The sequence below is a fragment of the Adiantum capillus-veneris genome, chromosome 8 (assembly GCF_014529385.1).
Source record: "Adiantum capillus-veneris isolate H3 chromosome 8, ASM1452938v2, whole genome shotgun sequence".
NCBI lineage: Eukaryota > Viridiplantae > Streptophyta > Polypodiopsida > Polypodiales > Pteridaceae > Adiantum > Adiantum capillus-veneris.
In genome coordinates, this window is record NC_140938.1 from 84,934,522 (window position 1) to 85,006,610 (window position 72,089).

A 72,089-nucleotide genomic window follows, 5' to 3' on the forward strand; every position below is an offset into this window, starting at 1 on the left:
AATGGCTCCACAAGAGGTGCACATAGCTGACTTTGTGTGGAGAGCGTATAAGTGTCAAAAGTGACTTTTGGGATTGAGGGAATACAATGCTTCACAAATATGGAGCTACCGAAGGTGAGGGTGGAGGTTTCACAAGAGAACTACATACACGAAGCCTGGTAGGCAGATGAAGGACAAAGAGAAGTAGTCGAAACCGAAGACAATATTTCAACTCTCTTTTGCTCCCCCCCCAATGGCGAAATGCATTATCATTTTCTTAGCATCAAGAGAGCACTGGCTCAAAAGTGAGAGAAAGATGACCTCTCTCTCTCTCTCTCTCTCTCTCTCTCTCTCTCTCTCTCTCTATCTATATATATATATATAATTATTATAGTGTTGTTGATCCACATTGAAAATTAAGTTGGTGCATATACAAATGATATGCAAATGGTACACGTACAAGAGATGGTTTTGAGGTAGGAAATGGAAAGAACCTCCAAGAGAACCCTGCCCTATCCAAAGACTAAGTTCCATATGCACTTAATTGACCTACTTGGAGTGCATAGTTAAGGAGGGCAAGGCAACATTGCTTTTCAAAGCGCTTCAGGACAATAAGGACTTTGACCAACTTATCGTTGTCCTAAAGAAGATGGCTTTAAATCCTAAGATTGAGGATGTCATCGACAACTTGTAGCAAGAAGAGAGGAAGGTCCTCAACAACAACAAGAAGACAAACAAGGTGTCAACCTCAAGCATCACTACTTCCAATGATGGAGATGAGGCTTCCATTAGCCGAGCCTATGTTGTCCCTTCCAAGGAGAAGAGGGTCATGAATGTAGCAAGCTAAGCCACTATGCAAATGGTTCTTTTACCAAGCACCCTTGCCCACATTGCCACAACACCAATTATTCACAATCCAAATGCTTATACAAGGAGAAAAGTAAAGATACCAAGGACAAAGCAAAGCTTTATGTGGTAAAAGGAGTTACCAATTTTGTTGATGATTCAAACACTTACATTGTAAGTGCTTTTATGTTGTGTGGCACCTTCTTGTTGTTGCTTGTCTCTCATTGTTGTTGATGTAGCAATGTTCTCTAAGATAACCATGTTATTGTGTTGGTTGATCCATATGTTTGTTGGCCTCTAGTGCAAGGAGAGGCATTGTTGTTGTCTCTATGGGATGTTGTCTCAAAGGCCATCATCATATTGTTATCTTGTTGTCTTGTTTTCATGTCACAAAGAGTTATAAGGGAGGTACTTTAACCCTTTCTATGTTGCCATGTATCAATCTCATGAAGTGTTCAACCTTGAAAGGGTGTTTACCCTCACCCACTTGTCCAACTCCTGGTGGATACACCATCTCAACTCCTCTTAAGATGGACATATCCTTGAAGTCAAGGCATCTATACCACCTACCTTCTACATATTCAAGGCTTCTATCTCTACTCATTGTATATACTACCATTGTAAGCTTCATTTGAGTTGGACATATCAAGTTGTCATTTTTTCTAGTCATTTCATTAGTGTGTTGATTAGCTACTAAGTGTTGGTTACATCCTGACAAGTTTACAATGAATGGAACTCGGATCTACCCTACGTAGTTATTACAAACACAAACATGCAAGTACGTATCTCCACATCATTCTTACACGGTTGTCCATATGATTGAAAATAAAAACAGAATTCACATTAAGCAAAATTGCTTATTGAGTAGTGCTCAAAGGTAAAAACTTTCTTTCTTGTTCTAATAGAATTCACTCCTTGAGCTTGTTATTAAGCAGATATTGCTAGCAAGCAAACAAGCCTGGACTAAAATACAGACAAAGGGTGCAACTCAAAGCTTAATCAAATCAGAGGAAAACCTACTAAAGCCGATACAGCAAAGCCCAACTATCATCTTACCAATCAAGGTAAAGTTTTACTGGACTCCTCGAGAAGTTGCAACAAAAAACGACCAATACTTTGGACTATCCTCTTCTTTTGTGAAGAGGAAAATATTACCCTTTCGGTTCATGAAGATCGAGGATGCTTTGCACTCGAGTCCATTATTTTGAAAGAGGAAAAGCAGGGGGAGCTCTAATGAGTAGTTATCGAAAGTCAACATCTGATGCCAATACAAAATTTTGCCTGCAATCGATTGATCAGAAGTAAGACACATAGGATATGCTGCCTCTTGTACACACATGGTGAGTCCACATTCCAATCAACTCCTCACGCATCAGGAGTAGAATAAAAAAATACCCCCCCCCCCCCCCCCCCCCCCCCTTCGAGCTTTGCGATCTCCTGTATTGTCGCTAGGAAGCAAAGTTAGAGAGGACAGATGCTCTCTCTGTTGATTTCAAGCTATGACAAGCAAACCATGAAGCACTCAATTCTCAAAGTATAACTTTGACAAACAGGTAACTAGTTTCCCAAACCTGAACACCCTAGGCATGTCCTCTGTACATCCCAAAACACAAGTCAAGAGTTCCATCACACAATGTATCTCACCCACCAGCTTCAACACTGCCAATGAAGTTTCTTTAAGGAAGGACCACGGCACCACACGCTGTTTGACATTTCTGTGAACAGATAGACAGCGACCTTGTGGAAACTGGGCAAACACCGCTGCAACAGCTCCTCTCACCATGTCGATGGGTTGGTCTTGTTGCCTTTTCCAACCCCTAAAGCTTCCCATTGCATGTCAACAGCACGTATACCATCTAGCTCATTGTGCCTGGAATACTGGCACCTATCATATGGAGGCCTTGCCATAGACGTATTTAAGTCAGAGCCCATGGACGCATACTGTAAATTACCAGCCTGATATCCTAGCACCTCAAGATCCTTTCTGCTGGAACGCACCTCATTACCATACCTTTGCGGTTCGGAGTTTGTTGAGGAAGAACATGCTGTTCTTCTTCGATGCAGTGACATATCTGGCTGGTGATTGATTGATGCTACAGAGATTGCGGCGCCTTCATGTGCACAATGCTTCTTGTTTGGGGTCCTTGATCCTGATAGATCGGTGACCTTGCAACCAAGAGATTGATCGTGGTTGGAAACAGACTGCTGCTGATGGGCAGAAGCTACTTCAGAACCATAGCTGGATTGCACACTTGTAGTGGATGGTGGCCTTGGTAAGGAAACAGGAAATCGTGGGGAGTTGGGAGTAGCTGTTCCATGCTCTTGAATTGCAGCCACGAAAGGGCCACCGACATCTGGCCCTGGTTGTAAGCCTGGAGCAAAAGGTGGGTACAGAGAGACACCAGTTTGTACAGGTTTTGGTCTAGCCCATGGTACCACCACTGAACTTGAATATCTCCATGCACTCACTTTGTTCTTAACATCGGCCTTGTTTGAAGGGCAATTAGACTGACCATCACCTAATTTAAGATTTGCTTCCCTCACAATCAATGGAGCGCTACCTACCTCTTTAGAGGTGGAACCTTCCTTTCCAGAGGATTCTGCATTAACCCCCTCAATCTCAACAAAATCACAAGGGAAGCCATCACTATCAGAGTCTGTAATCATATTTCCTACACCAAAGTACATTTCATTGATTGGTACATTAGCTATCAATCGCTGAACCTGTAATGCAACACACGAAGAAAACGAGCAAAACAAAAACCTGTAATAACTCGACAAGCTGGAAAATTTCACGCAAAAAGGACCTCCAACAAAGACAATGCTGATAAATTTATGCTTCACAAACAGGCCAAAGAGGTTTTTCACCTCACCTCAATCAGTTTGTGAAGCTCAAACACCTGATCTGAAAAGATCCTTTGTTGCCTGTAACAACAACGCGGCCACAAATCAAAGATCATGACTTAACATGGAAAAGGCTTATCAAACAATGAGCACGCATAAAATAGCGTTTAAAAGGATAACACTTCCAGACAATGCGCTTGTAAGCTTTCAGAAAAGCCATAGGCAAAATAAGAAAAGGCAAAGGCAAAATAAGTTAGAGAAGCTTACTTGACTGATACTCTCAAACAAGTACTCAACTTTAAACTCACAACAAGGATAAGACATCACAAAGACTTAACCCTAGAATTCAAACTCCACACAAAAACTTCCAAAAGAACAAAGTCTAAAGTCCTAATGTAAGCTAAAGAATAAAACACCTAGCTATGTCAAGTGCAGCAGAAGTATTTACGGATTTAGCTCGGATCTAGTACTCCGCAGGACACTTCACTTCACTTGAAAGAATTGAACTGAAAGAAAGAGAGGGACACAATAGAGAGAGAAGAGAGAGATGACACGGGATGTCGGGTCCTAAACCCTCAAGGAGCCCCTTGCTCTTTTGCCAGAGCAAGTACTTTCTTTATTCTTGCACAATGCTGATACAATGACTAAATGCTGAGGTGCTAATGCCAATGGGTACTAATGTTGAGTACTACTGGGTACTGATGGGTACATGTACTGAGAGGTTCTATGTCGACGATGATGACGGTGACGACGAGGTACTACTGGAGTTTGAAAGAACTGAACTGAAAGAAAGAGAGAGACACAAGAGAGAGAAAAGAGACGACACAAGATGTCGGGTTCCAAACCCTCAAGGGTCCCCCTTGCTCTATTGCCAGAGCAAGTACTTTCTTTATTCTTGCACAATGATGGCGGCGACGACGAGGTACTACTGGAGTCTCAAAAAACTGAACTGAAAGAAAGAGAGAGACACAAGAGAGAGAGAAGAGAGACGACACGGGATGTCGGGTCCCAAACCCTCAAGGGCCCCCTTGCTTTGTTGCCAGAGCAAGTACTTTCTTTATTCTTACACAATGCTGATACAATGACTATATGTTGAGGTGTTGATGCCAATGGGTACTGATGCTACTAATGATGGGTACTATTGGGTACTGAGGTACTTAGAGGTTCTATGTTGACGACGATGACAGCAACGATGAGGTAATGTTGGAGTCTATGTCGACCCCTCGAGGATGAGGTCGACGACGGGGTATTGATGGGTCTATGTCGACGACGAGGTATCGATGGGTCTATGTCGACGACGATGATACTGATGGGTCTATGTCGATGACGATGATGTCGACGACGAGGTACTGAAGGGTCTATGACGACAGCGACGACGAGGTTCTTGATGGGTCTATAGATCCTTATGTCGAGCCAAGGCACAAGGGGTACTAGGTGTTGGGGTACTATGCCAACGACAACGCTACGGCTAAATGCCCGAATCTGCTAGCGATGCAGACGGTTAAGGGACTCCATCCAATGACGAGCCTAGGGCTGAAATCTGCCGGATCTTCAAAGCTGAAAACGCTGGTCATCCAGGGCTCAAAACGCTGAAGGTCAAGGGTTGGTCATGCTAATAAAAATGTTCTACTCGGTCATGCGGCACGGCTGGGTGCTTTGCTTTCCTTGCGTCTTCTGATCTCTTCTAGCGCTGGCCATGTCCTTATATAGGTGCCAATGGTCGAGCAGCCACCAAGACAGCCCCACGACCAGGCAAATTATAAGCTGAAAATGACTTATTAATAAATGCCAAAATAAGAGGTGGTTCACATGCAAGTTGCCTACATGCTGAAATACTGTCCTGTGCGAGAGAGGGTATGCAACTATGACCGGCCTGGGCATGCACGTCCTGTTAGTGGCTCACAAAGGTGCCAAGCTCAATCCTAAGCTAAGACTCATGCTAGACTGTAGCAAAAACATGTCAACGTAGCGCAAGTGAAGTACGCACGTGACAACCTAATAGAGGCAAAACATATCCAAATGAAGTACAAAGTTGAGAACTTGACCAAGTAATGTTTATGGACCACCTCTTCAAGCAGCTACAAGTCTTCTGGCTATTCACTCTGACAAAAATTCAATAGAATAGATATTTTGTAATCACATGAAATGTCAAATGCAACGGAAAGGTTTAAGGATTTGAACTCGGATTTACTACTTCGCATAAACACAAGATTGCTTTACTTCACTTGAGAGAACTGAACACGAGAGAGAGAGAGAGAGAGAGAGAGAGAGAGAGAGAGATGACACCGCATGTCAGGTCCCAACCACCCTCAAGGGCCCATTTGCTCTGTTGCCACTGTAACAAACTTGGACACCCCAAGTCAAGATTTTGTTGCGACACAGCAGAGATTCACTTCAAAACACTTCACAAATTAAAGAGTTGATACGGCATGGCGTAGTTCCATGCCAAGAGAGATTGGCCCCAAAGACTAGCGCCCCATTCAGTATTTCTTTTTATATTAATCTTTGAGCAAAATAAAACCGCTCGCGGATGCTTGCTCTCAGACTCGCATCCACATGCTCTGAGAAGTGAGCCCCTTGGGTCACTTATAAAGGTTACAAAGGGATGCCAAAAGCAGAGTCCGCAAAAGCATTAAACTCAAAAGCCATGAGCTCCAAAAGCATCTTGGCTAAAATCTGCCAGCAAAAGCAGCCAGCATTAATTGCGGAAATCCGTACAACCATGCCATGTCAACAGCCAACGTAAAATGAGAAAAATTCGTACTCTGCCACGTCAACCAATCAACACGTTTTTCGAGCATCCGTATTGTCTGCCAGCGCATATTCCGGGAGTCCGTACAGTCCGTCATGTCATCACGTTCGTACAATCAACACGTCATCACTTTGTGAATGTGTGTCCGGGCACTGCCACATCATCAATTCGTGACATAACCCCCTCTTGAAAGAATGTAATCCCCCTCGATTATGCCTGCAAAACAAATAAAGGCCATAAATTGTCTTAGTAGACACTAACTGTTAGTACCGACACACTAGACACGACACACCTAGCACTTGTACAAAGACAACAGTCACATCACGGGACATCATAGGACATCACCTGACATCACATGAGAAATCACATAAAAGTAAGTAAGAGAGTACAAATCAATCATATTCAATTTCGGGAATTCCGTTTCATAAAGTCATACAGTACAATACTTGTCATCCCATTAATATCCCTGAAACCCAAAGGGGACATCAGTGATCTTAATCAAATCGAGGTGATCTATTGACAAAGGAGTGGAGTGACTCCCTTCTTGTGCAAACCCGCTGCACCAGATTCACCCTTGTTGAGTTCGGGGTTCTATCGGAGTAGACTATGCTAAACCGAATGCTTCAAGGTAAAGGATCAAAATCTGAGGAGTATCTGCTAGGTCCTCCTCCTCCATCCACTTCGCATCTAATGCCGGATAGTTCTTGAATTTAACCAAGAATCGCCAAATCACTTTATGTCACAAGATGGGCACCACGTGCCAATAGAAAAGAACGGACTGAACAGACTTTTAGCACTTCAGTCTTCAATAACAACTGAACTGAAAGAGAGAGACGACACGCGACACGGAGTGGCGGAATTCCACCCTAGAGAGTATTGGCCCCTTACCTTGGCACCCCTTTCAGTATTTCTTTATATTGCATCATCAAAGTACAAGCCGGTACTCTAGACTCTGCACCTTCTCCATGAAGCATGCCAGAGAATGAGCCCTAGCCTCATATTTAAAGGCCCTTGGCCTAAAAAGCAGTTTACATGAAAAGCTTTCAAAATCAAAAGCTTCTGGTCCAAAAAGCAGTTTACATGAAAAGCTTTCAAAATCAAAAGCTTCTGGTCCAAAAAGCAATGCCAAAAGCTGCCAACGTAAATCACGGAAATCCGTACAGCCTGCCACGTCATCATGCCAACGCAATTTTCGGAAATCAGCCATGCTGTTGCAGTTTTAGGGTTAGGGTTTTTAGAATTAGGGTTTGCAGGTTTTAGGGTTAGGGTTTTCAGCAGTTAGGGTTTCTGGAATTAGGGTTTCAGCAGTTAGGGTTTCCAGAATTAGGGTTTCAGCAATTAGGGTTTCTGGAAGAAATTTGGGTTAGGGTTTTCTACACTCGGGCAACCACGTCATCACTTGTGACACTTCTTCTGTTGCTTGTTCTTCTTAGGGTTTAGGCCCCTCGGCCGGCATCTGTAAGTTGGCTCCATTCTTTAGGCTTTGACACATCAGCAGTTTGTTACACTTTACCTTTCATCTTTCTTTCCTTGTGTGCCAAATTGTATTCAAGAACGAGTATCTCCTCACTTTCTTCCACTTTGGGTTGCTCATCATGCTCCCTATCAACTAGCACATCACCTTTAAAAGGTTTCAAGAGACATGGAATGCATTGTGAATCTTCCACTTGAGTCAAAAGGAGACATCATTTATCTTTCCTTTAATCTGGAAAGGGCCATAATACCTCATGCTAAGCTTTGGAAAAAGCCACTCCTTTCCCTTTCGTTTCCTTAGGCGTGCCTCTTCTCAAAACGTAAGAGCACCCAATCGTCTTCCTTTAATTTCAAATCTCGTCGATGTCATTTTGATGCCTTCTTATGTCATTCCTGAGATTTCTCTAAAGCCTCTTGGACCTTGGCAAAAGCAGTGTCCAAGTCCCTGGAGTACTAGTCGGCTTTAAAAATCTTGTCTCTAGTGCCGAGAAAGGGTGGAACCTTCGGAGCACCTTCAATTATCTCAAATGGCGCCTTCCACGTCGAAGAATGAACCGTGTTGTTGAAGGCAAATTCCACCAAAGGCAAAAAAAATCCTATTGACTCTTTTGATCAAAGATGTAAGACTTCAATAAATCCAGAACAACTGAATTTGCAATCTAAGATTGCCCATCTATCTGCAGGTGGAATGATGACAAGAACTGCAACCGTGTGCCAATGTTCTCCCAAATAGCCCTCCAAAACAAACTCGTGAATCAGGTATCTCTGTCGAAAACTATTGTCTCGGGTTGACACGTCTCTTCACCATGAGATGTGTCTTTTCATTTGTGTCTCTTCGTCTCCTATATAAGGAACCTATTGTACTCAGTTTTGAAGCATTCATTCAATCAATCAAACACACATTCAGTCTCTTGTGTCAGTTTGATCTTAACTATGAAGTTTTAAGTCTTAATGCACCACTAATCCTCACACAAAACCTTTTCCCTCAACGGTTGTGTAACACACAACATCGTTTTCTTCATCAAGTAGCCGTCCTGTATATAGAATACCTTGGCACTATCTCCCCATTCTGTATCCAAGTGAAAACATCGGAAAAATCCGAATCAATGCCATACTGATCAACCATATCCTCGAAGCTTCACTGATGGATCGGAAATAGCCAAGACGAGGAGACAAAGCATCTACCACTAAGTTTTTTTGTCCTTGAGCATGGACAATCTGGAAGTGAAATTGTGACAAAATGTTAGCCTACCGCATCTGCTTTTCCAAAAGTTGCTTCTATGACAAGAAGTAGCGTAAACTTTGATGATCAGTAAAGACCGTAAAATCGGCTCTGAATAGGTAATGTCGCCACTGAGTAAGAGCATGGATCACTGCCAATAGCTCTTTCTCATAAATCTATGTTGTCAATTCTGGCCTTGAAAAGAATCTGCTTTCATAAGCAATCACATGGCCTTCTTGCATTAAGACCACTCTCAGACTACAACCACAAGCATCACAATAAACTTCGAATGGATTTTGCAATTCTAGCAAAGCCAAGCTTGGTCCCGTAGTCAGTTTTTTCTTAAGTGTCTGAAAGGCAGTCACCTCTGTCGTCCCACAAGAAAGGGACTCCTTTCTGAGTCAATGTGTGCAAAGAGGTAGCTACCTCTGCAACCTCCGAATGAACCGCCGGTAGTAAGAGCACAAGTCCAAGAAGCTTCTAACTTCATGAACATTCTTCAAGTCTGGCCAATTGCGGATATTGGCCGGGTCCATCTGTACTCCTGTTGTTGAGACTATGTGTCCCAGAAAGTGTATCTCCGAGAAGAAAAACTCCCTCTTTTTGGCATTGATAACTAATTTGTGATCACGCAATGCCTGAAAGGCCTGTAGCAGATGGTGTCGATGTTCTACTCCATCCTTGGAGAAAACTATAATATCATCAAAGAAAGTGTCCACAAAAGATCGATGCTCTCGGAAAATCCAATTCGTCATTCGGTTGAAAGTTGTTGGAGCATTGGTAAGTCCAAAAGGCATCACCAAAAATTCATATAAACCAAAGCTTGTCCGAAAGGCTATCTTGTAGACATCTCCCGGAGTGATCCTGAACTAATGATATTCCGCTTTTCAAATCAATCCTGCTAAAACGAGAGAATCCTTGAAGTCGGTCAAGAATATCATCCATCCTTGGAATCGAAAATCTGTTCTTGATAGTGATTTTATTGAGAGCTCTTGAGTCGATGCATATTCTCCAATATCCGTCTTTCTTTTATATCAAGAAAACCGGAGAGCAATAGGGTGAAGTACTCGGCTGGATAAGACCCTTTTCAAAAAGGTCTTTCACTTGGTTCATGATTTCTTCATTTGGGGCTCGGCTAACACGATAAGGTGGCCGGTTCGGTGGTGTGCTTCCAGGAGTCAGATCAATAATATGGTCCTCAAGACGAGATGGGGGTAACTTGCCTGGCAGGCCTTCAGAGAAACAATCAGCGTGTGTGTGGAGAAAATCTTGGCGTTCTTTGTCCAGTTTAGACATGTTCGTTCGATGTTCATCATTCAATTCTTTCAAATAAATCGAGTAAACAAAAAGACTGGATTTCATTAATTTTGAAGTGGCCGAAACTGATACAATAGGGACGGACTCGCACTTCAATTTTACATCTAGTACAATCTTTCTGCCCTTCTCGTTTGTCAAAGTCGCTTTCTTGGCCCAATCGTCGACCACGACGTTGTTCTTATGGTAACAAGGGACTCCTAGGAGGACGTCACACCCTTCCAAAGCCATGATGTAAAAGTCCTCGTGCCCTAAATACCCTTGCCAATGCAAACGAAGTTTGCCAATGACAGGCGTAATGCCTACATCCCGTCCGGGCGCCGCTAGAACTACCTCTGTTGGTGGCCCCATCCTATTGGATGTAATCTCGAGCCGCGCCGCCAATTCAGGTGAAATGAAGTTGGCCTTGGCTCCACCATCAAAAAAGATAAGGGCTTCCTGATCTTTCACTTTGCCCCAAGCTCGGCAAAGTTCGTACTTGCATCTGTCACGATTGTGACTATGTTAACAGTATTACATCTATCCTAGTTGCAGATACACGAAGTGCCATGTCAAGGAGGATCCCTACGGTTGGATAGTCACATCCCTTCGCCCAAGAGACGTGTCTCTTCGCCAAAAGCCACACTCCTTCGACAACTGGTCACATCCCTTCGCTCTACGGGTGCGACTCTTCGCCAAATGGTTGCAACTCTTCGTCGAAAGGATGTGTCTTTACATCTAAAGTCATGTCTCTTCACCAAGAGACGTGTCTTTTCATTTGTCTCTTCGTTTCCTATATAAGGAGCCCTTGTATCACACATTCAATCAATCAAACACAAAGTCTTCTAAGTCTTGTTTCTGAGTTCAATTCAAGTTTCTTAAGACTTAATTATGAGTTTAAGTACTTAATTAAGGATTAGCAACTAGAATCTTTACAGTGGTATCAGAGCAAATTTTTTTCTCGGAACCCAAAGGTTGTGAGCCTCTCACCCTGGCCGCTACACTCTACCTATTTCCCGGAGTTGTATGGAAGCAGAAAAAAGATGGTACATACGACCATATGAGGTAAGATGAATTACTCGGTTCCAATTCTATAAATAAAAGACAGAACACAGATGTGTGTGCGTAACGTACCCGGAGAACCTTGTACACTTTTGTTTGGGTGACACCCTTTCGAACCGCACTCACACCCCTTCACGCAATAGGGCACACGACGCACCTTTTTTGTAAGGTGCAGTGGAATGAATGTTTGAACTTTGCTCAAGATGATTGCTCCGAACTGCCCTCAAGGTTCCTTTTGTTCTTATGGAAGGGAGAGCCTTCCGTTCTTAATGAGAGAGTGCAACGGACACAAACAAAGTGAATGGACATTGTGCGTGAATGTGTATGAGACTGAGAGATAGAGAGAGAAGAGAATACAACACCAGAGATTTTGTAAAACCCTCCTCCGAAGGCCCCACTCTCGTTGGTGAGAGTGGTCTACTATTGATTGCACAAACCGGTACAAAGTGGATGCATGTGACTAATGCAAGTCTAGGCTAGGTCGATGTCGATGACGGGGATGACGAGACCGATCTAAAGGCTGAAAATGAGTGCTCTTGTCCTGCTGTCCAAAAACGCAAATGGCTGAAATCTGATGCAAAACTGCTGCTGTCCCAAAAACGCTAATGGCTGAAAACGTCTGGAACCAAAAACGCTGATGTGGGCTGGTCTTTGCGGGCTGAAATCTGCTGGTCTTTAGGTGGTCAAAGGCTGAAATCTGTTGGTGCTTTATCTGCTGAAAACGCCATGCAAATGGGAACGATTTAAGGTTTCTGGAAACGCCAGGGCTGAGGTGTTCTTGTGATGAAGCTATGATGAAAAACGCCAATGCTTGGGACTGTTGAAAACGCCATGCAAATGGGGCCTAGGGCGATGCTTGATGGAAACGCTAGAGAAGGTGAGGTTCTTGCTTGGAGGGAAAACGCCACCAAGGGGATCTTGCTGAGAAGTTACCTGTTGAGCAAGGTGCTCCTGCTGCCTCTTCTGCCAATTAGTGCTTGCTTATATACAAACTTACTCAATTTGCCCTACCTACTTTCCATCAAAAGTCACTTAAATTAATAAATGAAAAATGTCAAAAATAGGAAAAATAGATCAAATACACTCGAAAATTCCCCTAAAGGATTCTGATGGATTAAGCTTATGATCATGCTGTGTGCAACAAGAGGATATGCATCTACACTAAGTGCCCGGGCATGCATGGTCTGCGAACAGACTCACAAAAGTGTCAGAACACTTCCTATTCTAGACCGACTAAACTGAACTGAACCCTGGTCATGCTGTAGCTTGTCCACGGACACATAGGGTTGGATGTGTCACGTGCATCCCCTCCTTTTCAAAGTGAGATATTGGTACCGAACTGTATGGTGTCGAGGGAGATCGCCAATAGCATCCGGAATCCTGGAAGAGACTCTTCACCGGCCCACTCTGATGTGTGGGTCGTGCGGTACTTGAACTTCATAAAGGTCTGCAACGCTTGCTTCTTTGGGCCCCCCCAAAATTGACACGAAGTCTTCTGAGGCTTCTTCAATGCTTCAACTTCGTCGAGAGTCATGTTTCTTTCTTCTTCAAGAATTTCCATGGCTGACCTAAAACCACTTCCAACACAAAAACATGAACATACCTATTCCATGTAAAGTGACTGGAAAAAAGCTCGTCTTCCTAAAAGACTGTGCATGCAATGTAGATGAACAAATAGACGGAGTGCCAAACCGTTCACCACATACACGCAAAAAATGAGATCCAATCTTGTCTTGCTGATCTAAATCAATCAACTTTGGCAATTCACAACGGAAATGCCCATGCTTGGTGCTCATACTTTCATGTGCTCGTTCTACGAAGGTGTCATGCCAAGGAAGAGACATGGAATGTGACTTCCTTACATACATACTTTTCAGCTTTTCATGAACAATCCACATACGTTCGTGCTCATTCATGAGTGAAACGTGCTCAACGTACAATATGTCATGTCTAGGAAAAGGGATCACATAAAGATGCTGACGAAAATACAGGAAACGATCACGAATGAAACACTCGTACAATGCGTGCTGACTAATGATGCGAACACACAATACTTCCGGTGAGGGTTCTTTGGACCTAGGCTCGAGATCCAAGATCGGTTCTTCCTTAAGGGGTGCTTTGAACCTAGGCTCGAGAGCCAAGATCGATCCTTCGTGATTGATCGAGTCTGCAACGAGGTTAGCTTCGCTAGGAAAAGCATCAACTAACTCATCATCCTTGTGAACAATCATGTCTTCCTCATGCAAATCATCATGCTTGTGAGAAATCACATCTTGATCATGCAAATCATCATGCTTATCATTGTCATTCAAATCATCATGCAACTCCTGTGTGTCATGCTTTGGAGAAGAAGAGACTGAGAGAGTCTCCTTCTCCTGAATCTGTTCAATCTTCGCCTGCACATTTGCAATGAGAGAGGGAGAATGAACGACTTCCTCTCCACGAATGACAATGGGAGAGTCACTTTTGGCATTGAAAGTGAACGTATTTTCCGCCCAATCAATGAGAGGGTTATGCTCACGAAACCATCGAATGCCCAAAATCATATCACATCCTGAGAGAGGAGAGACAAAAAAATTTCTACAGAAAGCAGCTTGTTGAACTGTAAACAACACATCAAGGCACTCTTTCGTGATGATAGAGTCCATACCGGGAGCAAAGCCAGAGACCTCGAGAGGAGATTTCTGACTAACCTCTTGGCAGGCTCTCTCAACAAGAGAGGGACTGATCACATCATGCATACTGCCTGGGTCAAACAATATGACAAAACGTTGCCCCGTCATATGACCATAACATTTAATGAGAGACTTATCAATGGGAGGGTCAGGAGAAACTTGGGGCACACTCGTGTTGTCATTGATTGCATTGACAGAGGAAGTGGGTTATGTGGATTCTTTAGATTCATTAGAGTCAAGCTTAGGACATGTTCTTTTTATGTGACCCTTAATGTGACAATTGTTGCTAATTGGACTATTTACTTATTTTTAATGATTAATTTCTTTTTTTAGGATATTTTATTGTGTACACTAAGAACTGTTAAAGATTGTAGCTACAGGAAGTGCCATCAAGAACGGACAACTTTGATGTGTCATTTGATGGGTGACGGTAAACATCGCGAAGGAGTTTCCGTAAGTTCGGTGGAAAGGGCCGGGTTACGAGTGCCCCTGATGCGTCACATGATGGGTGACGGGTGCATCAGAAAGGGGGGCATTCCGTAGGCTGAGGAGGAAATCCGAACTGAGTAAGAAAAATACGCGTAAGAACGCAAGCACCAGAATAAAGATGGGTTCAAAGAAGCTTTTTACGAAAAGCAGGAACTTCCGTGGGAGGGCAGATGCTCTCCCGCGAGGAAGCTATGTCTGCATTGCATCTGTGCCTTGTTCTGCACCCGGGGACGCTTGGAATGTGTTCGTGTAGCATTGTTTTCACTAACTGAGTGAGTTTTTAAAGTTTAAACAAGTTCACAGTTTGTTTTATAAAGTGGCCGGCCACTTTTAAGTGACCGGTCCCTTTTATTAATAAAATAAAGCATCCCCAAAATCTTACGTTAAAAAAAACCTACGCAAGCTGTACGGATGGGCTGAAAACAGCAAGCTCTCTCTCTCCTCTCTCTAGAAGCGCCAGAGCTTCTGCTTTTGTGCCCTATTTCCGCTGGGTGCACGGGCCTATAAAAAGGCAGCAAGCGTTACAGTTTGGCAAGAACGCAAGGAGCAGCAGAAGTCCCAGCGCTGAGGATTCTGGAGCAAGTGCTGACGACAGAAATCTGCAAGTGGTCGTGTGACGACTGAGTACGGAGGTCGCTTTTCCGAGCAAGGAGCGACAGGTATAATTTGTGGATACGCATTGCGAGTTGTTGCTTTGTGTGGTTTGTTTTGCAGGAATCTCCCTTCTTACGAGAAAGTCCCTCACGGGAAGTACGGCTTCACGCCTAAGTCCCTTACGGGAAAGTACGGCTTCATGCCTAAGTCCCTTACGGGAAAGTACGGCCTTGTGCCTAAGCCCTTTACCGGAAAGAGCGACCTTCGGGTCTAAGATTACAGAACGGAGGGGTTTCCTCGGGTTCTTGTGCTTGTATACGAATTCTCCCTGAATAAAGAATACTCTTGACCCGGGGGGGGGGGAGGGAGGGCCAACCCATCTTCTGGTCCCCAATACTGTGTCGATCTTCTCCCTTCTCTCACATTTGCAAAGTATTTTATTTTTCAGATTTCTAAGTGCTCGTGTACGCTCCCGTTTTGTGACACAATGAAAACAACGACCTTCCTTAGAATAAGTGCTTTGCTCTTCCAACGTGATGTATCCTCCTAAAATTCCTTGTGCTACCTTTTCATATGGAGTGAGCTTAGGTTTAGCAATTGTAACGTGACACACCCAACCCTATGTGTCTGTGGACAAGCTACAACACGACAAGGGCTCAGTCAGTCCAATCAATCTAGATTAGAAGTGATCTGGCACTTTTGTGAGTCTATTCGTAGACCGTGCATGCCCAGTCACTTAGTGTAGATGCATATCCTCTGGTTGCACACAGCATGATCATAAGCATTCCCATCAGAATCCATCAGAATCCTTCAGGAGAATTTTCCAGTGCATTTAGCCTATTTTCCCTATTTTTGACATTTTTCACTTATTATTTTTAAGTGACTTTTGTTGGAAAGTAGGTAGGGCAAATTGAGTAAGTTTGTATATAAGCAAACCTAGACTAGCACTAATTGGCAGAAGAGGCAGCAAGAGCCAACCTCAACAGGCAACTTCTCAAGCAAGAACCCCTTGGTGGTTTTGGCTGGAAAAAGAGCAAAAACCAATAAATACAATGATCTGAATTTACTGTTTTTGGGCTGGAATCAGAGGGTATACGCCAGTAGAAGTGAGTTCTAGCAGGGGAATTGGTTCCACGCATGTTTTCGGGTTGTTATGCAGCCGAAATTTGGCCAAATCATGTAGAATCTAGAGGGATACAGGTAAAGGATTCCCAGGACTCTACTTTGTAATTTACCCTCTCAAAGAGTAAAGAAATACCAAAAGTGAAACCGGCCTGTTCATTCCAAAAAGGGCGGTAGACTTTACTTTAAACCTTGATTTAGCTTTCACCTATTATTAGTCGTCTATTTTACCTGTACTTTCAAGACACAACAAAGGGGAGAGGGATACAGGCTGCTAGATTGCACCTGTATGAGTAGATGGACACCAGATTGGCCCCTAACTTAGGCGCCCCTTTCGGTATTTCTTTATTGTTCAAAAGAGGGAATAAACGCTATGGTTCCCTACAAGCTGCCCCGTACAAACTCGGCTGAATTTCCACTGTTCCAGCCCGATTTCGGCAACATAACTGTACTAGAACCCTTCACGGTCAGTATTCCCACGCATTAAATGACTTTCCCGACGCATACGGGCACTTTGCAAAACCTGGCGAGAATCTGCAGCACGCTGAATTCTCTGTTTTCAGCCCTGAAAATGCGCTAGATCACATGTACAACGGTCCCCTTGCGTCCCCGAACCTCCTGGGGGTATTAGGGTCTGTTTAGGGCCAAAACCCTAAACCTGCAAAAATACACAGCAGGCTGTAATTTACTGTTTTGGGCTCCGTTTCGCGTGCCGGTCGCATCCATAGCAAGTCCTCGAGCTCCAGCACCTGTAGGGCTACTTGCCCTTTGAATCGGACGAGATTTCTGGCGTGAAACCTCTCTGAATTCACCTGTACCTGCGGGGGATTAGCCGCTAGCTAATCCAGTACCTGTGCAAGAGGCTCTTGCCTCGGCAATCGCGCATGAACCCACACAACTGTACATTGGTCAAATGAAGAGCCCACTAGAGGGGCATAACATACTGCCAAAGGGGAGAGAGAGGGCAGTGCGTAGCGTGCAGGGCATCACTCCTGGCACCGCACTGTGCATAAGAGGGAAAGCAAGCACTCCATAGCTCTTAACCTGTGACAGAGACTTGCAAAATGAGCCTCCCAGCTATAAATCACGTTTTTGCCTTCTCTATAAGTAGTAAACTGGCCTCAGAGTGCCAAGTGTCACTCATTTGTGCATTTTCCCGCTTTAGACCCTCCGGTCTAAAAATATCTCACCTGCAGCCTCTGTTGACTTGGCCAGAGAGTAACAAAATGATCCCCATGTCAAACTGCAAGTAATGACGCGAAGACATTTTCAGGTCCCAAAATAGCAGTTCCCTAAATTTTAGGAGATGCTGCCATTGTATCTTTCTAGGTCATCCGACCCTCTTTGCACACTGCGGCTACATCCAGAACTGAAATGTAGCCTCTGTAGCAAAGGATTCCACTTTGGCTAGTCAATGACCCCACTTGGCTAACCATAGTCCTTGTCCAACCTTAGTGCTCTCTTGCCCTCAGGCCTGGACTCCCTCTGGACAGTTCCACACTAGCTATGCAATGCAGGGCAGTTAGATTTCCCGAGGGGTGTTTCCAAAAAGTGAAAGTAAATAGATAATAAGAAAGAAATCAACAAAAAGGATAGATAGTAGTCACACGCTGGTGACAAAAAGGGGCGCCAATTTTGGGGCCTATAGGTTGTCGGCGTCTGCTCAAGGCATTCTAGCTTCCGAGCCGTGTATGTACAAGTGTTAATTCCCGTCACAAGTTTCCTTTGCACATTCTCTCTGTGTGTGTTTAAAGTAAAGAATTTCGGGTGAAAGCCAATGCCTACCGCCCCACGGGCCGGTTTCAATGGTCGACAAAGGGAAGGGCATTATGGAAGAGGGTTCCTTTTCGAAGGACAGGCCCTATGGTCTTCGAGATTGGCGAGAGCTCACAGCCACGTCAGTCTGTACCTCCAATTGATGTGAATGTCCCTCCAGTAGTACACGGCTTTATGACTGGGCAACTTGAGGATGATGCGTTCAAGACTCAATTAGTTGCCGCGGTGAATGTGTTTTTGCAATTGGTCCAGAACCCAAGGTTTATGGAGTTCTTGCAAGTGCCACTAGTGCCACAGCAAAACAGGCAACCTACACCGCGAACAGAGCTTGTTGAGGCTCAAGCCCAAGTACTTCATGTGCCCCAACAGGATAGGGAGCACTCGCATGTTGCGGAGTCAGGGGCTCCAAAACAGGTTCCTCCCGTCCTTGAACAGGTGGTTAGAACGTCTGTTTTACAGGCTATGCCAGTTCAGCCCGCCACCTATCAGAGCTCGCATGCTGCCTTGAATGGAGAGGGAACTGGTTACCATGCAATGCATCCAGTTTTTCCACCACCCACGGTACATCCTAGGTTCTTCAGGGGTGGATCTGTGTTCCAGAGTATGGCTGGTTATGCGTTTGGAAGTCCGCTGTACATGCCAGGAACAGTGTTCGGGGGTATGCAAGGCATGATGCCAAACCCCATGTATGGTAGCATCGACATGCAGCAAGGTTTTCAGAGCAACCAGGGCCACTTTGTGCCACAGGCTCATTTCGGCATGGCTTGTTTTTCGGGACAACAGCTAGATATGGCACCTCTGATGCAAAATGTTAATGGCCAAGTCAAGCCAATGATTCCTACTACAGTGCCCAAGTTGCAGACCATTCCTTATGACAATTTGGGGACACTGGAAAAGCCGAAAGCTTACAAAGAAGGTGGTGCAGCTATAAAGTTCAGCACTTTCAATGGCTTCGAGGCTAAAGCAAAGGCTCTCACTTTCCTCCAACATTTTGATACAGCTTATGCAAGAGGGAATTTTACAGAGGCCTCTAAGGTCAGGTAAGCTGTCACTTTCTTGAAGGACAATGCGCTTACATGGTGGACGACATTATTAATGCAAGGACAAGCACCCGCCACATGGGCCTACTTCAAGTAAATGTTTGCATCTGCTTGGCTGTCAAATGAATTTGAAGCCGACGTCATGACAAATTGGCACCAGCTTACTTCGGCTACATGCAAGAGCTTGTTGGAGTACAATCGAAGGTTTCGTAAAGCGTTACTCTCAGTGACCTCCTACAAATTTGTGCCATTGACAGAGCAGATAGAGAAGTATTGTTGTGTGCTGCCTAAAGGGTTTCGGGACTACTGTACCAAGAACAAAGTGGCTACCCTCACCCAGCTCATGGAAGTTGCTAACATTGGTCTTGCCTTGTTGAAAGGAGAGGGCAGTGGCTTTCCGAGCAGCGAGAAAGGAGGGCAGCAAAAGAGAAAATTTCGGAGAGAAGCCCTTTGTGAAAACAACTCCTGAAGCGTCACAAGGGTCAGAAAAGGCCACCAAAGACAAGGATTCAGTCAGGACTTCTGGAGCGCAAGCAAAGAAACAGAAAAGGAAGCCTCTTGTGCGCAAGTTGCTCGAGGAAAAGAAGGTCCTAATGGCTGAAAATAAATGCTTTATATGCGAGCAGCCTGGTCACTTTGCTACCAATTGTCCACAAAGGAAAAGACCAGCTGACTCAGATGATAAAGAGGACAAGAAAGGTAAGAAGCCTAAACCCACAGCAGGTTTGGTGCCAGATATGGTGGGTGACAAGCCTAGTACACATGCCAGTGAGTTATGCAGAGCATGGGGTTAAGTTAGAGATCAGACGGCACTCATCTTCTTTGATCCAGGTGCCAAAGCAAACTTTATCTCACCCGAGTTAGCTATGAAGCTAGGCATCAAAGCTTAAGGGATGGGGAACACAACAGAGGCAGGGTTGGCATGTCCTGGCCACTCAGAGTGTGTTACTCCCATTATTGGAAAGTTGTGTCTGCATATTCAGTCAGACGTGGACACAGAAGAATTTTATATCATGCCACTGGAAGGGTGCCATGCGCTACTTGGAATTCCACGGATGTTCAGAGTACATGGCGTGTTGGATGCCTTCGGCAAGACGATCACCCTTCAACATAGGGGCAAAACTCATGTTTTGGATGTAAAGCTCAAAGGGGAGTTTTTCCCTATTGTATCTGCTTCGGCTATCACTTCTATAATAAGGCAAAACTCATGTTTTGGATGTAAAGCTCAAAGGGGAGTTTGTCCCTATTGTATCTGCTTCGGCTATCACTTCTATAATAAAGAATCATCTTTCTGTGTACTTGATTTTTGCACGTGATGTCTCAGATAATTGTCAGTCAAATTTATGTGTTGGATAAAAAAAAGGTCAGCATTTTTGCAAGAGTTAGGTGACTGTTTCTCTGATTCATTACCGTCACAATTGCCGCGAGAGAGACCTGAGGACCATCGGATAGATTTGGTGCCAGGGTGTAGCCCACCAAATAGACCTCCCTACAAGGTTATTGCAGCACAACAAAAAGAGATTATGGGCCAGGTTGAGAAGTTATTAGAGAAGGGGCTGATTCAGCCTGGTTCCTCACCCTTTTGTTGCCAAGTGCTCCTAGTGTAGAAAAAGGATGGCTCACGCCGCATGTGTATTGATTACCGTGCGTTGAATAAGAATACCATCAAGAATAGGTTTCCTATTCCTAGAACTAATGATATTCTCGATCGTTTAGAGGGTGCTGCAATTTTCAGCAAAACAGACCTTAAGAGTGAGTACCATCAGATTCGTATAAGGCCAGAGGATGTGCAAAAGACTGCGTTTAGAACGACATTTGGTCTTTATGAGTTTCTAGTGATGTTGTTTGGGCTAACAAATGCTCCTGCCACGTTCAACACAATGATGGATCGGATTTTCCGCTCGCATCAACAATTTGTTAGGACGTTCTTCAATGACATGATAGTGTATTCGAAGAATGAAGAGGAGCATAGGCGTCACTTGACCATTGTGTTCGAAGAGCTGAAACCGGCCTGCTCAATCCAAAAAGGGCAATAGACTTTACTTCAAACCTTGATTTAGCTTTCACCCATTATTAGCCGTCTATTCTACCTGTACTTTCAAGACACAACAAAGGGGAGAGGGATACAGGCTGCTAGATTGCACTTGTATGAGTAGACCGACACCATATTGGCCCCTAACTTAGGCGCCCCTTTCGGTATTTCTTTATTGCTTAAAAGAGGGAATAAACGCTGTGGTTCCCTACAAGCTGCCCCGCACAAGCTCAGCTGAATTTCAATTGTTCCAGTCCGATTTCGGCAACATAACTGTACTAGGACCCTTCACAGTCAGTATTCCCACGCATTGACTGACTTTCCCGACGCATACGGGCACTTTACAAAACCTGGCGAGAATCTGCAGCACGCTGAATTCTCTGTTTTCTGCCCCGAAAATGCGCCAGATCACCTGTACAGCGGTCCCCTCGCGTCCCCTGGGGGTATTAGGGACCGTTTAGGGCCAAAACCCTAAACCTGCAAAAATACACAGCATGCTGTAATTTACTGTTTCGGGCTCCGTTTCGCGTGCCGGTCGCATCCGTAGCAAGTCCTCGAGCTCCCGCACCTGTAGGGCTACTTGCCCTTTGAATCGGACGAGATTTCTAGCGTGAAACCTCTCCGAATTCACCTGTACCTGCGGGGAATTAGCCGCTAGCTAATCCAGTACCTGTGCAAGAGGCTCTTGCCTCGGCAATCGCGCATGAACCCACAGAACTGTACATTGGTCAAATGAAAAGCCCACTAGAGGGGCATAACATACTGCCATAGGGGGGAGAGAGGGCAGTGCGTAGCGTGCAGGGCATCACTCCTAGCACCGCACTATACATAGGAGGGAAAGCAAGCACTCCATAGCTCTTAACCTGTGACAAAAATCTGCAAATGAGCCCTTCTCCTCTCTAAAATCCGCGCCCCTTTCTCTTGCATGAGGAAAGTGCACCAGAAGGTGCCACTTGGCACATTTATAAGCATTTTCCCGTTTCGGGGTTGCCGCCTAAAAATCTCCCAATCGGTTGCCCAGTTGACTTCACGGCAGAGTAAGAAAATGTTCCCCTTGTCATTCCGGAGGTAATGACGCAAGCACATTTTCAGGTCCCAAAATAGCAGTTCCCTAAATTTTAGGAGATGCCGCCATTGTATCTTTCTAGGTCATCTGACCCCCTTTGTACACTACAGCCACACCCAAAACTGAAATGTAGCCTCTGTAGCAAAGGATTCCACTTTGGCTAGTCAATGACCCCACTTTGGCTAACCATAGTGTTTGTCCAACCTTAGTGCTCTCTTGCCCTCAGGCCTGGACTCCCTCTGGACAGTTCCACACTAGCTATGCAATGCAGGGTAGTTAGATTTCTCGAGGGGTGTTTCCAAAAAGTGAAAGTAAATAGATAATAAGAAAGAAATCAACAAAAAGGATAGATAGTAGTCACACGCTGGTGACATACCCCCCTCTTGAAATCTCAAACGTCCTTGTTTGCATCTATGTCGTACATGCTCACAGTCAACACTGATGTATTCAACACCTGTCGACACATGTACGACACATACATGCTCATTGTCAACCCTGGTGTATTCAACACCTCGTCGACTCATGTATTGCCTGCGTGTGAACCCTGTCCCAATGACATAGTAGTAGCTTCGCACTCTGCCATTGCTTTGACTCACTAACTTTCCAATGACAAAATGACAGCTACACATTTTGCCACTGTCTAATAGTACACGTTGCGCCCAGTAACACTTTCAAGCATACCCAAACCGACAGTTTAAGAATGCAGTTACACATGTACCCTTTAATAGAAGCAATTACTGTATCCTTGACAAACTGACAAGAAATACTCACTTTTATAGCACTAAGCACACTTTTGGACATTCCATAAGAGCAATTGCCAAACTGACAATCTGTACAGCTCTAACATTCATGTAACAGGTATTTCATTTGAGCTCACTTTAAATACCATGTACATCATTTGTTTCAGAAGCCATTGTCACACTGACAATCCATGTAGCTTTGAAACTCAAGGGGTCAAGGTAGGTTGCAAATCGAAGGCTTCAAGGTAAAGTGATAACACAGTTGGTGACTCTGCAAGTTCACCTTCTTCCATCCACTTAGCATCCATTGGTGGATAGTTTCTGAACTTTACCAAGTAACGCCTAGCAACCTTGCCTTTCACTTTCCTTTCTTTGTGTGCCAAAATCTATTCGGGGAGCAAGATCTCGTCAAGTTCCTCGACTTCCGGCTGATCTTCAGCTTGCATATGTTCTGGCACATCACCCACATAGGGTCTGAGAAGACTCACATGAAACGCATTGTGAATCTTTCAACTGTCAGGCAATTTCAGCCTATATGCAACATCACTGATTATGTCGCACACTTGAAAAGGCCCATAGTAACGCATGCTGAGCTTTGGAAACAGTCTTTCCTTGCCCTTCATCTTCTTTAACCTTGCCTTTTCAAAGCGTAAAAGCACCCAATCACCAAGTAAAAATATCACTTCACACCGGTGACGATCAGCTGCTTTCTTTTGCTTTGCCTGAGTCTTTTCTAAGGCCACTTTGACCTTCTTGTACATTTCATCCATATCCTGAACATACTTATCTGCTTCAAATATCTTGTTCTTTGTATGCAGTATGGGAGGAACTTTCTTGCCACCTTCAACTATCTCAAAAGGTGCCTTGCCAGTTGATGAATGCACTGTATTATTGTATGCGTACTCCACCAATGGCAAATACTGCTCCCACTTTCCTTTATGCTCTAACACATAACACTTCAGTAGATCTAGGACAATAGAATTTGCCTCTTCTGACTGCCCATCTGTTTGAGGATGAAATGACGAAGAGAATTTGAGCGTGGTGCCCATATTCTCAAACAAGCCTCTCCAGAACAAACTTGTCATGCGTGGATCACGGTTGCTAACAATCAACTGTGGCATGCCATGATACTTGAAAATATTGCTCATAAAGAAGCGTGCCATCTGATCTAGCCTTATCTTCTTCCTGACAGGAATAAAATGAGCCTGCTTGCTGAATCTGCAAATAATGGTCCAAATACCATCGTTTCCTGTCTGCATTCTCGGAAGATCAAAGATAAAATCCATAGCAATACTTTCCCATGGTTTATCTGGAATAGGTAGTGGTTGCAATAACCCTGGTGCCTTTTGCCTGTCAAACTTGACCTTCTGGCAAATTAGGCATTCTCGCACAAAGGCATCCACATCCCTTCTCAATGTAGGCCAATAGAAGAATGTCTCAACCGCTTTAACTGTAGCATCGATACCACGATGCCCTGCATACGGTGGGACATGACTCTCTTCTATAACTTTGCGTCGCAATGGCTTTGTGACACACAATCTGCCATGCATCATCATGAACCCATCTTTGAGAAGATAGTGTTCATGACGTTGTCCATCCATTAGCTGCTCGAAGACCCTTGCAAAATCTTCATCAATTGCATACTATTCTCTCATATCATCAAGTTCATGATGATAAGGAATTGACACAGCTGAAATTTGTGGCTTCCTTGACAAGGCATCAGCCACAACGTTCTTCTTGCCTTCCACATGGACAAGATATTTGCCCATCGCATATGCTTCTCAGATAACTTTGTCTGTGTCAAGAAGTATCGCAAGGTCTGATGGTCCGTTTGGACAACAAAATCTGCACCTTGCAGGTAGTGTTTCCAACTTAAGAGCGCATGAATCACAGCCAGTAACTCTTTCTCATAGACCTGCATAGTCATCTCTGGCCCTTGCAAGATTCTACTCTCATAGGCTACTACCCTGCCATCTTGCATTAGCACTGCACCAATGCTACTACCACAGGCGTCACACTGGACCACAAATGACTTCCTAAGATCTGGCAACACAATGACTGGATCTGAAGTCATCTTTTCCTTTAAGAGATTAAAAGCTGAAATCTCTTTCTGTGTCCATCTAAAGGTGACTGCCTTTTCTTGAAGAGCATGTAAAGGTGAAGCAATCTCAGCGAAATTTCGGATAAACCTTCTGTAATAGGAGCATAGTCCCAAGAAACTTCGGACATCGAGCACCATCTTCAAATCTGGCCATGACTTGATCGCTTCAACTTTTGCAGGATCCATTCTGACACCATCCTTTGAGACAATGTGTCCCAGAAAGTGAATCTCTTCCAGAAAAAACTCACTTTTCTTTGCATTGATGAGCAACCTATGACTGCGTAGCTCTTTGAACACAATGGCCAAGTGATGCCTATGCTCCTCTTCATTCTTTGAGTAGACTATCATGTCATCAAAGAATGTATCAACAAACTGCTGGTGTGGACGGAAAATTCTGTCCATCATCCTATTGAACGTAGGAGGAGCATTTGTGAGACCAAAGGGCATCACTAAAAATTCGTAAAGGCCAAACGTCGTTCTAAAAGCAGTCTTGTGCACATCCTCTGATCTAATGCGGATCTGATGGTACCCACTCTTTAGATCTATCCTGCTAAACATAGCTGCTCCTTCTAAATTGTCTAGAATATCATCAATTCTAGGTATAGGGAACCTATTCTTGATGGTATTCTTGTTCAGTGCACGGTAGTCGATGCACATACGCCATGAGCCATCCTTTTTCTGCACCAACAACACTGGAGAACAGAATGGAGATGAACTGGGCTGAATCAGCCCCTTCCTAACAGCTCCTGTACTTGGCCCATTATCTCTTTCTGCTGAGCCGCACTAACCCTGTACGGAGGCTTATTTGGTGGGCTATTGCCTGGCACCAAATCTATCGCATGGTCCTCGGGTCTCTCTGGCGGTAATTGAGACGATAATGAATCGGAAAAACAGTCACTATACTGTTGTAAAAACATTCACCTTTCTTTATCTAGCACAGATAAATTTGATTCATCACAATCTAACACTTCCCGTGCAAAAACCAAGTACGCAGAAAGATGCTTTTTCATGACAGAAGTAATAGCAGAAGCTGATACAGTGGGAATAGACTCCCCTTTAAGCTTTACATCCAGAATGTGAGTCTTTCCCCTGCTCTGTACAGTGATCTTTTTGTTGTAGACATCCATGATTCCCTGTACACGAAATAACCAAGGAATACCTAACAACACATCACATCCGTCCAGTGGCATGATGTAAAATTCAGTATCTACATAGGATTGGATATGTAGGCACAACTTTCCAATGATGGGTGTCACAGCCTCTGTATGGCCAGGACATGCCAAACCTGCCTCTGCTGTATACCCCATCTCTTCAGGTCTGATTCCCAACTTTGAAGCCAATTCTGGGGAAATGAAGTTGGCTTTGGCACTTATATCAAAGAAGATAAGCACTGTTTGATCCCTGACCTTTCCCCATGCTCTGCAAAGCTCACTTGCATCTGAATTTGGCTTGTCGCCCACCATATCTGGCACTAGACCAGCCATGGGCTTCTTTCCTTTCCTGTCCTCCTTGTGTTCAGAATCAGCTGGCCTTTTCTTTGTAGGACAATTGTAAGCAATGTTGCCAGGCTGCTCACAGATAAAGTATTTGTTCTCTGACCTCGGGACCTTCTTTTGCTCTTCAGACTTGCGAGGAAAACGTCTTTTCCATTTCTTTGTTGGTCCCTTTTCTGATTCAGCCGTAACTTTGTCTTTCCCTGCGTTGGCCGGCTCCTGAGTCACTTTCTGAACCTCCTTGGGAACATACTTCTTCGCTGAATTTTTCTTCGCTGATCCTTCCTTGACGCCAGTATTGAATTCACAATCTTCTCCCTTGAGCAAACCATTGCCAGTGTTTGCTACCTCGATGAGCTGCGTCAAAGTAGTGACTTTGGTCTTCGTACAGTACTTTCTCAATCCTTTGGGTAGGCCACAACAGTATTTTTCAATCTGTTCTGTCAATGGCACAAACCTATAGGAAGTTACTGGAAGTAGAGCTTTCCAAAACTTCCGATTGTAGTCATCCAGATCTTGCAAGTAGCAGCATTAAGCTGGTGCCATTCTGTCATGCTGCTTCAAAGTCATCAGATAACCATGCTACTGCAAAAATTTGCTTGAAGTAAATCCATGTGGACGGAGCTTGCCCTTGAAGCAATAAAGTTGTCCACCATTGTCCCGCATTCCCTGTCAAGAAAGTGGCTGCCTTGCGGACCTTTGAAGCCTCTGTAAAGTTTCCCCCTGCATAGGCCTTGTCAAACTGCTGGAGGAATGAGATAGCCTTCTTCCTGTCATCAAACCCTGTAAAGGTCGTGAAAGTCACACCTTTGCCACCTTCTTTGTACGGAGTTGGCCTCTCTAGCGGCATTAAGTTGTCATATGGAAGTGACTGAAACATGGGAACACTGTTAGGGTTCATCTGTGTTCCCTGACCGCAATTAAGTTGACCTGGAAATGCCATATTTGGCTGCTGATTTGTAATTCCAGCCATACCAAAATTTGCCTGTGGCATCCCAAATTGGCCCTGAGTGCTTTGAAACCCTGGTAGCATACCCGTGACACCATTCATGGGGTTAGGCATCATTGTTTGAGCACCCCCAAACACTATTCCTGGCGTGTAAAACTGATTTCCAGGTGCATGACCAGCCATGCTCTAGAATACCGATCCACCTCCAAAATAGTCAGAGTGTACTGAAGGTGGTGGGAAGACTTGTTGCATAGCCTGTAGGTTGCTTCCCTGCCCATTAGAACCAGCTATAGGCTGCTGAAAGGTGGCGCGCTGAACTGGTACAGCTTGATAGATTGGCATCTCAGCCACCTGTTCTTGCACCTTAGGCACAGGTTGTGGAGACTGCATGTTCTCCGTCAAGTGTACAGGTGTTTCCATTGACTGTGCAGTATGAATCACCTGTGCTCGAGCCTTAACAGGCTTTTGAATATGATCCAGTGACCCAACTTGCTCAGACGGAACAGGAGGTTGCAAAAAGGCTAAAAACCTCGGGTTCTACATTACTTGTGTGAACATAGCCACAGCAGTAGCCAACTAGGTCCTGAATATATCATCATCCGTCTGTGGTGGTCTTGAAGACTCGCCCACTTCATGTGTCTGTTGAACCTATGAAGAGGAAACCTCTTCACTCACATCATCTGGTCTGTCAGCCATAATTACAATTCCCTGTGTCTGGTCTATGATTCCCTGCGTCTTCAAGCCCAAACTAACCAAGGCACACTTCTATGGGAAAAAGTGATTTAATCCCGTCGATGGAACCATGAAACCGGCCTGTTCAATCCAATAAGGGCGGTAGACTTTACTTCAAGCCTTGATTTAGCTTTCACCCATTATTAGTCGTCTATTCTACCTGTACTTTCAAGACACAACAAAGGGGAGAGGGATACAGGCTGCTAGATTGCACCTGTATGAGTAGACCGACACCAGATTGGCCCCTAACTTAGGCGCCCCTTTCGGTATTTCTTTATTGCTTAAAAGAGGTAATAAACGCTGTGGTTCCCTACAAGCTGCCCCGCACAAGCTCAGCTGAATTTCAACTGTTCCAGTCCGATTTTGACAACATAACTGTACTAGGACCCTTCACAGTCAGTATTCCCACGCATTGACTGACTTTCCCGACGCATACGGGCACTTTACAAAACCTGGCGAGAATCTGCAGCACGCTGAATTCTCTGTTTCCTGCCCCGAAAATGCGCCAGATCACCTGTACAGCGGTCCCCTCGCGTCCCCTGGGGGTATTAGGGACCGTTTAGGGCCAAAACCCTAAACCTGCAAAAATACACAGCAGGCTGTAATTTACTGTTTCGGGCTCCGTTTCGCGTGCCAGTCGCATCCGTAGCAAGTCCTCGAGCTCCCGCACCTGTAGGGCTACTTGCCCTTTGAATCGGACGAGATTTCTAGCGTGAAACCTCTCCGAATTCACCTGTACCTGCGGGGAATTAGCCGCTAGCTAATCCAGTACCTGTGCAAGAGGCTCTTGCCTCGGCAATCGCGCATGAACCCACAGAACTGTACATTGGTCAAATGAAAAGCCCACTAGAGGGGCATAACATACTGCCATAGGGGAGAGAGGGCAGTGCGTAGCGTGCAGGGCATCACTCCTGGCACCGCACTATACACAGGAGGCAAAACAAGCACTCCATAGCTCTTAACCTGTGACAAAAATCTGCAAATGAGCCCTTCTCCTCTCTAAAATCGGCGCCCCTTTCTCTTGCATGAGGAAAGTGCACCAGAAGGTGCCACTTGCCACATTTATAAGCATTTTCCCGTTTCGGGGTTGCCGCCTAAAAATCTCCCAACCGGTTGCCCAGTTGACTTCACGGCAGAGTAAGAAAACGTTCCCCTTGTCATTCCGGACGTGATGACGCAAGCACATTTTCAGGTCCCAAAATAGCAGTTCCCTAAATTTTAGGAGATGCTGCCATTGTATCTTTCTAGGTCATCTGACCCCCTTTGTACACTACAGCCACACCCAAAACTGAAATGTAGCCTCTGTAGCAAAGGATTCCACTTTGGCTAGTCAATGACCCCACTTTGGCTAACCATAGTCTTTGTCCAACCTTAGTGCTCTCTTGCCCTCAGGCCTGGACTCCCTCTGGACAGTTCCACACTAGCTATGCAATGCAGGGCAGTTAGATTTCCCGAAGGGTGTTTCCAAAAAGTGAAAGTAAATAGATAATAAGAAAGAAATCAACAAAAAGGATAGATAGTAGTCACACGTTGGTGACAAGCTGCGCAATCACCGGCTACTTGTCAATCCTAAGAAAAGTGAATTCTTCCTGGAAGAGATCACTTTCTTGGCCACATAGTCTCAAAGGATGGTGTCAGAATGGATCCCGCAAAGGTCGAAGCTATTAAGACATGGCCAGACTTGAAGACTGTGTATGATGTCAGAAGCTTCTTGGGATTGTGTTCCTACTATAGAAGGTTTATCAGGAATTTTGCAGAGATAGCATCACCTCTTCACGCTTTGCAAAAGAAAGAGGTCACTTTCAGATGGACCCAAAAAGAGATTTCAGCTTTTAGTCTCTTAAAGTAAAAGTTGACTTGCGAAAGTTAAAGCGGTGAGACATTCTTCTATTGGCGTACCTTGAGGAGAGATGTGGATGCCTTTGTGCGAGCATGCGTGATTTGCCAAAAGGTCAAGTTTGATAGGCAAAAGGCACCAGGGCTGTTACAACCACTGCCGATTCCGGATAAGCCATGGGAAAGCATTGCTATGGACTTTATCTTTGATCTTCCAAGAATTCCAACAGGGAATGATATATATGGACCATTATCTATACGTTTAGTAAGCAGGCCCATTTTATCCCTATCAGGAAGAAGATAAAATTTGATCAGATGGCAAGCTTGTTCATGTACAATGTGTTTAAGTACCATGGTATGCCACAATCCATTGTCAATGATTGTGATCCTCGAATGACAAGTTTAGTCTAGAGAGGATTATTTGAGAACATGCGCACTACGCTCAAGTTCTTGTCTTCGTTTCATCAACAAACTGATGGACAGTCTGAAGAAGCTAATTCTATTGTCTTCGATCTGCTGAAATGCTATGTGTCAGATAAAAAGGGCAAGTGGGAACAGTATTTGCCTATGCTTGAGTATGCGTACAATAATATGGTGCATTCGTCGACTGGCAAGGCACCCTTTGAGATTGTTGAAGGAGACAAAAAAGTTCCTCCCATTTTGCATACAAAGGACAAGATCTTTGAGACAGATCGATATGTTGAAAACATGGATGAAATGTATAAAAAAATTAAAGTTGCCTTGGCGAAGACTCAAGCAAAACAGAAAGAGACTGTTGATCGTCACAGTCGTGAATTCCTGTTATCCCCTTGTGATTGGGTTCCATTAAGGTTCGAGAAGACAAGGTTAAAGAAGATGAAGGGTAAGGAACGGCTGTTTCCTAAGCTCTGCATGCGTTACTATAGGCCTTTTCAAGTGCTTGACAAGATCAGTGATGTGGCTTATAGGCTGCAATTTCCTGATGAGGAACTTGATGAGATCCTAGTACCTGAGCAAGTTTTGGCACATAAGGACAGAAAAGTTAAAGGACAAGTTGCAAGACGCTATTTGGTGAAGTTTAAGAACTATCCGCCTATGGATGCAAAGTGGATGGAAGAGCATGAACTCTCAAAGTCTCCAAATGTATTGCAGCTTTACCTTGAAGCCTTTGAGTTACAACCTACCTATGCCCCAATCCAACGTGTGCAAAGGAGGGGTAATGATAGAGCTAGCACACCAAATGTACATATGAATTCAATGTAATAGATGGAAATGACAAAAGTATGACGGTCTCGTTTGTATGACACTCATTTGTATCTATGTTGTACGACCTTTCTTGCGGATACATGCGATGATAAAAGAGTGCTAACAACACAAGATCATCAGTGGCATCTATTTATGGTATGCAATCGAGGACGTTTAGAATTTTAAGAGGGGGGTATGTCACGAGGACGTGGCAACTGTTAACTATGTCACAAGGACATGGCAACTGCTAACCTTAGTTGTTGGTTTCTTTCCAATGATTTTTGTTTTATTTTTGAGACCCTCTTTTTGAAGTCGTAAATGGTCGGACATTGTATGGCCAATGTGAACGGTAGTTTCACCCGCAGGCGGGAAGTTAGTCGGCACTCGAATTCGTATAGTAAGAGGATGTCTAGGCTCACTTCAAGATCATGTAGGTCCCCCCATCACACTTAGCAAGTTGGTGGATACTGTGAAGTGAACTCAATAAAGGCATTAAGTCAAGGTGGGATCACCAAAAGAAAATACCCGACAGTTGGGCCACATTGCATCTTTGGATGCGGTCCCAATGGGGATAGATGGTCAAAAGACCAGTGGGAGCCCAACGGAAGCATCTCCTAAAAATTAGGGAACTACTATTTTGGGCCATGAAATGTGTTCGCGTCATTACCTCCGGAATGACAAGGGGAACATTTTAGAACTCTGTCGCGAAGTCAACTAGGCAACCAGTCGGGAGATTTTTAGGCGGCAACCCTGAAACGAGAAAATGCTTGTAATCGCACCAGGTGGCACAAAATGGTGTACTTTCCTCTTGCAGAAAAATGGGTGCTGATTTTTATAGCTGGGAGGCTCATTTGCAGTCTTCTTTCACAGGTTAAGAGCTATGGAGTGCATGCTTTCCTCCCTATGTACAATGTGGTGCTAGGAGTGATGACCTGCACACTACACACTGCTCTCTCTCTCTCCCCTACGTGCTGTTATGTGATGCCCCACAAGAGGGCTCTTCATTTGATTGATGTACAGCTGTGTGGGCCGAGTACAACAGATGAAAAACCAGTACATGCAGCATGCTGAATTTACTGTTTTTGGGCAAGAATCAAAGGGTTTATGCCAGTAGGAGTGAGTTCCAATAGGGGAATTGGTTTCGGACAAGTTTTGGGACTGTCATGCTGCCGAAATTTTGCCAGAACAGGTGGTATCTAGCGGATACAGTTAAAGGATTCCCAGGACTCTTCTTTGTAATTTACCCTCCTAAAGAATAAAGAAATACCGAAAGGGGTGCCAATTTTGGGTCCCACAGGTTGTCCGCATCTGCTCGGAGCATTCTACTCAAGTGTTGAATCTGATCGCAGGTAACCTTTGCACGTTCTCTCTGTGTGTGTCTAAAGTAAAGAATTTCGGGTGAAAGCCGAAGCCTGTCGCCCCACAGGCTGGTTTCAAAGATGATTACAGTCTCAAGCCAAAATCCTCTCCAATGATTCATAAAGTTGAAGTTACCCCATCTGAAGAGTACCTTAAGAAGATTTCCTCTTCCCCAAATATTTCGCAGTTACTAAAAGATTTTGAACCAGAAATCTTACATCGCATGAAGAATTTTGAAGATCAATGTCTTGTTGCAGTTAACATGATTAAGCCAGATTCTTCTAAAATGTCTTTGAATAATGCAATGTGTCACAAAAAAAAGGAAAGCGTAAACTGACTCTTAATTGTACTTCAAATACATAAGAGAATTAGAGAGGGAGAAAGAAAGCTTGACACTTCATTGGGGACCACAAGATGGGTTGCCCCCCCCCTCGCCCCCCATAAAGAGATTATCTTTATTAATAAGGGAGAATCTTTATAAGCACAGGAGCATGGCAATAGCCCGTCCTCTATTCTTTCTTTTCTGCTTCTGATTGAGAGAGTGCGAAAGCTACTCTCTGAATACTGAGAGGATTTTCCCTCTGCTATGAGATTTTGGGAAGCTCTCCAAAACGAAAGTCTATCTTCCACAAAACTCAACGGAAGCTCTCGAAAATGAGAGTCTACCTTCCACTAACCGTGTCCCTTTATGCATAATCATTCCTGTAATAAAAACAAGGGAGAAACACGCAAAATGCACACACCTATGCTTGCTGTAATTTTCTGCACATAACCTGAAAATGTTACTTGAGCACCTTCCAATGCCGAAATAGAGACCTTTTTCGCGATGGAATTGCACCAAACTTAGTGTACGCCTAGTGTAGGTAGAGAAGAACTAGATTCTGAGTACTTTGCTGAAATTCACCCTAGAAGAGATGATTAGGGGTTGAAAACAGAGAATTTACAGCCACCACACTCTACGAAGAGAGTGCTTGCTGCAACTTCTCGCGACGAATCTTCACCAAAAGCTGGCTATGGCTATGAGAACCCTTGTTCTAGACAATGGGAGCACGAGGCCACCACATATGTCGCAAGGGGCTGCTCTCAAGCTTCCATGGAGGGTTCCAATGTGTAGAGCACACTCACAATAGGGGGGGTAGGAGCACTGCCAACATTGAGAAGAGGGGGAGAGGCTGTTCTCTTATAGACTCCAGCAAGAAGGGGGCGCTAGAAGAAGAGAGAGGGTGAGAGTGAGAGTTAGAGAGTCACTTTGCATTGGTAAGTGTGCAAAGTGGCTCACTTACTTAATAACTTAAAAACCATTCAACTTTCACATTTTAAAAGTCCCTCAGCTATTAATAAAATGTGCAAATTAACTCATAATTGCACACATGGACACTGCTAATACAAACGTTAGCAGCTCCCTAGCACAATGCTGTATCGACACTACTCTGGCATTACCTGTTCGCACTTGTCCGACCATTTGGTCCGACACAAACAATTTAAAATAGTTTAACTGACTTATCCTAAGGCCGTAAAAATAATTCGAGCCTTAGGGTTACTTTTCCAAGGACCCTGATGCGCGTATTTTTCTGAGCCTGAAATCTAAGGCTACTATATACCTCTTTATTGAAGACCCGATTTCCCAATCACTAGGGCTTCACGGTATTTTCTACCAGGGTCTCCTTGAGGTGCTCTGGCACAATTTGGGCGCACTTGAGGCCCTAGAACTACTAGTTCTATTCTGATGTGCACACAACTAATAGACAACTATTTTTCTCGTAAATAGATTAATTATTTACAAAGTCTGGCATTGTTACATCCCTCTTGGTTCTAAACAGTTACCTCAACTGTAGAGCGTCAACATAACTGTGCAAGATGTCTGGTTAGTCCTTGAAATCGGACTCAGTCATCCATTTTGCATCTAAAGGGGTGTAATTCTTAAACTTGACTAAATACTTTCGATGTAAGCTCCCAGACTTTAGTTGTCTCTCAGAGTGGTGTATTATCTATTCAGGTAGAAGGATTTTCTCAGTCTCTTCGACTTCTGGAGGACCTTCTTGTACTGGCGCCACTGGAGGAGGAACAAAGACTCTGATGATCTGTCTTGATTATAAAATCACCTCCTAACAGATAATGTTTCCAAATGGAAAGAGCATGAATTATTGCCATTAGCTCTTTCTCATAAATGGAAGCATGCAACTCTGTATCTTTAAGGCGCCGACTTACGTAGGCTATGGCGTGACCCTCTTGATTCAAAAATGCTCCTACACAATCTCCAGATGCATCGCAGTACACCTCGAAAGGTTTGCGAAGAATCAGGGACGGTGAGAACAGGTCCATGATTAAGTAGATACTTAAGCTTTTCAACAGCTTGTTTTTGTCCAGGTCCCCAATAGAAGAGAATCCGCTTCTCTGTCAGATCATGGAGAGGACCCGCTATGGCGGCAAAGGCTCGAATGAAATGTTGATAATAGGAACAGAGGCCGAAAAAACTTCGTACGTCATGTACTGTAGTTGGCGTAGGCCATTCTACGATTGCTTGAATCTTATCAAGGTCCATTCTCACCTGGTTGTGAGATACTATATGGCCCAAGTAGTGAATTTCTTTTAGAAAGAACTCACTCTTCTTAGCATTCACAAATAATTTGAGTTTGCGTAATTCTTCAAACACTAATGCGAGATGCTTATAGTGTTCTTCTTCCGTCTCTGAGAAGATTAAGACGTCATCCAAGAAAACTCTTGTAAATCTTCTATATGAGTGAAAGATTCTATCCATCATTCTGTTGAATATCCATCATTCTGTTGAATGTGGCTAGTGCATTAGTGAGTCCATAAGGCATCACTAAGAATTCATATAACCCGCAGGTTGTTCTAAATAAAGTCTTATGCACATCCTGAGAATCTACGCGGATTTGATGATACCCGCTCTTCAAGTCTATACGACTAAAGACACTTACTCCTTGTAACTTATCAAGAATGTCATCAATCCGAGGGATTGGGAATCGATTCTTGATTGTGATCTTGTTTGAAGATCTATAGTCACATGCGGAATGTGCCATCCTTTTTTTGTACTAGCAAGACAGGTGAACAATATGGAGAAGTACTAGGCTTTATTAAGCCCTTCTCCAAAAGTTCGTTAACTTGCTTGAGGATTTCCTCTTGTTGCATTAGACTAACTCGATAAGGGGGCTGATTTGGAGGAGAACTTCCTGGGATCAAATCAATTGTATGATCCTCAGGTCGAGAAGGTGGGAGTTCATTTGGGAGTTCATCTGCAAAACAATCTTCAAAACTTTCTATAACTTAATTCTTTTTTGCTCTAAAGATGAAGAAAGTTGTGAAGCAGACACATCTCTCTCTCTTGCAAAAATTAAGTACGCTGAGACACACTCTCATTTTTTCTTGATTGCAATGTGATTGGCGATGGGGATACGCCAATCACATGCATCCGCAAGTACAAGATATTGCTTTCCTTTATGATCGAAGGATAAAGTTTTCTGAACATAGTCAGGAATGGGATGCATCTTGTAGTGCCAAGGCATTCCCAAGATGACATCACACCCTTCAAGAGAAGCTAGTAAGAAAGACTCTTGATCTTTGTAGTTGTCGACCTTTAAATTCACCTTCCCTATGATAGTTACCTCGAGAATAAAGCTTCATAGCCTTTTGCAAGGCTTCATGCAATCCTGCTTCAAACTTGCGCATCTTCTCCGAATCTTCAATCTTTTTGAATAGGGTGACTTTCAATGTAGGTGTCGAATTTTACATCTTAGTCACCTGACTTGAATGTTTTTAGTTTGTGGTGCTTCCTCTTATAATGCTCCTTCTTTCTATGCTTAGACTCCTTGTGGACAGGAGTCCTTTCCCTTGAATGCACTTCCTGCTGCGACGGACAGTCAAGAACCATGTCCTCTGGAGCGACTATGTCATCCAGATCCTTCATAAAAGAAAACTGAGAAGAATTAGGAGGATCCTGCTCTTGAACCTTTGGATTAAACCGCACATGACGTTCTGGAGGTTTCCTCTGTCTCTCGTGCATGCGGGAGGTTCCAATTAAAGGATCTTTCTTTAGATCTTGCATCTTTGGGTTTTGCGGGATTTCTCTCGACCCCATCTGCACCTTCTCCTTCCCTTTCTCAAGGGTATGGAGAATCTTTTGGACTTCTGGATGGGAGAGAGCTTTTTGCAACTTTGCCACCTGCTGTTGAAGGGCAAAGATCTCTATCTCACGTCCTTCCATTTCTGCAGTATGCCAAGAGTCGTCAATCCCTTAAGAAAGAGAGAGATAACCTTGCTCGAATACCATTGTCACAAAAAATACGGAAGTGTAAACTAACTTTTAATTTTACTTCAAATACTCCAGAGAATTAGAGGGGGAGAGAGAAAGCTCGACACTTCATTGGGGACCAGAGGCTGGTCCCCCCCCATAAAGAGATTATGAGATTATCTTTATTACTAAGGGAGAATCTTTACAAGCACAGGAACGGGGCAATAGTCCGTCCTCTATTCTTTCTTTATTGCTTCTGACTGAGAGAGTGCGAAAGCTACTCTCTGAATACTGAGAGGATTTTCCCTCTGCTATGAGATTTTTGGAAGCTCTCGAAAACGAGTCTATCTTCCACAAAACTCTACGGAAGCTCTCGAAAATGAGAGTCTACCTTCCGCTAACCGTGTCTCTTTATGCATAATCGTTCCTGCAATAAAAACAAGGGAGAAACACGCAAAATGCACACACACATGTTTGCTGTAATTTTCTGCACACAACCTGAAAATGTTACCTGAGCACGTTTCAATGCCGAAATAGAGACCTTTTTCGCGATGGAATCGCACCAAACTTAGTGTACGCCTAGTGTAGGTAGAGAAGAACTAGATTCTATGAGTACTTTGCTGAAATTCACCCTAGAAGAGATGATTAGGTACTGAAAACAGAGAATTTACAGCCACCACACTCTACAGAGATGCCTGCTGCAACTTCTCGCGACGTATCTTCACCAAAAGCTGGCTATGGCTATGAGAACCCTTGTTCTAAACAATGGGAGCACGAGGCCCCCACATATGTCACAAGGGGCTGCTCTCAAGCTTCCATGGAGGGCTCCAATGTGTAGAGCACACTCACAATAGGGGGGGTAGGAGCACTGCCAACACTGAGAAGAGGGGGAGAGGCTGTTCTCTTATAGACTCGTCCCTAAGCTATTAATAAAATGTGCAAATTAACTCACAACTGCACACATGGATACTACTAATAAAAACGTTAGCTGCTCCCCAGCACAATGCCGTACCGGCACTGCTCTGGCATTACCTGTTCGCACTTGTCCGGCCATTTGGTCCGGCACAAACAATTTAAAATAGTTTAATTGACTTATCCTAAGGCCGTAAAAATAATTCAGGCCTTAGGGTTATTGTTTTAAAGACCCCATCTCATTCATGTGCTCGCACTGACGCGCGTATTTTTCTGAGCTTGAAATCTAAGGCTACTATTTACCCCTTTATTGAAGACCCGATTTCCCAATCACTAGGGCTTCAGGGTATTTTCTACTAGGGTCTCCCTGAGGTGTTCTGGCCATAATTTGGACGTACCTGAGGTCCTAGAATTGTTTGGTCTATTATGATGTGCACATGACTAATTAGACAACTATTTTTCTCGTAAATAAATTAATTATTTATGGGATTTAGCAGTCAAAGCAAAAAGGTTTCGCAATAAGCAAAGGTTCAAGACAAAGGTTTCAAATGACTCAAAGATTGAAGATTTCCGGAGATTCAATGCTTTTCCAGAGTTCTATCAACATCAAAAGTCATTTCTTTGACACGGGCTCTCATTTTAAATGGGAGGGAATGTCACGATTGTGACTATGTTAACAGTATTACATCTACTCCTAGTTGCAGATACGCGAAGTGCCATGCCAAGGAGGACCCCTATGCTTGGATAGTCACACCCCTTCGCCCAAGAGACGTCTCTTCACCAAAAGCCACAACTCCTTCGACGACTGGTCACGTCCCTTCGTTCTACTGGTGCGACTCTTCGCCCAATGGTTGCAGCTCTTCCCCGAAAGGATGTGTCTTTACATCTAAAGTCGTCTCTTCACCAGGAGACGTGTCTTTTCATTTGTGTCTCTTCGTCTCCTATATAAGGAGCCCTTGTATCACACATTCAATCAATCAAACACAGAGTCTTCTAAGTCTTGATTCTGAGTTCAATCCAAGTTTTTTAAGTCTTAATCATGACTTTAGTTACTTAATTAAGGATTAGCAACTAGAATCCTTACATCATCTATCTGGCTTGAATCGGTTCCCATGCAATCTGGTACCAGTCCTGCTTTCATCTTGGCTTTTCTGCCACGTTCCACTACTGCTCTAGAACTGTGGTATGTGAAACCGGCCTGTTCAATCCAAAAAGGGCGGTAGACTTTACTTTAAACCTTGATTTAGCTTTCACCCATTATTAGTCGTCTATTTTACCTGTACTTTCAAGACACAACAAAGGGGAGAGGGATACAGGCTGCTAGATTGCACCTGTATGAGTGGACAGACACCAGATTGGCCCCTAACTTAGGCGCCCCTTTCGGTATTTCTTTATTGTTCAAAAGAGGGAATAAACGCTGTGGTTCCTACAAGCTGCCCCGCACAAACTCGGCTGAATTTCCACTGTTCCAGCCCGATTTCGGCAGCATAACTGTACTAGAACCCTTCACGGTCAGTATTCCCACGCATTGACTGACTTTCCCGACGCATACGGGCACTTTGCAAAACCTGGCGAGAATCTGCAGCACGCTGAATTCTCTGTTTTCAGCCCTGAAAATGCTCCAGATCGCCTGTACAGCGGTCCCCTTGCGTCCCCGAACCTCCTGGGGATATTAGGGTCCGTTTAGGGCCAAAACCCTAAACCTGCAAAAATACACAGCAGGCTGTAATTCACTGTTTCGGGCTCCGTTCCGCGTGCCGGTCGCATCCCTAGCAAGTCCTCGAGCTCCCGCACCTGTAGGGCTACTTGCCCTTTGAATCGGACGAGATTTCTGGCGTGAAACCTCTCCGAATTCACCTGTACCTGCGGGGGGATTAGCCGCTAGCTAATCCAGTACCTGTGCAAGAGGCTCTTGCCTCGGCAATCGCGCATGAACCCACACAACTGTACATTGGTCAAATGAAAAGCCCACTAGAGGGGCATAACATACTGCCAAAGGGGAGAGAGAGGGCAGTGCGTAGCGTGCAGGGCATCACTCCTGGCACCGCACTGTGCATAAGAGGGAAAGCAAGCACTCCATAGCTCTTAACCTGTGACAGAGACTTGCAAAATGAGCCTCCCAGCTATAAATCACGTTTTTGCCTTCTCTATAAGTAGTAAACTGGCCTCAGAGTGCCAAGTGTCACTCATTTGTGCATTTTCCCGCTTTAGACCCTCGGGTCTAAAAATATCTCACCTGCAGCCTCTGTTGACTTGGCCACAGAGTAACAAAATGATCCCCATGTCAAACTGCACGTAATGACGCGAAGACATTTTCAGGTCCCAAAATAGCAGTTCCCTAAATTTTAGGAGATGCTGCCATTATATCTTTCTAGGTCATCCGACCCTCTTTGTACACTGTGGCCACATCCAAAACTGAAATGTAGCCTCTGTAGCAAAGGATTCCACTTTGGCTAGTCAATGACCCCACTTGGCTAACCATAGTCCTTGTCCAACCTTAGTGCTCTCTTGCCCTCAGGCCTGGACTCCCTCTGGACAGTTCCACACTAGCTATGCAATGCAGGGCAGTTAGATTTCCCGAGGGGTGTTTCCAAAAAGTGAAAGTAAATAGATAATAAGAAAGAAATCAACAAAAAGGATAGATAGTAGTCACACGCTGGTGACATACCCCCCTCCTGAAATCTCAAACGTCCTCGTTTGCATCTATGTCGTACATGCTTACTGTCAACACCTGTCGACACATATACGACACATACATGCTCATTGTCAACCCTGGTGTATTCAACACCTCGTCGACTCATGTATTGCCTGCGTGTGAACCCTGTCCCAATGACATAGTGGTAGCTTCGCACTCTGCCATTGCTTTGAGTCACTAACTTTCCAATGACAAAATGGTAGCTGCACATTTTGCCACTGTCTTATAGTACACGTTGGATCCCGTAACACTTTCGAGCATACCCAAACCGACAGTTTAAGAATGCAGTTACACATGTACTCCTGAATAGAAGCAATCATTGTATCCTTGACAAACTGACAAGAAATACTCACTTCTATAGCACTAACCAAACTTTTGGACATTCCATAAGAGCAATTGCCAAACTGACAATCTGTACAGCTCTAACATTCATGTAACAGGTATTTGATTTGAGCTCACTTTAAATACCATGTACATCATTTGTTTCAGAAGCCATTGTCACACTGACAATCCATGTAGCTTTGAAACTCAAGGGGTCAAGGTAGGTTGCAAATCGAAGGCTTCCAGGTAGAGTGATAACACAGTTGGTGACTCTGCAAGTTCACCTTCTTCCATCCACTTAGCATCCATTGGTGGATAGTTTCTGAACTTTACCAAGTAACGCCTAGCAACCTTGCCTTTCACTTTCCTTTCTTTGTGTGCCAAAATCTGTTCAGGGACCAAGATCTCGTCAAGTTCCTCGACTTCCGGCTGATCTTCAGCTGGCATATCTTCTGGCACATCACCCACATAGGGTCTGAGAAGACTCACATGAAACGCATTGTGAATCTTCCAACTGTCAGGCAATTTCAGCCTATATGCAACATCACTGATTATGTCGCACACTTGAAAAGGCCCATAGTAACGCATGCTGAGCTTTGGAAACACTCTTTCCTTGCCCTTCATCTTCTTTAACCTTGCCTTTTCAAAGCGTAAAAGCACCCAATCACCAAGTGAATATACCACTTCACGACGGTGACGATCAGCTGCTTTCTTTTGCTTTGCCTGAGTCCTTTCTAAGGCCACTTTGACCTTCTTGTACATTTCATCCATGTCTTGAACATACTTATCTGCTTCAAATATCTTGTCCTTTGTATGCAGTATGGGAGGAACTTTCTTGCCACCTTCAACTATCTCAAAGGGTGCCTTGCCAGTTGATGAATGCACTGTATTATTGTATGCATACTCCACCAATGGCAAATACTGCTCCCACTTTCCTTTATGCTCTGACACATAACACTTCAGCAGATCTAGGACAGTAGAATTTGCCTCTTCTGACTGCCCATCTGTTTGAGGATGAAATGACGAAGAGAATTTGAGCGTAGTACCCATATTCTCAAACAAGCCTTTCCAGAACAAACTAGTCATGCGTGGATCACGGTCGCTAATAATCGACTGTGGCATGCCATGATACTTGAAAATATTGCTCATAAACAAGCGTGCCATCTGATCTGGCTTTATCTTCTTCCTGACAGGAATAAAATGAGCCTGTTTGCTGAATCTGCAAATAATGGTCCAAATACCATCATTTCCTGTCTGCGTTCTTGGAAGATCAAAGATAAAATCCATAGCAATACTTTCCCATGGTTTATCTGGAATAGGTAGTGGTTGCAATAACCCTGGTGCCTTTTGCCTGTCAAACTTGACCTTTTGGCATATTAGGCATTCTCGCACAAAGGCATCCACATCCCTTCTCAATGTAGGCCAATAGAAGAATGTCTCAACCGCTTTAACTGTAGCATCGATACCACGATGCCCTGCATACGGTGGGACATGACTCTCTTCCATAACTTTGCGTCGCAATGGCTTTGTGACACACGATCTGCCATGCATCATCATGAACCCGTCTTTAAGAAGATAGTGTTCATGACGTTGTCCATCCATTAGCTGCTCGAAGACCCTTGCAAAATCTTCATCATTTGCATACTGTTCTCTCATATCATCAAGTTCATGATGATAAGGAATCGACACAGCTGAAATTTGTGGCTTCCTTGACAAGGCATCAGCCACAACGTTCTTCTTGCCTTCCACATGCACAATCTGAAAATGGAACATGGACAAGATATTTGCCCATCGCATATGCTTCTCAGATAACTTTGTCTGTGTCAAGAAGTATCGCAAGGTCTGATGATCCGTTTGGACAACGAAATCTGCACCTAGCAGGTAGTGTTTCCAACTTAAGAGCGCATGAATCACAGCCAGTAACTCTTTCTCATAGACCTGCATGGTCATCTCTGGCCCTTGCAAAATTCTGCTCTCATAGGCTACTACCCTGCCATCTTGCATTAGCACTGCACCAATGCTACTACCGCAGGCATCACACTGGACCACAAATGACTTCCTAAGATCCGGCAACACAATGACTGGATCTGAAGTCATCTTTTCCTTTAAGAGATTAAAAGCTGAAATCTCTTTCTGTGTCCATCTGAAGGTGACTGCCTTCTTTTGAAGAGCATGTAAAGGTGAAGCAATCTCAGCGAAATTTCGAATAAACCTTCTGTAATAGGAGCATAGTCCCAAAAAGCTTCGGACATCATGCACCGTCTTCAAATTTGGCCATGACTTGATCGCTTCAACTTTTGCAGGATCCATTCTGACACCATCCTTTGAGACAATGTGTCCCAGAAAGTGAATCTCTTCCAGAAAAAACTCACTTTTCTTTGCATTGATGAGCAACCTATGACTGCGTAGCTCTTTGAACACAATGGCCAAGTGATGCCTATGCTCCTCTTCATTCTTTGAGTAGACTATCATGTCATCAAAGAACGTACCAACAAACTGCTGGTGTGGACGGAAAATTCTGTCCATCATCCTATTAAACGTAGCAGGAGCATTTGTGAGACCAAAGGGCATCACTAAAAATTCGTAAAGGCCAAACGTTGTTCTAAAAGCAGTCTTGTGCACATCCTCTGATCTAATGCGGATCTGATGATACCCACTCTTTAGATCTATCCTGCTAAACATAGCTGCTCCTTCTAATTTGTCCATAATATCATCAATTCTAGGTATAGGGAACCTATTCTTGATGGTATTCTTGTTCAGTGCACGGTAGTCGATGCACATACGCCATGAGCCATCTTTTTTCTGCACCAACAACACTGGAGAACAGAATGGAGATGAACTGGGCTGAATCAGCCCCTTTTCTAACAGCTCCTGTACTTGGCCCATTATCTCTTTCTGCTGAGCCGCACTAACCCTGTACGGAGGCTTATTTGGTGGGCTACTGCCTGGCACCAAATCTATCGCATGGTCCTCGGGTCTCTCTGGCGGTAATTGAGACGGTAATGAATCGGAAAAACAGTCACTATACTGTTGTAAAAACATTGACCTTTCTTTATCTAGCACAGATAAATTTGATTCATCACAATCTGACACTTCACGTGCAAAAACCAAGTACGCAGAAAGATGCTTTTTCATTACAGAAGTAATAGCAGAAGCTGATACAGTAGGAATAGACTCCCCTTTAAGCTTTACATCCAAAATGTGAGTCTTTCCCCTGCTCTGTACAGTGATCTTTTTGTTGTAGGCATCCATGATTCCCTGTACACGAAATAACCAAGGAATACCTAACAACACATCACATCCGTCCAGTGGCATGATGTAAAATTCTTCAGCATCTACATAGGACTGGATATGTAGACGCAACTTTCCAATGATGGGTGTCACAGCCTCTGTATGGCCAGGACATGCCAAACCTGCCTCTGCTGTATACCCCATCTCTTCAGGTCTGATTCCCAACTTTGAAGCCAATTCTGGGGAAATAAAGTTGGCTTTGGCACCTGGATCAAAGAAGATAAGCACTGTTTGATCCCTAACCTTTCCCCATGCTCTGCAAAGCTCACTTGCATCTGAATTTGGCTTGTCGCCCACCATATCTGGCACTAGACCAGCCATGGGCTTCTTTCCTTTCTTGTCTTCCTTGTCTTCAGAATCAGCTGGCCTTTTCTTTGTAGGACAGTTGTAAGCAATGTGGCCAGGCTGCTCACATATAAAGCATTTGTTCTCTGTCCTCAGGACCTTCTTTTGCTCTTCTGACTTGCGAGGAAAACGTCTTTTCCATTTCTTTGCTGGTCCTTTTTCTGATTCAGCCGTAGCTTTGTCTTTCCCTGCGTTGGCCGACTCCTGAGTCCCTTTAGGAGCCTCATTGGGAACGTGCTTCTTGGCTGAATTTTTCTTGCCTGATCCTGCCTTGACGCCAGTGTTAAATTCACAATCTTCTCCCTTGAGCAAACCATTGCCAGTGTTTGCTACCTCGATGAGCTGCGTCAAAGTAGTGACTTTGGTCTTTGTGCAGTATTTTCTCAATCCTTTGGGTAGGCCACAACAGTATTTTTCTATCTGTTCTGTCAATGGCACAAACCTATAGGAAGTTACTGGAAGTAGAGCTTTCCAAAACTTCCGATTGTAATCATCCAGATTTCTGCAAGTGGCAGCATTTAGCTGGTGCCATTCTGTCATGACATCTGCTTCAAAGTCATCAGATAACCATGCTGCTGCAAAAATCTGCTTGAAGTAAATCCATGTGGACGGAGCTTGCCCTTGAAGCAATAAAGTTGTCCACCATTGTCCCGCATTCCCTGTCAAGAAAGTGGCTGCCTTGCGGACCTTTGAAGCCTCTGTAAAGTTTCCCCCTGCATAGGCCTTGTCAAACTGCTGGAGGAATGAAAGAGCCTTCTTCCTGTCATCAAACCCTGTAAAGGTCGTGAATGACACTCCTTTGCCACCTTCTTTGTACGGAGTTGGCCTCTCCAGCGGCGTTAAATTGTCATATGGAAGTGACTGAAACATGGGAACACTATTAGGGTTCATTTGTGTTCCTTGGCCGCTATTAACTTGACCTGGAAATGCCATATTTGGCTGCTGATTTGTAATTCCAGCCATACCAAAATTTGCTTGTGGCATCCCAAATTGTCCCTGAGTGCTTTGAAACCCTGGTTGCATACCCATGACACTGTACATGGGGTTAGGCATCATCGTTTGAGCACCCGCAAACACTGTTCCTGGCGTATAAAACTGATTTCCAGGTGCATGACCAGCCATGCTCTGAAATACCGATCCACCTCCAAAATAGCCAGGGTGTACTGAAGGTGGTGGGAAGACCTGTTGCATAGCCTGTAGGTTGCTTCCCTGCCCATTAGAACCAGCTATAGGCTGCTGAAAGGTGGCGGGCTGAATTGGTACAGCTTGAAAAACTGGCATCTCAGCCACCTGTTCTTGCACCTTAGGCATACGTTGTGGAGACTGCATGTTCTCCGTCAAGTGTACAGGTGTTTCCATTGACTGTGCGGTATGAATCACCTGTGCTCGAGCCTTAACAGGCTTTTGAATATGATCCAGTGACCCAACTTGCTGAGACGGAACAGGAGGTTGCAGAAAGGCTAAAAACCTTGGGTTCTGCATTACTTGTGTGAACATAGCCACAGCAGTAGCCAACTGGGTCCTGAATATATCATCATCAGTCTGTGGTGGTCTTGAGGACTCACCCACTTCATGTATCTGTTGACCCTGTGAAGAGGAAACCTCTTCAGTCACATCATCTGGTCTGTCAGCCATAATTACAATTCCCTGTGTCTGGTCTATGATCCCCTGTGTCTTCAAGCCCAAAAACTGACCAAGGCTCACTTTTATGGGAAAAAGTGATCAAATCCCGTCGATGGAACCATGAAACCGGCCTGTTCAATCCAAAAAGGGCGGTAGACTTTACTTTAAACCTTGATTTAGCTTTCACCCATTATTAGTCGTCTATTTTACCTGTACTTTCAAGACACAACAAAGGGGAGAGGGATACAGGCTGCTAGATTGCACCTGTATGAGTGGACAGACACCAGATTGGCCCCTAACTTAGGCGCCCCTTTCGGTATTTCTTTATTGTTCAAAAGAGGGAATAAACGCTGTGGTTCCTACAAGCTGCCCCGCACAAACTCGGCTGAATTTCCACTGTTCCAGCCCGATTTCGGCAGCATAACTGTACTAGAACCCTTCACGGTCAGTATTCCCACGCATTGACTGACTTTCCCGACGCATACGGGCACTTTGCAAAACCTGGCGAGAATCTGCAGCACGCTGAATTCTCTGTTTTCAGCCCTGAAAATGCTCCAGATCGCCTGTACAGCGGTCCCCTTGCGTCCCCGAACCTCCTGGGGATATTAGGGTCCGTTTAGGGCCAAAACCCTAAACCTGCAAAAATACACAGCAGGCTGTAATTCACTGTTTCGGGCTCCGTTCCGCGTGCCGGTCGCATCCCTAGCAAGTCCTCGAGCTCCCGCACCTGTAGGGCTACTTGCCCTTTGAATCGGACGAGATTTCTGGCGTGAAACCTCTCCGAATTCACCTGTACCTGCGGGGGGATTAGCCGCTAGCTAATCCAGTACCTGTGCAAGAGGCTCTTGCCTCGGCAATCGCGCATGAACCCACACAACTGTACATTGGTCAAATGAAAAGCCCACTAGAGGGGCATAACATACTGCCAAAGGGGAGAGAGAGGGCAGTGCGTAGCGTGCAGGGCATCACTCCTGGCACCGCACTGTGCATAAGAGGGAAAGCAAGCACTCCATAGCTCTTAACCTGTGACAGAGACTTGCAAAATGAGCCTCCCAGCTATAAATCACGTTTTTGCCTTCTCTATAAGTAGTAAACTGGCCTCAGAGTGCCAAGTGTCACTCATTTGTGCATTTTCCCGCTTTAGACCCTCGGGTCTAAAAATATCTCACCTGCAGCCTCTGTTGACTTGGCCACAGAGTAACAAAATGATCCCCATGTCAAACTGCACGTAATGACGCGAAGACATTTTCAGGTCCCAAAATAGCAGTTCCCTAAATTTTAGGAGATGCTGCCATTATATCTTTCTAGGTCATCCGACCCTCTTTGTACACTGTGGCCACATCCAAAACTGAAATGTAGCCTCTGTAGCAAAGGATTCCACTTTGGCTAGTCAATGACCCCACTTGGCTAACCATAGTCCTTGTCCAACCTTAGTGCTCTCTTGCCCTCAGGCCTGGACTCCCTCTGGACAGTTCCACACTAGCTATGCAATGCAGGGCAGTTAGATTTCCCGAGGGGTGTTTCCAAAAAGTGAAAGTAAATAGATAATAAGAAAGAAATCAACAAAAAGGATAGATAGTAGTCACACGCTGGTGACAGTATGTCTTCAATCTTGTGCCTTTTTGGGGCACTTTGCCGAGATGTGTCCTTGTTCCTCGCAACCAAAATAATTCCCCTCTTTGAGATAGTTAGCCCTTTCTCTAAGGGTCAATCGGGGTCGTGTATCTTTCTTTTCCTGAGGGTTCTTTTTCTTTCTTTTTCATTGTTCGAGGTCTGTCTGGTCCTTTCAGTCAAGATTTCATCAGTGGGGTAGGTCAAATTCCCCGAATGTATCGAGAACCCCCGTTTCACATGACCCGTTAATTCTTGAATAGAGTCCGACTTTTGTTCAAGGCAGAAATCTCGAATCTCTGTAGCGAGTCCGCAGCAAAACCGCTCCATCTGTTCCTTAAAGGTGACCTTCTTAAACGAAGAGGTTGGTAGGAAAGAATCCCAAAACCTCTAGCAATATGCGTCCAAAGAATCTTCCTCGGTCATCCGAAGATGGTTCCAAGCGGTTCTTACCTCTCGTTCGTACTCCCGGGTCAGCCAAGAAGAAATAAAAAGCCGCTTGAATTTCAACCACTTGACTGGGGCTTCTTTCCTCAAAAGAAGAGTGGACCACCATGTTCAAGCATTTCCTTTTAGCAAAGATGCAGCTCTCCTGATCTTGGAGTGCTCCGAGTATAACCTCCAGAGAAGGCTATGTTAAAACTGTTGGATAAAGGCCAAAGCCCTCGGAGCACCTCGGAATCCAGAAAAGGATTCAAATTTTATTGATTGTCCACCCTCTTTAAATTCCTTTGTCTTCTTGCTCTTATCTTCGAGGAAGTCGTATTGGTTGGCCTTGTAAAAGTGCTTCTTCTTCGCATAAAACATGTGGTCGTCGGAGTTCGTACTGTCAAAGAATGACTCCTCTGCAGAGCTATCAAAAACTAGTCGGAATATGAGTTTCTTTGCCTTTTTCTTGTGCTTTCCGACGCTTTGCTTTTTGCTTCGCTTCAAGGTAGGACCAATACGTACGTACGGTACAGATCCGTACGGACGTTCCATACACAACGTATTGTGTACGTACGGATCGTACCGTACATACGTCATTTTTTTTTATTTAAAAAAATTGGGGATTTTTCCACCCGTTTGTATTCGCTTGAGGCCCATATGTTCATGCGTGCCCTAAATTTGCCTACCTTAGGCCTGAATCCCAAAACGCCTAAATTTTAAGAAACTAGAGACTTACTGTGCGAACCAGAGAACAGAGAAACTCTTAGGGTAAAGGGGCCAATAAGGGTACGGGTACCTGTACAAGGACCCGTCTACCCCCAATGCTAAGTACTAAAATAGACCAAAGGAGGAGCACTAAGGGATGTTTGGTGGAGTGGATAGCTCGTGTCTGGGCGCATCTAAATCGTTAGATGTTGTGTTCAAGCCTTGTTGGCGAAAAGGTCCTCTTCTCCCCCTACCCCGTCACAAAATCCGCCCTCGTTTTTGTTACACTGCGAAACAATATCGTCGTCGTTCGCACTGTATATGCCGCCTTTTGCGTCGATCTTTTTACTGTGTATAGTGACGACGGCGATCTTCCGATTGCACCTCTTCATGCAGGAAATGGTGCAGTACTTGTGCAGAATTTTGCCGCACACCTTAGGTGGCACTCTACTGGCCCCTTTACCCTACAGAGAGAGAGAAAAAGCTCTGCACAAGCTTACACAGGGAAGGTAAGTGCCTCTTTCCCTCTCTGGTGTGTGTTGCTCTCTACCCCACGCTCTTCTGAGCTTCCCCCTCTCTCTCTCTCTCTCTCTCTCTCTCTCTCTCTCTCTCTCTCTCTCACACACACACTTTTTGTTCGCGAGATTCTTGCTCAATGCTCTTGAATCTTGCAACAGGAGCAAGAATGCCGAAGCTGGCCAATCCCTATTGGAAGGAACACACAACTGTCATCCGTATTGTCAACACTCCGACTCAAAAGGGTTCCGGTTGTCGCGAATGGTCATGCAAGTATTGTGGTTTCTCGCTCACAAGTACAATCACACGTGTTGTGAGGCATTTGGCAGGGATTAAGTGCACAAACACCTGTAGTGCGTGCAAGAAAGTGCCCAAAGCTGTGAAAGATAAGCTAATTGCTGATAACTTTCCAGGAGAGTTGGCAACAGACTCTGTTAAAGGGACTCAGCAGACACAAGATGCGCTACAAGATGCTCTTCTTGGAGAGTTTGGTGTACAGGGAGATGACATTTTTGAGTCTCAGTCCACACCTATGGGACAGCCATCTAGTAGTGAAAAGAGAGCACGGATCATCGAAGTAGACGAGGATGAAGAGGACAGTGATGTGCAATGTGCATGCGTCGAGGCAGACTACTTTGCCTTCACGAGTGAATTCCCAATCTTGGGTAAAGGAGCGGCAGAGAGTGGTTGAGATGGAGATTACTCGCACTCTAATCGAGTGCAACATTAGCTTCAATGTCTTGAGAACTGATCAGTGGAAGAGGATGGTTAGAGCCATTGCACAGGTTGGTGCGACAGATTCTTGGTCAGGACTTGAGTACAAGAAGATGCACACCACTATGCTTGACGAGCAGAAAGCCTTGATAGACAAGGCATTGGTCCCAGTAAAGGCAAGTTGGCAGCAGTTTGGTTGCACTATTATTTCTGATGGCTGGAGTGACATACGCACGCACCATATCATCAACATTCTTGTCTCCTGCTGCCTTGGTACCTATTTCTTACGCGTTGTGGATGCAGGGAAAGCAGGGGAGAAGATTACTGCTGAGTTCATTTACAAGCATATCAAGAAAGCCATTGAGGATGTGGGTAAAGATAATGTGGTACAGGTGGTTACAGACAATGCATCCAACTGTGTAGCAATGGGGAAAATGGTGTCGGCTGAGTTTCCAGGTATTGTTTGGACTCCTTGTGCAGCCCATTGTCTAGATTTGCTCATGGAGGATATAGTGACTAATGCTACTCGGATTACTACATTTTTCTGAAAGAAGCATCAAGCTTTAGCCATATTTCGCAGCCACAGTGCTCTTGACATGGTGCGGCCATCCAAGACCAGATTTGCATACATGTACATAGTTTTGAAGAGACTCTTGAAGCTGAGGGATCCACTTCTCCAAACTGTTGTGGACCCAAAGTGGAGAGAGATGCATGACTCACAAAATGAGAAATGCAAAGACGTTGCCTCCTCCCGCCTCAACGGTTACAGAAGAGGTTGATTGGTTCTTTTTGGAATCGATAAGTGTCGTGAGAAAAGGGATCGGATTTCACGGTAGAAGAGAAATCGGTCGTGCTCTGATACCACTTAACAAACTAGGACACCCCAAGTCAAGATTCTGTCACGACACAGCAAAGATTCACTTCAAAACACCTAAAGAGTCAACACGGCCCAACGTAGCTTCGTGCTAAGAGAGATTGGTCCCAAAGACTGGCATCCCTTTCGGTATTTCTTTTTATATTAATCTTTGAGCAAAGTACAACCGCCCGCAGGTGCTCGCTCTTAGACTTTGCATCCAAATGCTCTGAGAAGTGAGCCCCTTGGGTCACTTATAAAGGTTACAAAGGGATGCCAAAAGCAAAGCCCTCAAAAGCATTAAACTCAAAAGCCATGAGCTCCAAAAGCATCTTGGCTAAAATCTTCCAGCAAAAGCAGCCAGTGTTAATTGCAGGAATCCGTACAGCTAGGCCACGTCAACAGCCAACGTAAGACGCGGAAAATCTATACGTTGCCACGTCATCCAGTCGACGTGCTTCCGAGCGTCGGTACTGTCTGCCAACGCATATTCCGGGCGTCCGTACATTCAGCCCGTCATCACGTCCGTACAGTCAGCCATGTCATCACTTTGTGAGTTTGTGTCCGAGCACAATACTGAGTGCTAGATGTTGACAAACTGCAAAACAGTAGGGCTAAATGCTGATACCAAATGCTAGGCTGATCTCTTGCAAAAACGTTGGGGCTGAATCTGATGCACAAACGCTGGCTAATCTGCTGCAAAAACATTGGGGCTGAATCTGATGCACAAACGCTGGCTACTCTGCTGCAAAAACATTGGGGCTGAATCTGATGCAAAATGCTAGGGCTGATCTGATGTTATAGGCTGAAAACACTGGTGATAAGGGTACTGACAATGATGGATCATGGAAGTGCTTGCGATGGAACCGATGGTGGGTGCTTGTGTTGCGGGTACTTGTTCTGTTGTCCTTAAACAAAAGGCCAAGTGACTCTTTTATAGGTCTTTTAGCCATTTGCCCTACCTACTTTTAATAAAGGTCATGTCAAAGTCACTTATTACAAGTGACTGTTCTTATGCCTATATGCTTAAGTGACTATATTGCGTATGCAACTATGACCTAATTGATCGTGCACGTCCTTCTAGAGGCTCACAAAATGCCACGCTAGATCCTAAGCTAACTAAGACCAACGTTAAATTGTGGCAGTACCTTGTCCACGTGGCTAGAGTGCAATGCGTATGTGACATCCTCCCTGTTAAAGGTGAGACACAACTGCCAAACTTCTTCTTGAGGATGCTTTTGATACTTCTCATGTTGAATGCTTCTGGTGCTTGTGGATGCACAAACCGATGAAAACTCCTCCAAGCTTGTGGATACTGCAGATGTGGGTCCTACTACGATGTAACCATCGACCAGGCGAGTTACCAGGTACTATTGCAGAATCAACCTTGATGCTGCCTCTACCTTACTGTGAGGATTAGTGGTGCTAATAAGATAATTAAGACTTAAGACTTCATACTTAAGATCAAATTGAAACTCAAGAGACTGAATGTGTGTTTGATTGATTGAATGAATGCTTGAAAACTGAGTACAATAGGCTCCTTATATAGGAGACGAAGAGACACAAATGAAAAGACACGTCTCATGGTGAAGAGACGCGACTTTAGGCGTAAAGACACATTCTTTCGGCGAAGAGCTACAACCATTGGACAAAGAGTCGCAATTGTAGAGCGAAGAGGTGTGACCAATCGTCGAGGGAGTGTGGCTTTTGGCGAAGAGGCATGTCTCTTGAGCGAAGGGTTGCAACCATCCAAGCGTAGAGGTCCTCCTTGGCATGGCACTTCATGTATCTGCAACTGAGAGATGTAATACTACAACATAGTCACAATCGTGACACTTACGAGCAGATACTACCACCCGAATAGTCCTGTCATGAAAACGTTGCAGGTGAAGATGGAAGGTAAGGGTGCTCAGTTAAATATCCAATCGCTCCTTGTCAACGGAAGTGGGTGCACGCTAAATGCGAATGCAAATGCAAAAGAGGGTTAGCAATCATTTCTCCAACTCCTTCCATATTCACATACAGGCAAGCAGATCTTGGTACTCAAGATCTAAATCTTTGTGTATCCGATCCCGATCTTCATTCAAAGACATGGCGATGAAGACAAGAGCGCACCCAATGCGCCATGAACTAAGGGTGGGAGTGGCTAATAAGTACGGAGAAGGGACGCGAAGCTTCTTTGAGAAAAAAAAAACTGAGAGAGGTTCTTTGGGTTCTTGGTTCTTTTTGGGTTCCTAATGCTTGCATTGAGCACAAAGCTGAAACACGTCCAGAGCTCTGATACCAATGTCAAATGCAACGGAAGGGTTTAAGGATTTGAACTCAGATCCACTACTTCGCACAAACACAAGGTTGCTTTAATTCACTGGAGAGAATTGAACACAATGAGAGAGAGAGGAAAGAGAGACAACACCGCATGTCGGGTCCCAACCACCCTCAAGGGCCCCCTTGCTCGGTTGTTAGAGCAAGTACTTGCTTTAATTACTTGCACAAATCGTGATCAATGGCTAAATGAGTGCTAGATGTTGACGAACTGCAAAACACTAGGGCTGAATGCTAATGCAAAACGCTGCGGCTGAATGTGATGCAAAAACGCTGATTGATCTGCTGCAAAAACGTTGGGGCTGAATCTAATGCATACGACTAGGGCTGATCTCATGCTGTAGGCTTACGTAACATAGTTACCAGGAACGGGAAACCGGAACGGGAACGCGGAACGGGAACGCCGAACAAAATGCCATTCCCTGTTACGGGTACTCACGTTTGAAACACGGAACGGGGATTCCGAACGGGAACTTGGAATGGGAACGGGGAACGGAGACCTGAAAACGGCCATTCCCTGTTACTATGTTACGTAAACATACAAGGCCTACCTCTTCCTCTTTCAAAGCTCTTGTCACCACCATCAAATCTCTTCTAATATGACATAACTATTCTGAAATCCTTAATCTTACATGGAAGTTCCTAGGCTATCCCAAGCGGAGTAAAGGTCTACCTCTTCCTCTTTCAAAGCTCTCGTCACTACCATCAGATCTCATCTAATATGACATAACTACTCAGGATCCTTAATCTGACATGGAAGTTCCTAGGCTATCCCAAGCGGAGTAAAGAATTTTCCCTAAGGAAAACTATATCCTCTTCACGAACTTTCTTGGCTCTCCTAGCATAGATTCCTTGAGAATAGTACCTCAAATATATGTTCTCCGATCAAGATTGCGAGTTATTGGGCTCTTGCTAGTCTTTCAATGCTTGACATGACGCTAGTATCCTCTCTGGTTGGCTCACTTCATGTTAAGGTTTAGGATAACTATGGCACAGTCGACTTCCATACTATGAAGCTACCTCACTTTGATGTCCTATTGAGCATGCCATGGTTTGAATTTTGAAGCTTTGGACACGCACAAGTAGATCACTACTTTGTCATTCAATGTAAACCTGAAGGAGGAGATTGAATCTAAAACATTTGGTTGTTAACTTTTGATCTTGTTCATAAGATGAGACAAATTCAACCATTATTGTATTGATGTATTGGTGTTAAAACACCGTAAAGACATAGCCTAGCAGGGTATATGTGCTACATATACTAGGAGGCTATGTGATGAGAAGATACATATAGGGTATCTTTTTGCCAGGCATACTATGAAGCCACGTACTATGTTAGTAGAGACCAACATAAAAATAATATCTCAATCAGGCACACTTTGAGAACTTCTTGCATTGAGCACCAACTCACCTGAAAGGAGCAAGGAATGGAGGTTCGTAACTCAAGGTGTTGGTTGGGTTTGCCCTCAGATTGGGGGGGGGGGGGGGGGGGGCGGGGGTTCATAAATGATATACCTTCATAAGTCAGAATAGCCTAAAGTTACGAATTGTAAGAGAGGATAAAACCTCGATAAAACACTCACAAAAATACAACAAGGGACACAAGAAAACAGAAAAGGAAAAACTAAATCACTTTATTTGTTACTAAACAAAACTAGATGGAAACAAACCATTATTCACTTAAAAGTGCTTCTCGTAAAGGCATAAGCAAAATAAAATAAAGAAGCAAGTACTCAACTTGAGTACTAACAAGTATTCAACTTTAAACTCACAAGGATAAGACATTATAAAGACTTAATCCCAGAAACCAGACTCCACACAACTTCTAAAAGAACAAATTCTTGAATTCAAATGTAAGCTAAATACTAGGATTGAACACAACTACGACCTACATATGCGACCTAACTTCGGTGCTTGTCCAAACAAGAAGAATAAGATAATCACATTTATCATGCATAGCCTGGACAACAACTAAGACATCCCTACTCACGTCATCAGTACCCAAGAGTAGGCGTAGGTCTGTATAGAGTTCATTCATGATTTGGATGTACTCTATAAAACCAACAAACTGAGTTTCTATCACCCTCCAGAGGTGGGCATAGTCAGCCATGAAAAGACTAGCATTTGTCAAGTAAGAGCAAAAATAGAAAGAGCACTAAAGATCTAAACAACTAATCAGTGTGTTACTAAGTTAAACAAAAAATGGGCTTTTAATCTCCCCACGTTTATTGAATTTACTACTAATTGTCTTGAACATTCCAAAGGAAGAAACATTAAAAATAAACTTACTAGGATGCAGAAAGGAACAAGCGTTTTTCATGATTCTCTTGAACGAGTATCCTTTCTCAACAAGTAAAGAAATAAGAAGATACCATAGCCTCACGCTCCCAAAATAACCATGATAAAATGCACACCCTGAAAACTCATTAAAATGGCTTTATCTGATAACTTACCTAAAAGTATAGAAATAAGATTGCAGAGAAAAAAAGATATTGGACAATAATTTCAGATGGATGATACATAAAGTATCAGTACTGTCCAGAAAAATCAAAAATCACTCTTTAGACCTCTAGAACAAACAGATAACCTGTTAACTGAGGTATGAAAAATTACGATTTCTAGAGTTGCAGAAGGGAAGGGAGGGGGGGGGGGGGGGGGGGGGGGGGGGGGGGTGAGGGGGGCGGTGGAAACACAAAAATTAGATGCTTTGTCCTCTTTCAATGACCTAATATCGACCATTTGAAAAGCAAGAATAAAACTATGTTACAATGTCCATGGTACCTATCTGTAGACTGCAATAATTAGATGAAATCAGGGGAAGAAACTATGTTACAATGTCCATGGTGCCTATCTGCAGACTGCAATAATTAGATGAAATCAGGGGAAGAAACTAAACACACACATCTGGAAGTCTCACCTGATAAGGGCTAACCGGGCTTTCCAAAATCGGAGCTGTCCCACTCTTTGAATCACTGATTTTGGTGAAATTGGAGTAACACAGCCTGCTTCTGGATCACCAGTATCATCTTTCATCTGAATGTCATTGAAAGATGTTTCTGCAATTTTACATTTGCAACTGCCCGCCATTGCTGAAACAACACAGGTCCTGCAGTCCATTCCAACATTAGCTGTGCTATGTCCCACTGCCACATCTGAAATGGGAAGAACAATTTCATGTGCCCTGCTTGAACCTTTTGCATCATGATCAGGAAGTACTGGTACTTTGCACAACCTGGAGTCACTTCCAGGTAGACTGGCACCGGCAGCTGCACACCATAATGTTGTATCCAGGTCGTTCTCCTCGGCTGCAATGCGCCTCTCACTACTACAACTCTCGTTTTGCATTTGAGCATCAATGGGCCCCTCAAGAAGCATGACCTTGTCTTCAGGCTGAGCAATATGCCCAACTCCAAAGATCCCTGAGTGCTTAGCACCTTGTTCTCCATGTGCCTCGTTCTGGACCAAAGCCCTTAATCGCAAGTCAAATGTTGACACAGCCATCTTATTGTCACTTCCTGTGCAAGCTTCAGACCAAGGCAATAAAACTCCTTCCTTATACATAGCAGCACTGTGTGAGCTATTATCACCAAGCGATAAGCATTGCGCACCTTTGACTAACAGCATCACATCCGCACAAGGGGTGCCCTGCCCAGAGACAAGTGGGGTAAACTCTTTCTTGCTTTCATTAGATCCGTTGGGTGGCAACGAACCCAAACACTTCTCTGACCTTTTTTGGGCTGTGCCATCAAGATTCCCACTCGTTGTTGCAGCAGCTATAGTTTTAAGCAAGATGTCGTTAATTACTACTGGCTGCCTTCTTGCAGCATCATTAAATTTGCTTTCACATACACCACTGCCCTCAATGGTTCCAAAAAACGGGCATGTAAATCTTTGTACTTTATCAGATTGAGGCAAGAAGGCCAAGGGCAATGAGGAAGATGAATGTTGATTTGCTTTAAACATTAACTGCAAATACAAGGATTGTGATGAAATAAACATTAATTGGCCTTCTTTTCGACATAAACATTGACAATACCCATTTTCAGACCTATGCCTAGTGGAAGACATTCTTCTTTGAAAGGAACGACACAAAAATACAATAGTTTTCATGAACAACCAAATGCAAAAATACACCATTTCACAGTCCCCTAACCACCTAGCATACACAGGAAGCAAGCTTTTGGGGATCCAACAATGTTATTCTACAACTTAGAAAAAACAAACTTATATCTTAACATTCTTTTCTAGCTATGGAGTACAAATGCAAAACCAAGCACTGGTGCAAATGCAAACACTCTTACATGTTCTGCACAAGAACAGGCAACAGAGGGTCGACAATGGTCGGACAGCTGTGCAAATCTCTGAGAAGAAACTGTGAGCTGCTCGTAAAGGGACATCCTGTTCATTTCTGCTCCTTCTCCTTCATTTACATGGAGGCCAGTGATGGATGTCGTACCCAGTTGCGGCTGCAGGATATGTTTGCTATTGTCACATAAAGCCATTTTTGCGGCATCAAAGCATACTGTGTTCTTGTTCCAACCTGCCAACATCCTCTTCGCATCAAAAAGACGCTCCATACACCATAGACACAGAAACGGAAACCCTAATGCCCCATAAATTTACAAGATTCTCATCAAAATGAGAAAGCCTACTCGTATATTGAGGAGATTTCGTGGCTTCTGATCCAAAATGGACGCTTTCGAAGTGCTTCAGAAGCACCTAAAACAGCGCTACAAACGAGCTCATCCAACACTGCTGCAAACGAGCTCGTCGAGAATCTCTCTCTCTCTCTCTCTCTCTCTCTCTCTCTCTCTCTCTGCGATTGTTCATACAACGTGCTGTTCCTCTCGCGAAGCTGAAACCAGCAGTTCAACAAAGAGACACATCCAACCGATCACTTTCCAGTTAGTGATCGTGCTGTGTATTTTGCTTTCCCATTGCAGTGTGGACATCAGCCTTGGGCATTTGAAACAGGCCGCCCGTTTACAACTCACACTGCCATTGAAAACAGTTCACAAGACAGGCACTACCAGACACAAAAAAAGAAGTCCACGTAGAGGGTACCCAATCATTTTTAATCGAAAATATTGAAGAATCTAAAAAGATGTCTCAGCCTACGGATGCGAGAGAAGAAAAGGCGCACGCACGTAGGGGATACCAGCTAGGAGAAAATGGAAAAGCTGGGGAAGAAATGTGAGACAGCCTTGGTGGAAAGTAAATGAAAGGTAAAGGCAGCAGGTTCATGCTGGTGGTCATTAGCCATAGTGGCAGGCAACAGAAGCAGTGGATGGCCATTAATAGCTGCAACGCGAGACACGTGACCCGGGGGGGGGGAGGGATGTGTCCTGCTTTGTGTGAGGAGACAACTATTTTTTTAATCTGCACGGCTTTGCAGTGGTAGCAACTCCACATGTTGCTTGAGTAGTAGCAGACAAACCGAGAAATAGTGGTGCCCGACGAGAGAGAGAGAGAGAGAGAGAGAGAGAGAGAGAGAGAGCTCCCGAATTTGGGGTGTCCCATGAGAGCAGCGACGACAAAGAGACATTGTACGTAGGCATTGCCTAACCCGTGCCCCCCTTGTCACGCCATCAGTTCCATCAACACTGGGAGTCACCCTGCAAACCAACGTGCCAGAGAGAGAGAGAGAGAGAGAGGGTGGTGGTAATGCGTGTGTTAGTCTCCACGCAACCGTGCTATCTTATAGCCTCCCCCTAGCGTACACATTGTCCGGCCGTGCCGGTGGCCTTGCCCATAGGACCCATGTCCTTACATTACCCCCCCCCCCTTGGAGAATCATTTCTGTCCTCGAAAACGAACGTAGGAAAATGTTTCTTAAGTGCGGAGACATTCTCCCATGTAAAACCTTCTTCAAGTCTATCTAGACATTTTACCAACAGCTGTCGTCTGACATGATGTCTGGTGCGAAGCTCATGAGAATCCAAAATCTTTTCGGGCTCGTGAGGAATGCTCTTGGCGGTTCGATAAGGTCAACTAACACACCTATGTCAATGACGTTATCATTCTGTCCTAGACGTTTTCGCAAACGACTAACATGCAAAACAGGATGAACTCGTGAGTGCTCTGGGAGAGCTAACTTTTAGGCCACTTGACCTATACGTTTGAGAATGGTAAACGGTCCACAATAGCGTGGTGAAATTTTAGCAACTTTTCCCGTCTTCAGACTTTCTGAATGCTCCGGAACTTTGAGGAAAACCTTGTCTCCTTCTTCGAAAGTAGCAAGACGACAATGCTCATATGCGTACTTCTTATATCGATGTTGAGCTTGCTTAACATTCTGTCGAGCAACTCGAAGCATGTCAAAATGGTCTTGGAGAAAATCCTTCACTTGTTGTATCTTCTCCTTAGCCAACCCCACCGTAACAGGTGATCTAGGTTGAAATCTATATAAAAGCATAAATGGACTAAACCCTGTAGTCACATGCTTTGAACTATTATAAGCAAATTCCAATATAGGTAAGTAGTCTTCCCAATTGGTTTGCTTCTTGCTAACGTACGCTCGTAGCATATCCTCTAGCACTTGATTAACTCTTTCTGTTTGACCATCCGTTTCTGGATGATCAGCCGTACTTAGATTAAGTTTAGTTTCCAACTTTTGGAACACAGCTCTCCAGAAGTGATTATCGAACTTTCAATCTCTGTCACTAATGATACTAGCTGGAAGACCGTAGAGTTTATATATATGCTCTACAAATAGACGTGCTAACTCGGGTGTCTAAATCGTAGTCGTAGTGGGAATGAATCGACCCATCTTTGTGAGACGGTCTACAATTACCCAAATGGCATCATGGCCACGATTTGTAGTAGGTAGTCCTACTACAAAATCCATAGAGATACTCTCCCACTTACATTGTGGAATCTCTAAAGGATGTAAAAGGCCACCTACCTTGAGGCGCTCTGCCTTATTAACTTGGCATTGTTGGCAGTTTAGTACGTACTCTTGAACATCATGATGTAAGCCAGGCCAATAAAATTGTCGTCGAACTAAGTCATACGTCTTACGAATACCTAGATGACCAGCACTTGGACTATCCTGACACTCAAATAAGAGTTGGCGCCTAGTGTCTGAGTCCTTTGGCACACATACTCTACCTTTGTGGAGTAAGTAGCCATCATCAATGGAAAAATTCTTCCATCGCTTAAGCTCTTCCTGAGTAGGGGTGGAGCTCTATGTGTTGGAGTTTTTATCTGCGCGTGCAGAGACATGTTGATCTGGTTGTTCAGAGACATGTGAGTGTGAGGGATCCCTTTTTAAAACCGCACTCCACACTTTAGCATATGATTAATCGTATGCACACTTGCCACGTAATGACTCGAAAAATCCACTCTTTAGTTCCGTGAAAGCAAGTGAATTAATCTGAGGCATCCGACTTAGTGCATCCGCTACTACATTATATCGCCCCTTGCGGTATCGTAGCTTACAATCATAATCTTGAAGGATTTCTGCCCATCTAGCTTTACGACCCTTCAAGTCCGTTTGAGTAGTAAACCATTTGATACTCTCATGGTGAAAAACTACTTCAAACTCGGCACCATATAAGTAGTGTCACCACTTTCGGAAAGCGTGAATTATGACAAAGAGCTCTCTCTCATAGACATAATAATTATGTTGAGCTCTATCTAACTTTTTACTTTCAAAGGCTATAGGTCTTCCCTCCTAGAGAAGTACCGCGCCGCTTGCTTTATCACTAGCATCAGTCTCTACCACAAACGGGTTAAGTGGGTCAACGATTGCTAGGGTGGGAGCAGTGGTTATAGCTACCTTGAGCTGTTCAAAACTGCGTTTTTGGGCTTCTTCCTGTAAGACTAGGGGAACTAGTGCCTTGGAGTCCACCTATGAACCTCCCACTATATAGCATGGCTCCTACCCCTTTGCCCTAGTTGGACTCCCTTTCCACACTGCCTATCCCGGCCTTGCCCTTGTCCTGACATTACTCCCCTCTTAAAGAAGAGTTTTCGTCCTCGAAAACAAAAGTGGGAAACTTCTTCTTGAGAACACTAATGTTTTCCCAAGTGGCGCCTTCCTCAGGTTGATCTTTCCACTTGATTAAGGCTTGTTGACGTACATGATGACGCGTACGTAAATCATGATAGTCGAGAATGCGTTCAGGTTCATGCGGTAAGGTAGGAGGCTCAACAAAATCAACCAAAATCTATTGGTCAATGACATTGTCGTCCCCATGTAACCGCTTACGTAAACGGCTTACATGAAACACCGGATGTATACGAGAATGCGTAGGTAGCAATAATTTGTATGCACGATCACCTACTCGCTTGAGTATTTTGAAAGGCCCACAATATCATGGAGATAATGTAGGTGTTGGCCCAGTTTTCAGACTTTCTGAATGTTCTGGCACGCGTAAAAATACTTCCTCCCCTTCCTCAAAAGCTAACTTGCCAACGTTTCTCATCAGCGTACTTCTTATATTGATCCTGCGCTTGTCGGACATTCTGATGAGCGAGTTTCAGCATATCCATGTGGTCTTGGAGAAAATCTCTAACCTATTGGAGTTTTTCGGTTGCCAACCCCACCGTAACAGTTGACCTAGGTTGAAAACCATACATGAGCATGAAATGACTAAATCCAGTTGTGACATGCTTAGCACTATTGTAGGCAAACTCGAGAATAGGTAAATATTCTTCTCAGTCTGACTGTTTCTTGCTAACGTATGCTCTTAGCATATCCTCTAGCACTTGGTTAACTCGTTCCGAACCATCTGTTTCTGGATGATCGGCTGTACTGAGGTTTAGTTGTGTACTCAATCGTTTGAACACAGCCCTCCAAAAATGATTGTTAAACTTGGGATCACGATCACTGACAATGTTACTTGGCAAACCATACAACTTGTATAGATTGTCCACAAATAACTTGGCTAGTTCTGGAGTCTTAATCGTTGATTTGGTTGGAATAAACTTACATAGTTTAGTCAACCGGTCTACGACCACCCATACCAAGTCATGACCTCGTACAGTGGTTGGTAAACCCATAATAAAATCCATAGAGATATTTTCCCATTTACTATTGGGAATCTCCAAAGGATGTAAGAGTCCTCCTGCTTTCAGGCGCTCTGCTTTGTTAACTTGACATTTTTGGCAATGCAAGACATAAGCTTGAACAAAGCAATTTAAACCTGACCAGTAAAACTGTCGTCGTACGAGAGCATAAGTCTTTCTAATACTCGGTGCCCTGTACTTGGACTATCATGACATTCATAAAGAATTTGGCGTCGAATGTATGTGTCCGTCGGTACACAAACTCTCCCCTTACGGAGTAGGTACCCATTGTCGATGGTGAAATGCTTCCATCGTTGTAGTTCATCACTCGATAGAGGAGAGCTATGTGTGGAGGTTAACGCTACACTACCACCATTGGAGTGAGAAGGATCCCTCATTTGAACATGGCTCCACACTTTAGAATATGCGTCATCATGCTCATATTTGCCCTTTAGAGAATCCAAAAATTCACTACGAAGTTCCGTGAACAAGAGAGAATTGATCTCCGGCATACGACTTAGAGAATCAACCACCACATTGTATCGTCCTTTAAGATACTGAGCTTGGCGTCATATTCCTGAAGGATCTCAGCTCACCTGGCTTTCCGACCCTTCAAATCCGTTTGTTCTGTAAACCATTTGATGCTTTAACGGTCAAACACAATCTCAAACTGAGCACCATACAAATAATGTCGCCATGTTTTTAAGGCAGACACTATTGCATAGAGTTCGTTTTCGTAATTAGAGTAGTTTTGTTGTGCTGCATCAAGCTTCTTGCTTTCAAATGCAATTAACCGCCCATCTTGTAACAGGACTGCTCCAATAGCACGGTCACTGGCATTCGTTTCCAAAACGAATGGTTTCAAAGGATCTACAATAGCTAGTATTGGAGTTGTAGCTAATGCATCCTTCAACGTATTGAAACTATGATGTTGAGCGGGTCCCTACTGAAAAGCTTTGCCTTTGCCTTTCAGTTGGTCCGTCATGGTGGGAACAACAATAGTAGCATAGTTTTTAACGAACCTTCGATAAAAACCTGCAAATCCTAAAAAAATATGTAACTCTTCCAGATTTTTAGGAGAATGCCACTTCCGGATTGTATCCACTTTGGATTGATCCATATGTAGCCCATTAGCTCAAATAACATGCCCAAGATAGTGAATTTCTTCTTTCAAAAAATCACACTTAGATTCCTTGGCGTATAATTTATTTGTTCATAACAATTCGAACACCTGCCTCAGATGTTGTAAGTGTTCCTCTTCAGAAGCACTGTAGACTAGAATGTCATCGAGAAAAACGATGACAAGTTTGTCCAAGTACGGCTTCAAAACACTATCCATAAGTGTCATGAATATTGCGGGCACATTGGTTAACCCAAAAGGCATAACCAAAAACTCCTAGTGTCCAAACCTTGTTCGGAATGCAGTTTTGGGTATATCAGCAAGTCGAATACGGACTTGGTGATAACCTGACCGCAAGTCTATTTTCGTAAAAATACGAGCATGAGTGAGTTTGTCGAACAACTCATCTACGCGTGGCAATGGGTACTTGTTTTTAATAGTAATCGCATTTAAGCCACGGTAGTCTATGCACATGCACATGCTGCCGTCTTTTTTCTTCACTAATAGGATAGGAGAAGCCCATGGTGAAGAACTGGGTTGGATAAACCCTCTGCTAAGGTAGTCAGCAAGCTTACGTTCCACCTCAACAGCTTCAGAGTAACTCGTGCGGTAGGGTGGTTTACTGACAGGTTTACTGCCTGTAACCACATCGATGCTATGTTGCACCGATCGTGTCGGTGGTAATCATGGTGGCAAATCATCAGGAAAAACATCGTGAAATTCCTTTAATAAATTTTTTGACTCACTAGCAACTTTTGCTTGTTGGGAAGTAGCCCTTGGTGGAAGAGATGAGAGAGAAGCATGCGGCGTTGAGGAATGTTCAACAGATTCAATGTTAGAGAGAAAATGAGACAATGAGTAACACAATAAAACTTGATCTATTTCATTATCAGAAACGAGATGCATAAGCTCAACTGTACATATCAATGGTACATCCTTCTCTCATAACAACAACACATGTGCGCCATGGGATTCGAACATTAAGTTGTTGTGCTCATAGCTACACTTTAGTGATGGTCCTAGGCTATGCAGCCGTTCCCTACCAAGGACCACGTCTGCCCTCTCCATGTTTATAACCTGAAAATCCAAGGATGTGGAGTAGCCTTGTACTTCCAATGGGACGGCTCGGACTTGAGTATCCTAGATTTTGGTATCATGTTCGTTCATCATTGCTACCTTGTAGCGGTGGGTACTCGGAGTTTGAGGAAATTTGAGTTTTTTCACCAATCCATAATTGATAAAATTGTGAGTAGAACCTTCATCTACCAAGATGTGCACCTTGTGCCCTTGTAGAGATCCATGCATACGTACTAACTCATGTGGTCCGAAGGTCTGTTGCCACATGGAAGCTGTGAGACAGCATTCATGCACCACCTCGGCGTGTGTTACTTCCACTATAGAGAATTGTGAGGAAGACTCAAGAGGCAGCAGTTGCATCGTGTGCATTGCTTTCTCCTTGCCATGAGCATCAGATTTTCCCTTGGGACAATCCTTTTTGCCATGACCGCTTCCTAAACATTGAAAACATAATTTCTCTTTCTTAGCTTTATCAAAGTCCTCAGGAGAGAGAGGACCTCTGGACCCCTTGGGTTTTATAGATGCTTCTGAATTGGTTACTATAAATTTTCTTTTATTGTGCTCGTACTGTGTGCGTGTATTACCATGTGTATTAGCAGGCACGTGATTATGATGTGATTTATTTTCATCTGGATCATCATGAATATGTGCTTTCACTATGGCTTCCTCAAGTGTTTTAGGATCTTGAGTCTTGACGTGCTTCTTAAGCTCTGGTGTCTGACCACGGATAAACCCACGTACTTGTTGAAAGGTATCTAGGCCTTCCAACTTGAGGATAACATCCTAAGAGTGAGATATATATTCAAGTAATGATGGATATTGGCGCATGGAACACGTGTCCCAAGCCGTCCAATTCCGATCTGCCTCATTTGTAGGCAAGAATTCTTTGTGAAACATAGTTTCAAAAGCTGCCCAACTCTGTGGTATGATATTCTTCTCCTTGAGAGACATCTACCATTTGTAGGCCTTGCCTTCCATAGTTAAACTTGTTTGCAGTGCTCTGACTACGTCCGGAGTACGCCGTAAAGCGTGAATTCCATCCCACTTGCTGAGAAAGATATTCACTGCATCCTTATTGCGATCTTGATCTTCTCCCTTAAAAGTCGATGGTTTGGTGTTTTTCAACAACTCATCCACCTCTTTTGCAGTTAGAGTGTGCAAAGCATCGACAGATGGACCTTGTCCATGATCAGAAGGGCTTTGCCCCTGCGTAGCAACATGCTCATGCATGTGCGTGTCAGCAGGACCCTTGGACTGCTATTGCATTAATTGTATTACTAACGTGGATAATTTAGTGACGTTTTCATTTAAAGATGCAAAATTTCCTTCCATGACTGATACGTGTGTCCGAAGTGCACAAAATTCTTGAATATCAAGCAGTTCATAAGTGCCGTCACCCGTCGTAGCGTCGCTGGCACTCTCCGTGAGAGCATCTCGGCCCTGAGCCATTACAGACAGGATCAGGCGTATTTTGCTCGAAAGCAAAAGTCATATTGATATTGGAATCCTGGCGACACAGTGTACTGGAAGGAATAGCCAGAAAAATACCTAATTTCAAAAAGATGTTCCGTAAATGTAGGATGCACTGCAAAGGTTAATTAGCCTTGCTAATTACGTCAATTGTCCAAGTCGAAATCGATCCAAAATTTCAGCCATGCAGGTACTCGATTTGAACACATTGTAGCCAAATCGAGTGTAAGTGGTATTGCTTTCGATCGCAATTAATTTGAGAAATACCGTCGCCAATGAATTCCCTTGTGAAGTTTTATCGAATTGCTGACTTTCTGCAGCTAGCACTCAGGGAATTTGCGTACGTGCTGTGTACTTGCTGGCCCCGTCTTCGATCCAACTCGGATCTATGCTCACGAAATCCGAGGGTCGGAGCTTTTTACTCGTTGTGGGGTGTGTATCACCCCTGCCACCAATTTTTAAGTCCTAAGGCCAAGGGCCTTAGGCGTTTAGATGTGAACTCCTAACTCCAAAACGCCATTGTTGAGAGCAGGTAGCGCGCGAGAGCTTGGGAAGATGAGGGGGGTCGACATGTTGCGAGGCGGGCTTCAACCCTGTGTCGAAAATGGACCAGTGGCCCGACGCGATGCTGTTAAGTCTGCGCGCGCTTAGTTTGGTACCCCTTCACCCGACAACTCTCCTTGCCAAGCCCGCCTGCACACGGTGATTCCACTTCGTCATCTCCCTTAGCAAGGGATGAGCTCCACGGCATGCAACTCATGCAAGGGCTTTGTGTGGCTCAAAAACACCACGCCTTTCCTTTCCAAAAAATAGGAACTTGGCTCTTGATACCAATGTAAGACTAGGGAAACTAGTGCCTTGGAGTCCACCTCCCAACCTCCCACTATACAGCATGGCTCCTAGCCCTTTTGCCCTAGTTGGACTCCCTTTCCACACTACTTAGCTCGGCCTTGCCCTTGTCTTGACACTTCCCAAGAAAAGGTCTTACCTTTTGCTTTAAGTTGATCCGTCATACGAACAATGATTTTGGCATAGTCACGAATATATTGTTGATAAAATCAAGCCATGCCTAAAAATATTTGAAGCTCCTCAACCGTGTTGGGATGTGGCCATCAAAGAATGGCAGCGACCTTGTTAGTGTCCATCTTCATGCTAGAATAAGAGATCACATGACCGAGGTAATGTATCTCTACTTTAAAGAAATCGCACTTGCTTTGCTTAGCATACAGCACGTTAGCTCGTAGCTGTTCGAATACTAATCGTAAGTGTTCTATGTGTTCATCTTCAGTCTTACTGTAAATGAGAATGTCATCAAGGAAAACCACAACAAATTTTCCAAGATAGGGACGTAAGACACTATCCACGAGTGTCATAAATGTAGTTGGAGCATTGGTTAGGCCAAAAGGCATAACCAAAAATTCAAAATGCCTGAACCGTGTTCTAAAGCCAATTTTGGAGATATCTTGCAGTAGGATACACACCTGGTGGTATCCTGAACAAAGATCTATCTTTGTATAGTATCTTGCCCCGTGGAGTTGATCAAACAACTCATCCACTTGAGGTAGAGGATACTTGTTCTTGATGGTTATCGCATTTAATCCGCAATAATCTACGCGCATGCGCATAGTACCATCTTTCCTTTTTACCAATAGAATTGGTGATGCCCAAGGCGAAGTGCTAGGTCTAATGAAACCATGAGCGAGGTAGTCAGCCAACTGATTCTCAATCTCCTTGGCTTCTTTAGCACTCATACAATAAGGTGGTTTACTCACTGATATAGTGCCTGGCAAGACATCTATGCCATGCTGCACATCACGTGTAGGGGGTAAACCCGATGGTAATTCACTTGAGAACACATCACTATACTCCGTGATTAAGTGAGTCAGCTTTTGTCGTGCAAAAGGAGAAAGTAAACTAGAGTTATGCCGGATGGAGAATCTTGTAATTCCTGTAATGTTTGTTTTACAACAGTTGCACGTTGCTCTATCGAATTAAAATTGAGAGCACTTTGCTCGTTAGATTTGTTAACACTTTGTTTATCAGTAGAATTCATTGCACTTTGCATACCATTACTGGAATTCACCGCACTTTGCTCTTGAGAATTCACAAGACTTGGAGACAAGCAGTAACACAAAAAGACTTCATCTATTAAATCTGCTTTCTGCAAAATAGAAAGATCGGATGTACATATAAGAGGTGCAAATGGTATATTTTTCTCACCAAGAAAAAGCACATGTTTACCATTGGCCATAAAGGATAAGGAGTTGTGTTCATAACTCGTGTGCAATGTGTTTCCTAAACCATGTAGCCACTCCTGTCCTAAAACTATATTAACACGGTCCATGTTCATAACTTGGAAGTCAAGGGTCATCGTATGATCTTGAACAATAAACTCAACCCCTTGAACTATCGTTTCCTAAACCATGTAGCCACTCCTGTCCTAAAACTATATTAACACGGTCCATGTTCATAACTTGGAAGTCAAGGGTCATCGTATGATCTTGAACAATAAACTCAACCCCTTGAACTATCGTATCCCATACTTCTTTATTATTCCCAAACATCTGCTCCACCATATACTTGTGAGAGCAGGGAGTCTGTGTAAGCTTCAATTTCTTGACTAAGAACCTCTACAACACAATATTTAGGAGATGAATCTAATATGAGGCATTGCACCGTGTGCATGGCCTTTTCTTTGCCTTGCAAAAGAGGAGAATCTTTCTTGTTATGTTGGTCCGAAAGACACCTAAAACACAAATTGTGTTTCTTCGCACGCTCAAAATTGGCAGTGCTAAGAGACCCATGTGTAGTATCTCGTGAGTGCTTAGGCTTCTTAGCCTCTTGTGGACGTGGAGAGGTAGATTGTCTCTTATTCCTCTTGGAATGTGTGGGAGATCTACCTCGCCATTGGCTCTTAGCCACATTGCTCTGAGCAAAATTAATCTTAGTGTAGGGAACATTTCCTTTCCTCTCTTGGTCATCATCATATCTTTGGGCATGAGTGATGGCTTCTTCCAAAGTTTTTGGATGTTGGGTCTTGACATGAAGACGATAGTCTTTGTCAAGACCCCTATTAAAACCCCGTATCTTTTGGAATTCGTCTAGACCTTCTAGTTTTAATATGATTTCCCGATACTTTGAAAGGTACTGTGTGAGAGAGAGGCCAGACATGCGGCATGCATCCCATGCTAACCAATTCTTATCTTCTTCATTGGAGTCCCAAAACTCTTTGGAGAAAGAAGCTTGAAACGCAGCCCAAGATGAGGACGGGCATCTATTGAAAATGTCATCCACCACTTATAGGCCTTGCCTTTAAGAGATAGACTTGTTTCCACAGCCGTCTTTATATCCGGGGTGTGTCTCAATCTATGAATATCACTCCATTTGTGTAAGAACGTATTGACCGCATCCTTGTTGCGATCACGCTCTTCCTCGTGAAACTCAAGAATGGTGATATTCTTAAGTAATGCTTTGCTACCTTCTGCATCTTCTACAACACTTGTCTCTTGGACTCCTTGAGTCGTGCGAGCTTGGTTCCCTTGAACCGTGCCACTTGTGGCTCCTTGAGTCGTCTGTGAATTCATAAATTTCACAAGTAACTCCGTAAGATTGGTAACATTTGTATTAAGTGCAGAGAGGTTGCGTTCAAGTACGCTTCGGCAATTTTCCAAAGTCTTGAAAGCACCCATATCTACAAAGCCATGATCTCCTAGATCATCGTCATCATACATATTAGTGTCATCCGCACCCGTGGTGCCCTGATTTTGATCTACGTGCTCAAAATCAAATGTGTGTGTAGGTGGGATATCCTCACTGGCCATGGTAAACACACACTAATGCAAAGAGAGAAAAAAAAATGACAACTTGTACCCAGTGAAATTGAAGTCTTTGTGTTTTGTATGCTCCGCGATTTGCGTTGCATGCAAACCTCGCCTTGCGGGAATTTGAGTGCTTCACTTGTCGTTTGTTGTAAGAACACCTTTGTTGATTCTTCACAAAAACCCGTCGTTTTTGTGAAGGTTTTTGTTCACTTTGAAGCTACCTCCTTGAGGAAAAAAGAATTTTTGGAGGAAAACTTGCCTTCCTTCAAGAAGTGAAAAGGAAGGGTGAAGCTACTTCCTTGAAGTTTGAAGCTTTCCTTTCCTTATAGTTTTCCTTTCAACACAAGTAGGTTATCTTTCCTTTTTATACACAACAAGTGTCAATAGCTTGATGGTAAAGTGTTGGCCTCTTACCCTCATGGTGCGGGTTCAACCCTCTTACATGCAATGGTTAAGCGGGCCTCCTTGCGCGTGCAACCAACAGCACCAACAGAAGCCTCGGTGTCGTCGAGTTGTCGATCGAGTTTGCCTTGGTCGCTCGTTGTGGAGGGCGTAGATGGGGCGGTCACGGTAGCTGTCTGTCCATGTGTTGCGCATAGGAAAACATGCATGTCTTCTTTTGTTGCACAACAGAGACATCGTTGTCTGCGGAACATGGGAGAGAAGCAGAACGTTGCACGCGCATGCAAGCTGCTTTTCGCCTCCTCCCAAAAATATCTCAGATACCAGTGAAAGGACGGTGGTGATGCGTGTGCTAGTCTCCACCCAACCGTGCTATCTTATAGCCTCCCTTAGCGTACACATTGTCCGGCCGTGCCGGTGGCCTTGCCCATAGGACCCATGTCCTTACATTACCCCCCCCCCCCCCCTCCCTTGGAGAATTGTTTTCCTACGTTCGTTTTTAAGGACGAAAACAATTCTCCAAGGGGGGGGGGGGGTAATGTAAGGACATGGGTCCTATGGGCAAGGTAGTGAAAGGGTGGTGGTAATGCGTGTGCTAGTCTCCACCCAACCGTGCTATCTTATAGCCTCCCCCTAGCGTACACACTGTCCGACCGTGCCGGTGGCCTTGCCCATAGGACCCATGTCCTTAGAGAGAGAGAGAGAGAGAGAGAGAGAGAGAGAGAGAGAGAGAGAGAGAGAGAGAGAGAGAGAGAGAGAGGTTGTGCTCCCATTGTGCTGGCGCCCTGCGAACCAACGCTAGAGAAGGAGAGAAACAAGCACCTCCTCTACGCATTACCAAGAAGCAAGCCCTCCAGTCATTGACCTCCCTCTCTTCATCTCTCTCCTCTAGCTATCTTGCAACCTTTTCACATCTAAACAGATGCATGCTTCATTTGCTTTTCTTTTTCCTTTTCATCCGTCATCCAAGAGGGCGTCTTTGAAGATACCACCTTTTTAACCCCCAAAAAACGTTTGCACCACCTACTTGGTCATACTGGCTCATTGCATATTTTATTCAATCTTATTGGAGATTCTTCCCATCCCAACCTTTCCACTCAATACTCTCTTATCCTTACAAAAGGAGGAACATGGATTCAAACTCACACATCATACCTAAGAAAATTTTGGGAGAATTTCCCTAAGCAGAGGAGGGGGATAGGAGGAGGTGTGTATGGAACCATAGGGAGAGGGAGGCAGGAACGGAGGTGATAGTGGGATCAGTGGTCTGTAGAGGCATTCATCTAGAGGGACGCATGCTTGCATTTGTCTGGAGGGAATGGCTGCACCATCTTACTCTCTTTCCATGTCGATGTGTGCATGCCAGGCTCGCAACACCAACTCAGAATGGTTTGTTTGCAGGCCATGATTGCAACCACAATGTATGTCTCTCCCTCTCGCTTGTGTGCAGTGGAGGCCTTGGTAAGAGCAAGATGATGTCTATGTCCCTCTCGTTTGTTTGTAAGGGATAGTGCATACGCAGGGTTCCAACAGTATGATGACGGCGATAACTAGTCGGGGGGAAAGGGGGGACAACACACGTGAAGGGAAGAGAGAGGTAGAAGGAGACGCCATGCATCGAGAGCAGCGTAGCAAGAGAGGGAGATATTGTTATTGTGTCTTCAAAAGCGGCATGGAGAGAGAGGAGATTATTTTTGTCTTCTACATTGCAAAGGGGGTGTGTGATGGGTCTCATCAAGAATTTGTGAGGTTCCCTATGGGAGACAGAGAGTACTATGATGGAGCCGATGCCATACTAGGCATCCTATTAGCAGCAGACGACGCTTGGGAGCGAGATAGAGAGAGCCATCGCAGGTCTGAGGGCGTGGCGAGAGAGAGACGTGATCTATGGGAATGCAATGG

General features: G+C 44.3%; 1 protein-coding gene across 1 annotated transcript; it reads right to left on the minus strand.

The window, feature by feature from the left end:
* Positions 1 to 1,805: 1,805 nt before the first annotated feature.
* On the minus strand, positions 1,806 to 58,171 carry LOC147452483 (uncharacterized). The gene is made up of 6 exons (XM_086518161.1): positions 58,118 to 58,171; positions 57,938 to 58,004; positions 57,587 to 57,825; positions 56,203 to 57,251; positions 3,699 to 3,750; positions 1,806 to 3,549 (listed from the first exon to the last, which is right to left on the minus strand). Exons 1-6 carry the CDS (start codon positions 58,169 to 58,171, stop codon positions 2,602 to 2,604), a joined length of 2,409 nt encoding a protein of 802 aa, XP_086374287.1. The 3' UTR covers positions 1,806 to 2,601.
* Between the last annotated feature and the right edge of the window lie 13,918 nt (positions 58,172 to 72,089).

Excerpts from the sequence above, each read along its gene's own strand:
- LOC147452483 (XM_086518161.1), bottom strand. The coding sequence starts at position 58,171 with ATGTGTCTCTTTGTTGAACTGCTGGTTTCAGCTTCGCGAGAGGAACAG. Across the intron at positions 57,826-57,937 it reads GAAATCTCCTCAATATACGA|GTTGGAACAAGAACACAGTA; the intron begins GTAGGCTTTCTC and ends GGATGTTGGCAG. Across the intron at positions 3,550-3,698 it reads AGCTTCACAAACTGATTGAG|GTTCAGCGATTGATAGCTAA; the intron begins GTGAGGTGAAAA and ends GTTGCATTACAG.